Source organism: Aethalodelphis obliquidens, unplaced genomic scaffold (genome assembly GCF_003676395.1).
Source record: "Aethalodelphis obliquidens isolate GAN/ISIS:26980383/991018 unplaced genomic scaffold, ASM367639v1 scaffold98, whole genome shotgun sequence".
NCBI classification, from domain to species: domain Eukaryota; kingdom Metazoa; phylum Chordata; class Mammalia; order Artiodactyla; family Delphinidae; genus Aethalodelphis; species Aethalodelphis obliquidens.
Genome location: NW_020838042.1, coordinates 252,196 through 324,284, shown reverse-complemented (window position 1 = coordinate 324,284; position 72,089 = coordinate 252,196). Strand labels below are relative to the sequence as shown.

General features: G+C 39.7%; 1 protein-coding gene across 1 annotated transcript; it reads left to right on the top strand.

The window, feature by feature from the left end:
• The first annotated feature begins 28,920 nt into the window (after positions 1-28,920).
• Positions 28,921-41,866, top strand: TASL (TLR adaptor interacting with endolysosomal SLC15A4). Its single transcript, XM_027096095.1, has 2 exons — positions 28,921-29,150; positions 40,420-41,866. The coding sequence occupies exon 2, from the start codon at positions 40,421-40,423 to the stop codon at positions 41,336-41,338; it is 918 nt and encodes a 305-aa protein (XP_026951896.1). The 5' UTR covers positions 28,921-29,150; position 40,420; the 3' UTR covers positions 41,339-41,866.
• Positions 41,867-72,089: the final 30,223 nt, after the last annotated feature.

Sequence of the window (72,089 nt, the reverse complement as noted above, 5' to 3'; positions counted from 1 at the left end):
TTTTATAGGGAAAGCAGAAATAACACTTCTTTCATTGATATTATTTATTTATATTTCTATTCTAAGAGAGGGTGTTGTTGGTATGTATACACACACACACACACACACACAGGAATGGGGAAACACAGTGAAAGTAAAATAAGAAAAAATACCTTTATAACAATTGGTGTACCTCATGCTGAAATCCTTTAAATTGAACCTAGGCCCTCCAAAAATCAATGCTGGTGTCTTCTTACGGGTTAAAAAGACATTCAATATTCATAGAATTGCTCATCCACAACTTTTAAGATAGGTATACTTGTTACTGATTGTCCCACAAGTTCAGGAATACTTCAGCTTTGAGAATACATTCCAACTATTACAATTCTTACTTCTCCTTAAATTGCAAGGCAGAATTAAACCTCGCTAGCAAAAGAAGTGGTTCCAGACATACTCGGTGTTTATAAACAGAAGCTTGTGGGTGAAGACCATGTCTCCTTAACTTGTCAGCAATTCGATACTGCATTTATAGACAAATTAGAGTGGCCTAAAAGCTAGAACTTAAAGAATTATATTGGCCTAATTTAGCTGTGGGGCCACTGTCCTAGAGTATTCCTTTTAGTTTCCTAGGGACTTTAACTTTTCAGTGATCTATTGATTAATTCACATAACGGTGCTTTTAAAAAGGCCTTGATATACCATATCAGGATCTGCTTGAAGACCCAGGCCCAGTAGGAACAAGCCACTACTATGATGCTTTCCTCTAGACACATCTCTTTCAATGTCTGTAGCAACTCACTTTTTACGATGTAAACGAGCTCCTTCTGAGAGGTATGTGAACTCTTTGTGCTTCAGTCATACTTGATCATTTTATTGGGTACAGATCCAGGTGTAGGCAACAATCATTGTTTTTTATTTTAAATTTCATCTCCTTTGAATGGAATGAAATCTCAGCTACCAGAGCACATTAATTAATACAGCAGTTTATATGCATGACAGTTGCCTATGTCAGTCTGAGATCTTATGACTCATATTTTCCTTCAATGGACTTCCCATTTCTTCAACACTTAATATTTGTGGAGCAGCTAAATTTCTCTGCTCAAAAGACCATTAGTAGAAAGACAACATAGTTTAAAGCGGTATTAACAAGAGAGCATACTTTGAGCTCTAGTTTCAGATTGACCTAAATTTAAATCTTGGCTTTTTAAAAAAAATAAATTAATTTATTTTATTTATTTATTTTTGGCTGCGTTGGGTCTTCGTTGCTGCGCGCGAGTTTTTCTCTATTTGCGGCGAGCGGGGGCTCCTCGTCGTTGCAGTGCGCGGGCTTCTCATTGCGGTGGCTTCTCTTGTTGCAGAGCACGGGCTCTAGCCACATGGGCTCAGTAGTTGTGGCACGCAGGCTCAGTAGTTGTGGCGCACGGGCTTAGTTGCTCCATGGCGTGTGGGATCATCCCAGACCAGGGCTCGAACCCGTGTCCCCTGCATTGGCAGGCAGATTCTTAACCACTGCGCCACTGGGGAAGCCCTAAATCTTGGCTTTATTACTTACCAGCTGTGTAATTTTGCCTCAGTTTCCTCATTTTTTATAAATGGAATATGACTAGTATCTAATTCATGGGGCCATGAAAATGAATAAAAGACATAAAAACATGTAAAGGGCTTAGTAGTGTGCCTAACACACGGCGAGGGCTTCAGAAATTATATTTTTGCCTCAGATTAAAACCAGAACACTGGGAATGTTTTCAAGGGAGTGTTTTGTGGTCATCTTTGTATTTTCAAATAGATGAAAATTTCTGATTTTCCTGAGAAAATAACAAATGGAAGTAGGTTACTGGGATTTGGTGACCTTGGTCCTCTGAGGATGATTTTGTCTTAAACCACAGTCTCCTTTGTTTCCTCTTGAGGCCCCATCCAACATGGGCTTTGTTCATTCCTCGAACACACCGTATTTCCTCTCAACTCTGAGCCTATAAACATGTAGTTATTCCTGCTCAGTTTCTTCACTCCCAAGTCTCAGCCTGGCAAACTGCATCTTATTCTAGTCTCAGCTGAAAAGTCATTTCCTGGGGAGGCCCTGCCTGATCAGGATTAGGTCAGGTTCCCTCTCATTATCCACTCCAAATCACCTGTATTTCTTCTTTTCTTACATTTGTCATAATTGTTATTACCTGTTTAGGATCTTACTTCCACATGACACCAGGAGATCCCTGACCCTAGGGACCTCCAGCTCTTTTCCCATGCCTAGCACAGGGCCTAAAGAAGAATAGATGCTGAAAAGTATTTGCTGAAATTATTGAGATGAGGCCCCAAGATCAATGGTGCAACTCAGCCGGTAAATCCAGTGTGTAAGTTTTCCTGTATAACAAACCACCCTTAAAGTGGAGTATGTTCATTTAAAACCATGACCATTTTATTTCCTCACTATTTGGTGTGTCAGCAACTTGGGCTTGTGTCAGCAATCTGGATCAGCTGGATAATTCTTTTGCTGTTCTTGCTTTTGGTCGTGCATGCGGCTAGTCATCTGGGGGTTGCCTATGGCTGGATGGTCTCACACAGTCTCATTCACATTTCTAGTAGTTGACAGTGGCTGTCAACTGGGCCTTGCTTTCCCTTGGACCTCATCATCAAAGAAGTTAGCCTGGGATTCCCCACATGTCTGCTTCAGCATCCCAAGAGGTGAGAACAGAAGCTTCAAGTCTCCTGAGGGCTAGCTTGGAACTGGCGTGGCATAATTTCTGCTGTATTCTATTGCCTAAAGCAAGTCATAAGTCCATCCCAGATTCAAGGGGTGAGAAAATAAACTCCACCTCTTGATGGAAGGAACAGCTACATTGCAAAAAGTATGTCAAGAGTTACATTGCAAAAGGTATGCATTCAGGGGTAGGAGTAAATTTCGCGGTCATCTTTGCAAACAATCTACCACATCCATTCACCAGTAGTGCAAAAACAGCCTAACTACCTGGCAAGTGAAGGGGGTTCAGACAAGGCACACAGGACAGAGAGAAGTGGGTTTGTATGTGACAGGAGCAAGCTCGGTAATAAGTATGTACTTGGTCCCTGAAGTGAAGGGGAGAAAACTTTGCAGACAGAGAAGGGTCTTCTCATAGAGACCAAGGGTGGAAAGGCACATTTGAGAGAGTATCCGATCATTTTACAGAGTAGAATCCTGAAACAGAAAGGATGGAAAGGATTGCAAAGACTACATGACAAATGGATTGCCAATCTGAACTAACTTCAGGTTGGAGAGGTGGAAAAAGGAGACTACAGAGAGCTGACAGGAGAGAGCCTCCAAACCATTATTTGAGGTTTGGTTAGTAACCCCCAAGGACATCCTTTTACAGCACAGAGTAATGACACATGATTACTATGATGATACCAATTCATCAAAAACAATTTACATTTAAGGCTGTCTGTTAAAGGAATTAGTAATTTATTTAGAATAATTTCCATCAAACATAGCAACACCTGTGATTTTAATTCATAAGGGATTAAATTATTTGGAAATTTCTGAAATGTTTTCATATGGAAAACATTTATTCTACAAATCTGGTAAAAAATTGGAGTGTTACCATTTTTCTATATACTTATTTATCTGGTATTTCTTCTTAAGCCCAGAAATACAGGATAGAGATGACAATGTGATTTATGCCACTGGAGTCGTGTACTCAGGTTCATGCTAGTGTTGCTCAATGCACACAACCATATATGGTGTAAACCTACTTTCACGAGGCCATCACTTACCTCCACATGAGCATATGTGGAGTCCAGAAAATTCCATGATATAGACTGATGGTAATGGCTTTCCTTGAGCTGTGTAGCCTACCCAAGCACACATGAGATAAGTCTACATTCACAGGACTCTCATTTATTTCTACATTGAGCATATGAGGAATCCAGAAAATTTATGATTTAGAATGTGATGGGAATGGCACTCATTGAGTTATGCAGTGCACCTGACTGAGCATGGAATAAATCCACCTCCATGTGCCCATTAATTACCACTACACTGAGGATATAAGTAACCCAGAAAGATATATGGTCTAGACTGTGAAGTAAACCGCCTCCATAGAGTTGTGCAGTGCACTCAACAGGACACAGAATACGTCTACTTTCACGTGTCCTTCACTAACCTCCACACTGAGCATGGAGAAATCCAGAATGAACCATAGCATAGACTGGGATGTGATTGGCACTCTTAGAGTTGTGCAGTTCACTCGTCTGTATGTGGATTTTTTTTCTACCTTCATGTAGTCACCACTTACTACCACACTGAATACACAAAGTATCATGAAAGATTCATGGCTAACATTAGCATGTTAATTGCACTCCTTTAGTTGTACAGTGCCCCAAATGTACATGGAATAAATATACTTTAATATGGCAATCACCTACCTCTACACTGAGCATGTGTGGAGTCAAGAATGACGAGTAGGGCTTCCCTGGTGGCACAGTGGTTGAGAATCCGCCTGCCAGTGCAAGGGACAGGGGTTTGATCCCTGGTCCAGGAAGATCCCACATGCCACGGAGCAACTAAGCCCGTGCACCACAACTACTGAGCCTGCACTCTAGAGCCCACGAGCCACAACTACTGAGCCCATGTGCCACAACTACTGAAGCCCGTACGCCTAGAGCCTGTGCTCCACAACAAGAGAAGCCACTGCCATGAGAAGCACATGCACCACAATGAAGAGTAGCCCCCATTTGCCGCAACTAGACAAAGGCCATGCGCAGCAATGAAGACCCAACACAGCCAAAAATAAATAAATAAAATTTTTTTAAAAGTGGAACTTTGCACCGTTTGACTCCCTTCACCCATTTTGCGCACCCCCATGCCTATCCCCATCTCAGACAACCACTGGTCTGTTCTCTATACTCATGAGATTAATTTTTTAAATTCTACATACAAGTGAGATCATATGATGTTTATCTTTTTCTGTCTTATTTATTTTCACTTAGCCCTTGAGGTCCATCCATGCCATTTCAAGACTCCATTCTTTTTCATGGCTTAATAATATGCCACTGTATACATATATCACATTTCCTTTATCCATTCAGTGATGGGCATTCAGATAGTTTCCACATCTTGGCTATTGTTAAAAAAAATGCTGCAGTGAACACACGGGTGCGTGTATGTTTTCGAATTAGTACCTAGAAGTACTTTAGATAAATACCCAGAAGTGGAATTGCTGGATCATATGGTAGTTATATTTTTAATTTTCTAAGGAAATTCATGGCTGCATCAATTTATATTCCTACCAAGTGCACAAGGGTTCCCTTTTCTCCACATCTTTGCCAATACTTATTTTTCTTGTCTTTTGATAACAGCCATTCTAACAGATGTAAGGTGATATGTCATTGTGGTTTTGATTTGCATTTTGCATAATCCTTCTTTACTGTGGAAATCATTTACTTCTTCACTGAGCATATGAGGAGTCCAGAAAGATCTATGTCACAAATTAGGATGTGGCTGACATCTTTACGTTTTGTAGTGCACCAAAATTTACACACAGTAAATCTATTTGGATGTGGCATTTACCCCCCCCCATTAAGCCTATGGGTTCAGAGCTCATCATGTGATTGGCACTGCTTAACTTGTGCAGTGCACTCAACAGTATATGCAAAAAGCCTAATTTCATAAGGCCATCATTAACCTCAACATTAACTACATGAACAATCCACAAAGATCTGTGACATATACTAGAATGTGGCTGTCAGTCCTTGAGTTGTACAGTATATCCAACTGTAAGTGAAATAAGTCTAAACTCACATGATCATCACTTACCTCCACATTAGCATATGAGCAGTCCAGAAATAACTATGGAATTTACTGGACAGCGAATGGCAATTCTTTAGTCATACACTGTGTCCAAATGTACAAGGATAAATTTGTTTTCATGTGGCCATGATTTACCTCCATACTGAGAGCATATGAGGAGACTAGAAAGATCCGTGGCACAGACTAGGATATGAGTGGCACCACTTGTATTTTGCAGTGCACCCAATATACATGGCACAATCTAACTCCATATGGCCAACACTTCCACATTGAACATATGAGAAATCCAGAAAGACTCATGGCATAGACCGTAATGTGAATAGAACCCCTTAAGTTGTGGAGTGCACCCACATTTGATGAGATCATTACTAACGCCACATTGACCATATGAGGAGTCCAGAAACTTACATGATATATACTGGAATGTAAATGATACCAATTGAGTTGCACAGTGCATCTATGAGTACTTACCTCCACTTTGAGCATACTAGGAGTCCTGAAAGAAACCTGGCGTGGACTGTGATGTGAATGGCATCCTCTGGGTGTGCAGTGCTCACACTGAATATAGGATAAGTCTTCTTTTATGTGGCCATCTCTTACCTCCACACTGAGCATATAGAGTCCAGAAAGATCTGTGGAATAGAGTAGAATATAAATGGCCCTCCTTCAGTTGTGCATCGCACCCCACCATACATGCAGTGCCTACTTTCACGTGGTCATCACTTACCTTCACACTGAGTAGAGTAGAAATTAAGAAAGACCCATGGCATACTGTGATATGACTGGTGCCCCTTGATTCGTATAGTCCTTTCAACCAAACATAGACTAAGTCTACTTTTATGTGCTACTCACTATTTCACATTCACATATGGGTAGACTGAATAATCTATGGTGTAGACCATGATTGAAACAGCATCCCTTCAGTTGTTCAGTGTAGTAATCTGTACTTGGTAGGCCTCTTCCCAATATCTATCCATTCTTTTTCTTCCATGAAGTTCAAAGTTCTGATTCCCTGAATTTTAGCCAGATAAATAAATACCCAAATAAAAATATTTCTCAGCCTCCACTGTAACTGTGCTTATGTAACTCAATTCTAGACCATGTGTGTAATACATGTGAAACTTCCCCAAAAGTGTCTTTAAAGTGAGGTGGATGCTCTTCCCCTCCGTTTCCCCCTCTTCCACAAACTTGAACGAAATTATGATAGTTGAGGCTAAAGCAGTCATCTTTGACATGAGGCAGAAGCTATGTATTGAGGATAGTGGAGCAACAAACTCTAATGGGCTTGGACCCTTAATGATTGTAGAGTCACTATATGAGCTCTGGACTGCTGCATTTGACTGCTCACTTGAAAGCTATCTTGCTTAAGTCATTGTTAATTTCGGATATGAGTCACACACAGCCATTCCAAATCCTGTTGACGGTTGATTTTATGTGTCACTTTGACTAGGCTATGGTGCCCAGCTGCTTGGCCAAATACCACTTTAGATGGTGCTGTAAAGGTATTTTTCAGATGAAATAAACATTTAAATAAGTAGACTTTGAGTGAAGCAGATTACTCTCCATAATGTGGGTGGGCCTCATCCAATCAGTTGAGGGCCTTAAGAGAAAAGAGTGAGGTCCACCTGAGAGGAAGGAATTCTGCCTCCAGACGGCTTTTGGACTCAAGACATTAACTTTTTGCTGGATTCTCCAGCCTGTGAGTTTTCCCTGCAGATTTAGGACTTTCTAGCCCCTGCAATCGTATGAGGAAATTCCTTAAAATATGCAGAAATTCTCTCTCTCTGTCTCTATTTATTCTGTTTATCTGGAGAACCCTGACTAGCATACCAACTAATTCAGTTTCCAATATATTTCAGTTGAGTACATATGTTTTTACAGGATGATGACAAATTTAAAAATTACCAAATATAGAAACCAGCTATAGACCGACAGTGTGACTTTTGGGTAAGCCACTTTATACCTTCAAAATTAGGTACAAGTAGGTAATAATTAGCTAATAACATTCACTCTACATTTATCACAGAGAAAAAACATTTGAGAACAAAACAGTTGTGTTTGTCTGGCAACCAAAGCATTTATGAAAGCACTTTTAAATATTGGAAATAAACAAGTAAAAATTGTAAATAAATATGAGATCATTATTTCTGACATCTAAAACAAGTTATTTATCAACTGTCAAATAAAACTTATTAAACACCTAAAAAGAACAGACTTTGCAGCTTGTGAAGAGAGATTACTCGATTTTCAAGGGATTCAAACAAAATTTCAAATGCATATGCTTGTAAAATGCCATTCATGACTAGGATATTTTGTCTGGTTATTGGGTTGAGTAGAAAGGGCAATTGGTATCTGGGTGCTCATGCACCCAGTTGCCCACCATCAGGATTTTAAAGGGGTTTTGGAGGGCCTGTCCAGGTTGTATACCAAGAGGCATGCCTTTTCTACCTCTACCTGCATAGCTGGATCTTAGCATCAGGAATTCACTAGCCCACGGAGTATTTCTTGTCCTTTACCTAAAGGGGAGCCTGTTTCAGGCCTGTTCCTGTCACTTCTCTTGGTTACAAAGAAACTACTGAAAAAACAAAACAGAAAGTCCTTCTATTTTTTGATGTATCCCATATACATAATTATCAATATTTGGAGTTTTGCCTGATTATATTTGTGGCATCCTCAAACTCCTTTTGTTATGAGGATTTGATTACCTCTCTCTCATTCTCCCTAATACACACCAACTATTCTTAACCCCATTGGTTTCTGCACAGAAATATCTTCCTCGTTCCTAACAATCTTCCTCCCTATGCCACTATGCCATCCCTAAAACTGATCATACACTCATCACACTAAAGCTCTTATTCTCTGGGGTATCTCACTCTTTGGCATCCCCCCTGGGTCTATGCATTTTTCTTACCTATACATGTTCCTAATAGCTCCTAAGCAGAATCTCTGTTGCAGGGGAAATCTGGGATTTAGCTTGCTTAATCTTAGGTATAATTGTCATTATTGTTCTTCAGGCCATTCTTGCCATCAGAAAAAGGTTAAGCGCCATCTCTTGACAAGCGATATTTGGAACAAGCCTGCAAGAATTTTTAAAATTAAGTTTTGGGGGAAGGGGAATAAGTAATATAGAGATATTGTACAAAAGCGTAAAAAGTGCCCTAGGCACCTAATTCTTTTCTCTGGAGGTAACCAAAATTCCCAGTTTCATGTGAATTCTTCCAGAGATGTTCTAGCATTCTAGCATATAAAACACACACACACACACACACACACACACACACACACACACACAGGGAAGCATACTACACACACATTATGCAAGCTCTTTTTTTCACTTAATATATCTTGAAGACTGTTTTGTATTAGCACACATACAGCAGCTTCATCCTTTTAAATAGATGCATTATGCTCTGCTATATAGATGAACCGTATTTATATATCCAATTCCTTACTGGGGAACACTTAAGCAATTTCCAGTCTCTTGCTATAATAAAAAAATGCTGCAGTGGATATCCTTATACATACATCATTTCACATACATGTGAAGATATCTGTATGATAAATACGTAAGAGTAAAACTGCCCAGTCAGAGGGTTTGTGTAATTACATTTTTTATAGATATCTGTGACCCTCTGTGTAAGGGAAAAAATGGAATCACTTTTTAGTTCCATTTTACATTTCTCTGATTACAGTGAAGTTGAACATCTCTCAGCAAATCTTATAAGGACTTCACGTCGATTGTTTCATCTGATATCCAGCTGCAGTCTGAACAAATCCTCCATTGTTCTAGAACACCCTCCTCTCTTCAATGTCTACTTAGGGAAGTTCGAAGAGGCTGGGAGCTATTTAGCTGAAGGGTCCCTTAGTAGTGAGACCCTAGATAGTACAGCATCACCACTGCTTCTGTCCTCTGTTTCTGATTTCCTCTCTTCTGATGCACTGATGAGTATCTCAGTTTTTTCTACCCGAGGGTTATGGTATTTTCAGCTCCTTGTGGAAGGAGGCCACTAGAAGTTCCTTCTACTTATCTTGGCTGGCCAGAGTTTTTAGGCTCTCTGTGTTGGTCAGTCAGAGAAGCAGAACTACTAGATTTTTTACATACACACACATACACATATGATTTGTATACTATAATTTGAACATTATAATTTGCATATTATACACCATCTGTACGTTATACGTTATATATAGTATACATTTATTGTAAAGATTTGGCCTTATCCAATTGTGGGAGCTAATTTTAGAAATCTACATGAGGCTGTTGATGCTGTAGCCTGAAGGCTTCAGGTAGGCATTTGGGAAGGAAACAAACACGAAGTAGGAGAAACAAGAATAAGCTGGAAGCTGTGAGGCTGAGTTGGAACCCAGGAAGGTAGACTGGAACCACTGTCAGTCCCTCACAGCCTTTAAGCTACCAACCTTGATGATGGAGTGTCCCGAAGGAGAAGCTGGTACCTCTTGCACAGTTACATACACACTTGGCCTGGGAGTCAGAGAAGCTGGAGGCGGATGTGACAGAAGCTGGAAGAGCTCTGGGCCCTCCTGCTGCCACACGCCAAGCACGTGATCCAGCAGATAGGTGACGCATGCAGGAGCTGCAACAGTACCTCACGTCCCACTCTGACCTTCTGAATTAAGGAGAAAATGACTCCTATTCTACTTCCACCTTCTGAAAGATGTGCAGGATGTCTCATGATCCCAGCTAAGGTGGAACTATGCAGTGAAGGAAGTTCTGGGAAACACAGTTTCAGCTTCGCTGAGTTGACACAATACAAATCCTCCACCATCCTTCCAAAGGAGCCTTGTCATTCAGGTTTATACTTCCCACATTTGGAGACTTGGACCAAGCTGTCGACCATACTTAAGCAGCCTTCCCACCAATTCTCATCTTGGGACCTGATCAGTCAGTTTTTACTGTGTACCAAACCACGTCAACACTTAGTAGTTTAAAGCAACAAACGTTTATTATTTCTGATCTGTTGTGATTCTGTGCACCAGGTGGGCAGTTGCTCTTCTCTGGTCAGGATCTGCTGGAGGCTGAGTGGTCTAGGACATCTTCACTTATTCAGAGTGGTCAGACTGTTGCTCAGGCGGCCTCAGCTGAGATGACTTGTCTCTGCTCCACTATCCATTATCTCAGTACCTCAAATTGCACGGGCCCCATCCTTTGCAGCATAGCCAAGGCCTCTAGCATCCTTCCACAGTCTTAAACATACACCCAGGTTCTGAGTCTTGGTTGGGGGTCTCACATAAGCTCATCACTTGTCATCTCAAGCTCTTCCTCTTCAGTATTCTTGTGGATATGTTTCCCACAAAGCCACTTCAAGTTGGTGTTGACACCCTACCACAGATGGTGACGGCCACACTCCATGAGAATTATGCTGCTTCTGAGGGTCTTAATGCTACAAACCCTCAAGGTATCAATATACCATCTTGTTCCCTAGAGTCCTTAATATACCAAAGCCAGGTGCTTTTTACATGCAGAAGTGGGGAGAATATCTACCCTCTCCCACTTGTATTTCATCTCCTGGGCATTGACCCAGGCCTGCTTGTGCCTCTGGGTCAACATTTCCTTTTAAAACCAGTTTCTCAGCTTCTGCCTGCATGCCATATTCCCAATGGTAAGTCACGAGTCCAGGAGCATGGAACTTGTATCTGGGACAGATATCAAGCTGTCCTTTTCATTACCCAAAGGTGTATTTGTACAAAGAGAGTCCTCCTGACCTTTCTTACTCATCAGTGTATCAGCTTAGCCTGAATGCCAGCTCAAGTGAAGGTCAGGGTCATGGCTCACAAGGCATGCTAGGTCCTTCCCAGTGGGGGTCTCTCCCCTGCTTTCCTGGCTCTTCTTCTGTTCCCTTCACATTCACCCCCAACCTCATCCTTCCCCTCTAACCTCTAGGTCCCTGTGCTCTAAGTACAGTGAATTATTCACTATTTCCTCAATGTGCATCAGCTGTTAGATCTCCTTAACTTTACTCATACTGGTCTCTCTCCTTGAAATATACTTTTACCAATTTCTATTGTACTTGGAGGTTGCTTCTTCATGACTCAGCTCCAGTGTTTATTCACCTGTTAAATCATCCTCAACGTTTCTGGCCACAACTAGTTACTCTAGTAGCATCATTTAAAATAATTTTCCTACTAAAGTATGTATGATATTCTGAGCTGAAACTATGACTCAACCTTGGCAGTCTCTAACTGGGAAAGTTGCTTGATGGTAGGAGCTATCTCCTACCCTCCAGCACTGGGGATAAGGTAAAAAACAATACTTAGAATGTGAATGATCAAATGACTGAACAGATAAAGAAAGAATGATGTAGAAGAAAAGATAGCATGTAGGAGGTAGATGACAATGCCACAGTTGAAGGCATGCAGAAATGACAAGTGTTGCCTTAGTTCTGGGAGTGACAAGTTATTTCAGAAGACTAAGAAGGGGCTCTGTTGGAATCCTTGATTTCTTGGTCAAGGTGCTTTGATCAAGGTGCATTTGAGGGGAGGAGGCACAGTTCCTAAAACTGGAACTTGTCCCACTCTGGGCAGTGGGCTGAAGATATCTGTATACTAGCGACTTGGGAAGGGATGTCCTAGGTGATGCTGAGCTGAGACTATCCTGAGGAGGGGGCTCTTACGTCTTGGATCTCTTAGAGGTTTGAGGATGTCTGGATACACACAAGCTGTGCCTTGTGGGTACGTATTTATAATAACAAACGAGGCAGTCGGTATACAGTACTGAATGAATAAATAATAGAAAATAGGGCTTCCCTGGTGGCGCAGTGGTTGAGAGTCCGCCTGCCGATGCAGGGGACACGGGTTCGTGCCCCGGTCCAGGAAGATCCCACATGCCGCAGAGCGGCTGGGCCCGTGAGCCATGGCCGCGGAGCCTGTGCGTCCAGAGCCTGTGCTCCGTAATGGGAGAGGCCACAAGAGTGAGAGGCCCGCGCACCGCAAAAAAAAAAAAAAAAAGAAAGAAAATAGCTCTAGCTTCAAACTGGTCAGCTATTAGGAAAATACACACGGAAATGTTAATGTACATTTCTGTAAATAGTTTTTCCCTAGCTTTTCCCCTGTTCCTTGAATTTCTATAATTTTGTCTTTTATATATGGCAATATTCCAGTCTTTTTTAAAAAATTTTATTTACTTTTGGCTGCATTGGGTTTTTGTTGCTGCACGCAGGCTTTCTCTAGTTGCAGCGAGCAGGGCCTACTCTTCATTGCGGTGCGCAGGCTTCTCACTGAGGTGGCTTCTCTTGTTGCGGATCACAGGCTCTAGGCACGCGGGCTTCAGTAATTGTGGCACGCGGCCTCAGTAGTTGTGGCTCGCGAGCTCTAGAGTGCAGGCTCAGTAGTTGTTGTATATGGGATTAGTGGCTCCACGGCATGTGGGATCTTCCCAGACCACGGCTCGAACCCGTGTCCCCTGCATTGGCAGGCGGATTCTTAACCACTGCGCCACCAGGGAAGTCCTCCAGTCGTTTTTAAAAGACTGTTTTTTAGAGCGGATGTAGGGTCACAACAAAGTTAAGTGGAAAGTACCGAGACTTCCCATTCACTCCCTGCCCTCACAGGGCTCATTTTATTTTCTACTCTATTATTTTTCAAATACAGCAAAACATATCCATTGTAAGACAGAAACCTCAAATAAGCAAAAAGGGAGAGGGAGGAAAAATCTTCCCATATAATATCTTCTAAAGATAGCCACTCTTAATTTTCGGTGGCTATGCTGATGTAGATAAATATTTTTCTTAACAATCTTGCTTCTAACATAATTGAGTAGAAAATAACTTTTCTTATACACTACACTTTTATTTTTTAAAGATTTACTCTCTTTTGTACAAAAGGTAATTCATGTACATAATATCAATTGCAAAAGTCACCAAAGGGTATATAGCTTCTTCCATACCTTCCCAGATAACACGTATGTATTTAGAACTGTATATATACACATATATATTTTTCCCCCAGACAAATGGTAGCTCACCCCAAACATCATTCAGCACCTTGTTTACTTACAACAGATCTTAGAGATCTATTACATTTCAGTTCACTGCAAATTTCAATACTTTTGCTAGGTGGCAAGAACTATTAAAGTCAAAGATAACTTTTTTTGAGTAGGACCAATTAAGACAAGTAAGCAATAAAGAGAAGCTGATGCCCTTTGAATGATACTCCAAACTGCTAATACAAGGAGGCACAGAGAATGGGGGTTAGGCAGACAACAGGAACTATGGAGTGGGCAGTAGGGAACCGGCCAGAGGCCGGGGAATGGTGGGCAAGAAGTTGTCCAGTTCTAGCTTGGAAGAGAGGCTGCTGGAGAATGGGAGTGGCTGAGGTGAGTGACTAGAGATAGGAGGGAAAGAGAAATTTATGGAGAAAAAAGAGCAAGGACTATTGAAATCTTAAAGAATCTCTGGTTTTGTTCTACTTTGCATGTGTAAAGGAGAAATTTCTGCCTAGCTGTAATCCCCAATTTATGCTTCATAGCACATCCTCGTGGCCTATCTATCCCAGTTGCTGTCCTAGCTGGTTTTGCCTCTTGCAATCCTCCTCCGCTCGGCAGGGCTGCCCTGATATGATCCCTGATATAATCCCCTCGAGGGGATTCTCAAGGCCACTCTGTACCTGTTTTGTGTGGCTCTGCTTGAGGTGACTTCTTTATCAAAGCTGGGACAGATGCCAAGAAGAAAGCAACCTCCCCTCTCCTGAGACTCTTTTAATGCTCTCTCAGGGGCCCAGAACCTTCATTCAGTACCTTTCCTGGTATAGTGCTGGAGCTTCCACTTCTCACAGATCCTCTGTTCTTTGCCTAGAAGTGGGAAGTCTTGGGAACTGCTCCCTGCTTTCTGAGGGAACAGGTCTTCTGCCAACCTTCTGAGGGGCCCAGGCTAGACTTGCGTTATAATTCTTGGGCTGGGGATTTCCGCTTACCCCCATTGGCAGCACTCAAGTTGGATCAAAATATTTTTCTCGTGTAAAAGTAGGGATTTTATTTTGTACAATGCTAAAATAGCTCTTAGGACAGGCTCTGTGTTAAAAAAATATATTGAGTAGCTAGAAATAATGAGTAGAAATAATGAGAAGATAGAAAGGTGGGTAGGTTCCCAGGCTACCACAGAAAAGCTTATTTAAGCGGAATGAAGGTGGAGTCTACGTTAAAAGAACTACAGATCAGAACCACTAGGTGTAGCAATACTTCTAGGGGAAATGTCCTCAGAGGTTCCTGACAGCTCTAAATAGGACAGCGGATCCTGACAGTTCCAAGCTCTCAGTGGAGTCCTTCTGGGCAGAAAGTGGAATTCTAGGGTTGCAAAATAGAGCCTATAATGGGGAGTGGGAAGCCCTAGGAAGGAGAAACCCATACTGGGTTTGGAACTGAGTGGCTGCGGTGGGCATGGGAGAGTTAATGAGCCTGGGAAAAGGAAGGTTCCTGTGGAGACGACAGGTTGGTTGTCTCTTCCTTTTTCATCTGTCTCACCAGGGAGCTTCTGCATGTGATGAGCAGAGACTGAAACCCTTAGGGGGAAGAGGGCAAGTGGGAGGAGAAAAAGAAGGAGGAGAGGCAGCTAAAGCGTTTGGGGTCCTTAGTTACAGAACACAACCTTCTTTTCCCTACTTTCTTGCTGGTAGATGCTACTGCCCCCTGAGGGAGGGTTTCCCCGCCCCTAAAGTCCCTTCTCTTCTTGCAGAGACCCTCCACCCTGATTTGACCTGGGAAAGGCAAGAAGGTGCAATCAGGACTTGGGGAAGGGAGACTGAGAAAAGATGGAAGTGTGGCAGGAACGTAGAGTCAGAGCCGACAGCAGTGTTCGCAGGAAGTGACGGGGAGGGGACAAGGGAGGCAGTTCCTTGAGCACACATGGAAGGACCAAGTGGGGCGCGGCCTGTTTGCATTTTTATGCTTTTTCATAGGTAAAAATGAATAACCTTTCTCTTGAGATGAGGAGTCTTCCATTGGCTGGAGAAATGGAGTTCCACTTAGGAAAAAGAGCTTTTGTCTTGGGAGTTAACATAAAAACCCAGTCTAGCGGATTGAGTAACAATACCACAGCCATTATTTTTAGAAAAAGGAAATATACCCCAAGATGACTAATTCTTGTGGTGGTACATGGTGAAGGAAATGGTTCTATTGTTACACCCAATGATTGTTCCACTGCCCTGGCCTTCTCCAGGAACAGGTGTGCTCTTCGATGGGTGTCTGTCATATGCTCAGTATGACACAGACCACATCATTTTCCCATCTGCAGACTCAGCCACCACATCCTGATCTTGAAAATCTGAAATGTAAACTGAACTATGCTCCTTTTAGGACTCTATTCTTAGTGACTTATGTGAATTAACTTCTTGCTTAAATTTCCACACACTTAAGAAGGTTCTTCCACACATGCTTTTGCCTCTCCTTGAGAAAACGAAACAAATAAACCAAGACCATTTTATCACATGATATTTTATATGCAAATAGACAAAAATATTTGTTTCATGTATTAAGTAGTTCAAAAAAACAATTACAAGTATGCTAGTCATATATATGACAATATATATGTGTGTATATATAGATAGATAGATAGATGATTTTAGGTTTTTCTCATTAGTGTTTTTAATTAGGAGATATTTTAGCAAAATTGTTTTGAAGTCAGTCTTCTTGGGTTAAAATCCTAGCTCTGAAGTTATTAGCTCTGTGTCCTTAAAAGCTAAGTAACCTCTCTGTGTCTCTGTTTCCTTGTCTAAATAGGGCTAACATGGACTCTGATGGCAGGATTAAATGAGTCAATACATTTAAAGTTCTGAGAACAGTTTTTAGAATATATTAAGTGCTCATTGAGTCTTCGTAGCTGTTATTTAAACCTAAAATAGTTCACTAGAAGGAAAATAACTTGTTGTAGTGGCAAAAGAACAAGATTAAAATCAGGCAGATCTGGATTTGCATCTTTAAATCCTGGTCCTTGCTTGATCTAGAAAATTATTTAACCTTTCTGAGTTTCAATTTTCTTATTTGTAAAACAGGAATAATGATATCTACTTTGTGAATGTTACTGTGAGTCTTAAATAAGATAAGTAACACGTCATCACATGATCTTCTAGTCTCAGTAACATATACGTAAATGAATGAACTTAATTTTATTAAGTCTTGACCCTTGAGTACAGTTTAAAAAATATTCTCTGTAATGAAATGTGAAGTATGCAGAAAGCACTTGGGCTACATATTGAAGTAGAACTGATGCTTCCAGGAAAAGCACTAGAGTGATTGAGGTGCGGGCTGAACTAGCAGCTTGTCTCAGGAAACACCATTTTTTCCTGAAAGAACAATGGACATACTATGGCTATACACATTTGGAATTTTAGCAGATATTTTCTTGAAAAAGAATGGAGTCTGTCACTCGAGGAAAACAATTGACAGTATATGATGACAATGACAAAATTCAAGTTTTCAAATGAAAATTAAAATTTTTGAAAACTTGATCCACTATTACGAAATGTGCCAGTATTTGGAAGGGCCACATAACTTAATGGGTCAGTATTTTTTCAAATGACTGGTGCATGACGTAAGAAAATCGTGAATGAGAAAAAGATACCTTCAAAGTATGTTACCTTACACCTGTCAGAATGGCTATTATCAAAAAGACAAGAGGTAATGTGGAGATTTCTCCAAAGAAGACATACAGATGGCCAAAAAGCACATGAAAAGATGCTCAACATCACTAATTATCAGAGAAATGCAAATCAAAACTACAATGAGCTATCACCTCACACGGGCCAGAATGGCCATAATCAAGAAATCTACAAACAATAAATGCTGGAGAGGCTGTGGAGAAAAGGGAACTCTCCTACACTGTTGGTGGGAATGCAAATTGGTATGACCACTATGGAGAACAGTATGGAGGTTCCTTATAAAACTAAAAACAGAACTACCATATGGGAATGTAAGTTGATGCAGCCACTGTGGAAAACAGTATGCAGGTTCCTCAGAAAACTAAAAAGAGAATTATCATATGATCCAGCAATCCCATTACTGGGCATATATCCAGACAAAAACTCTAATTCAAAAAGATACATGCATCCCTATGCTCATAGAACCACTATTCACAATAGCCAAGACATGGAAACAACCTAAATGTCCATAGACAGACGAATGGATAAAGAAGATGTGGTACAGGACTTCCCCGGTGGCACAGCGGTTAAGAATCCGCCTGCTGACGCAAGGGACACGGGTTCGAGCCCTGGTCCGGGAAGATCCCACATGCCGCAGAGCAACTAAGCCCATGCACCACAACTACTGAAGCCCGCGCGCCTAGAGCCCGTGCTCTGCAACAAGAGAAGCCACCGCGATGAGAAGCCTGCGCACTGCAACGAAGAGTAGCTCGCCACAACTAGAGAAAGCCTGCGTGCAGCAACGAAGACCCAATACAGCCAAAAATAAAATAAAAATTTTTTAAAAATAAATAAATTTATAAAAAAAGAATGTAGGACAATTAAAAAATATGATAGCACTTATATGTGGAGTCTAAAAAATAATACAAATGAATCTATATACAAAACAGAAACAGACTCACAGGCATAGAAAACAAACTTATGGGTACTGAATGGGAAAGGGGGGAGATAAATTAGGAGCATAGAATTAACAAATACAAAATACTATACAAAAACTAGGTAAGCAACAATGATTTACTGTATAGCACAGGGAACTATATTCAGTACCTTTTTTTTTTTTTAAAGAAATGATGAGAGTTTACATTATTTATTTATTTTTGCTCACATTGGGATTCTGACATGAAAAATTTGAGTACTGCTAGGGATCATGATTTCTGAACACTAGACTAGCTGAACACTAGAATCACCTGAGGAACTTTTAAAAAATACCAATGCCTGACCCCACCCCAGCTCACTTAAATCAGAATTTCTGAGTTTGGAGCCTGGACACATTAATATGCATGTATATTTTCAAACTTCCCAGGTTTTACTAATGTACATCCGGGGTTGAAAATTATTGCCCTAGTGTACTGTTTTCTAAATCTGCCCAATGCTAAGTACCATCTGAGATGGTTGTTAAATGTCCCGGGCCCTTCCCTAGATCTAATGAACCAAATCTCTGGGGAAAGTGCTGGAAAATCTGTTTAATAAGCATCTCCAATGATTCTTAACAGGAGACAACTTTGGGAAACACTGCACTATTCTCTTCCCAGCCTCCTCATTTTTGATGGTAGACTAGCTAAGGTGTTAGTTGCTAACGAAGGCATTAATTACTCAACAAATTCAACCCACTGAAGTTTGGAGTACACACTTTAAAACTTCCCCTGGGAAATTACCCATTCCTGTGAGATTCTGCAGGCAGAAATGACTTTAAATTTTAAAGGAATAAAGACAATATAGTTAATTATTTGACAAGGTATTACTCTTATATGGAGGGCCTTTTCTCCCAGGCCACTCAAGTTTCAGTTTTGTAGGAAGTACTTTGTACATTTGGGTTGGGAGAGAGAATTTTACATAGGCAGCTGACTCCTCAGCCCACTTGTTTGGAGGGACTTAAGTCAGAGGACTGGCAAGAACCAGTTTTTCTTGATTTGATTGTCTTGGACCTAGGATAAAAGCTTTGTAAATACAACAATTTCACTTCCTCCTGAATTGTAAGAAGGCAAATAGATCCAAGAACGGGTCAAATGGATTACTCTGGAGTGCTGATCAGAAAGTAGTTTATGGGAATCACAGTGGAGAAGTGAAACTTGCCTGAGAGAATACACCCTCAAATTCCTACTTTTTATCTTTGGGTAAAACAGGAAGAAAAACACTGCCAGCATTCAATAGTAATTTACTGTCTGCAGCATCACCGTCATTCTTTTTCCTGGTCAAAGAAATGTAGAAATCCCTCAACTATGAGTGAGGGCAGAGATCGAGCCTTATTTTTATGTGCTAAATGCTGAATGCCTGGCTCATAATAAATGCTCGGTAATAGTAGTGATCATTTGTCTTGAGCTCAATGTTACAAAGGTACAAAAATATTAATAATTTTATACAGCACATTTCTTCAATGTAACTTGTTTTCAACAAGGCTCACACTGAAAATTTGTAAAAACCTTTAAGAAAAACTTAGTTCGTCCAGAAAAGATAACCATCAAGGTGAAAACATTATGTTCGTCTGGGGAGTGGAAATGAGGGGGTTACAGGAAGAAACTTTTCCCTTTATAGCTCTCTACTACTATATTTTTAAACCATGAACAGCTAGCTTATAGACATCTTTATTTATTTATTTATTTATTTATTTATTTATTTATGGCTGCATCAGGTCTTCGTTGCTGCGCGCGGGCTTTCTCTAGTTGCAGCGAGCGGGGGCTACTCTTCGTTGCGGTGCATGGGCTTCTCATTGCGGTGGCTTCTCTTGTTGCAGAGCAGGGGTTCTAGGTGAGCGGGCTTCAGTAGTTGCGGCGCGTGGGCTTCAGTAGTTGTGCCTTGAGGGCTCTAGAGCACAGGCTCAGTAGTTGTGGCGCACGGGCTTAGTTGCTCTGCGGCATGTGGGATCCTCCCAGACCAGGGCTCGAACCCGTGTCCCGTGTTGGCAGGCGGATTCTTAACCATTGCACCACCAGGGAAGTCCTTAGACATCTTTTAAATGAGAAATTTTAAAAGATATTGAATTACATAATCATGTAAGTGGAGACCATGCAGTGACCTTGGAGACCCCTCTCTCCTCTTCAACCTCAACTCTCAGGATAGTTCCAACTTCCTCTTCACTGTTATCTATAAGTGGCAGTATTCGAAAGCCCACAATTCTCTTCTTCTATCAAGAGGTAGAATCTTTTGAATATGGGTTGGCCATGTGATTTGCTTTGATCAATGGGATATGCTTTAATCAATGGGATGTTAGCAAATGTTACACAAGCAGTCTTCAGAAACACTGGTTCAATAGGGCCTGCCGTTTTGGTGTTCTTGTCACTTGTCTACCTGCTGATGATGAGTGACAAGGATCCATTTGCCTTCACTGCCCTAGCCGACCCCTGGACACGTTAGCAAGGCCACCTGGGGACAGTCGGCCCCCATCTGATTCTCCAACTGACCACAGACACATGAGTAATCCCAGAGGACATCAGCCCTGCCTGGCCCAGACCAGTAGAAACCTCCTACGGAATTGTGAACTAAATAAATGGTGGTTGTTTTAAACTACAGAGTTTCAGTATGGTTTGTTATGCAGCAATTGTAACTGATACAGTCTCTAAATTAGGACTTCTCTGCTCTAGTCAAATAGGTCCATTTGATCTCCATGATAAACCACTGTTTGTCCACCTTTGTTCATACCCCTTCCCTAAATGAACTGTGCTCCTTGCCTTCATTCTGTATCCAAGATCTATCCCTTTTCTTTGACAGTATCTTCAATTCCTCCACCTCTCCATGACCAAGAGCTTCCTTTTCTAAACTCTTGTAATATGCTTTATATCCATTAAGCATGCCAGTGCTAGTTTTAAAATTCTATTGGAAATATTTCTGTAGTTTAACACAACAGAGATTAATGAGAGTTAATCCAAAGTACTTTTACAGAAATATGTTGTTTAATTTGTTCCTTTCCAATTTTACTACTATTTAACTCAATAGTCTAATTTCTCTGATACCTGCACAACACTTAAAAGCTCTCATTAATCTTTGTATGTATATGTCCAATTTCTGCCATTGTAATGTTGACTTCTAAAGGGTAGAAACTCTTCCCCATCTCTCAAAGTGTTCTTCACAGGACCTAGTGTATAATACATAAAGAACTGTGCTCTGGCTTTGGAGTCAGAAAAACCTGAGTCCAAATCCCGGGCACCTACTAGCTGTGTGACCTTGGGTAAAAGAATTAACTTCTCTGAAAGCCAAACTTTCCTTATTTTAAAAAATAATTAGGGACTCCCCTGGTGGTGCAGTGGTTAAGGCTCCACGCTCCCAATGTAGGGGGCTCGGGTTCGATCCCTGGTCGGGGAACTAAGATCCCGCATGCTGCAACTAAGACCCGACACAACCAAATAAATAAATAAATAAATATTTAAAAAATAATAATTAGACTTAATCTGTAGGGGTATTTTGAAGATTAAATGACCTAAATGAAACCTAGTCAGTACGGCACACATAGTAGGCCTGCTGCAAATAAAAACTTTTCCTATTAAAAAAAAAGCCTCACGTTGAGATGTAGAACACAGGAAGTTTAAAACCTGGCCGCTCAAAGTGCAGTCCTGTGAGTCTGAGCAGCACTGTCATCCGCTGGGAGGTTGTTAGAAATATAGAATGTCAGACCCCAACCAAGACCTACTGAAAGTGGATTTTTAACAAGATTCCCAGGTGATTCCCATATATGTCAAAGTTTGAGAAGCACTGCCTTAAAAGACCTTAAAGTAAAGCCAAGAGATCGATAACATTGATTTGACATGATGTCTGGGCAATGAAGCACTTAAATCCACTGGATTAGAGTCTCACCTAACCTCATCATTTGATGGGAATTTCTGATAATGAGCCCCCCAAAGAAAACTTGCATCATCATACACCATCACAGTACTTCCTCAAAGGAAGTTGATAGAAAGGATTTCTCTCTTCTCTAAACTTTAAAACCAATTAATTGATTTCTACTAAATGTGAATGTAGACGGACTTGTAGGTTTAAAACTTATCTTGAAAGATTTTTTTTCATTAGCCTCCAACATCTTTCTTTTCATCCCTAGGAATTAAAGAGCAAGGGGAAGAGTTACAAAGAATACCATTTGTTGCTGTAAATGGTGCCTGTAAATAGAAGTTGCTTAAACAAAGCTAACTCTTGAATCTATAATCCAATATACACATTGCTTGAATATTACTCTATGGGGACAGGAACCAAAGGAGGGTTTGACGTGGCCAGTAGGAGACAGAAATGGAAAATTTCTACCCCAGAAGCCTTTCTACTAAGGGAGCAAATCTGGAGACTTAAGGGCTCAACGGCACTATTTTCACTTCCCTGTTGCTTTGTGAAATAATGTTATTTGGGCTGAAGTTCTAGTTTCTCCTCCATAGGCCTCATGTGTCCCTGGCTGCCTTTATAAACATGAGTCAGTATAATGGCACAATAAAAATAGAATCAAGGGGAAAATAAAAAAAACTAAGAAGAAGCATTCCAAAGAGAATGTCAATTTTTAAAAGTCTGAAACTTTCTCTGAGGTGCTACTAACTTCTACTTGGCTTCAGACTGTATAGTCACTCTTCCTTCAGAAATCTACCAATTACACAATTTGGTGGAATTAGAGCTCACAAAGATTATGCAAGTTTAATTTTTCTAGGCCCTGTTACCTTTGGGCCAGGATCTAAAGCACTGTTCAGTTAGCTCTCACGAAGGACTGCTATGAACTTCTAATAACTGCTTGGTGATAGAAACTAAAATTTTCATTAGAAGTCTGGTTGTAGAGCTTGGGACTTTTGCCTTCCAGAGCCACTGTCCCAAATCAGTCAGGCTGGTGGAGAAAGATGCATTTGGGGAGCCCTGAATCCCTTGGATTTGAAGCTTTATTGCTCATTCTTTGTATTACAGTTCAGATTAGCTAAAAATGCAGACATAAGGGTGCTAAGAAAAATGGAATCCATATCTTATCAAAATAATCCAATTTTAACCGATTGGTTTAATATATCCTTTTCCTCTAATTCAGTCCTTTAGGGAGGCATGAATAAGAAGGAATACTAAGATTCACCTTTTCCTTTTAAAAATCTGAAAAGCAGACCAAAAAAAATAATGAGATAGAGTTGGGTTTAGGATAAAAACTAATGCATGAAAATTGAGATTCTCCACAAAATTGGTTGAGTCTTTGGCCTCCTGGTCCTAACAGAAATAAATTATTAAGTGACTGAAGAAGACTTCATGTAAATACTCATTTGTGCGATCTTCAAAGACTAGGTAAACAAACAACATGAGTAAAATGGAAATTCTCACTTGCTCAACTAAGGAACAGAACATTGTTTCTCTTTAAGACCAGTTTATGGTAGAGGAAGTGAAGCATTATCTTGACTTGAGGGGGAAGTGCCTCTGTGTTCCAAGACCTAGACGTCAGACTGGGGGAAGAGGGAAGAAGTTAACAGAGAAAAATATACAAACTAGGAAAGAGAGGCAGAAGTGTGTAAAGATGGGCAAAAAGAAGGAAAAACTTGTAGCAGAACTCTCTGTCAAAAGTGTTTCCAAGGAAAATTTATTTTAGAGTTAATGACAGAGATTTCAGTTTTGGTGTTAGAGGTTTTTGCTAGATCTTTAAGGCAGAGAATGTCAAGTAATAGTGACAATTAGAAAACACAAAACAAAATAGTTAATGGGATTGCTAATTTCTTAAGCATTCAGGTACCTGCCTTGCTACCTCCAATTAATGCCAACTACAGGGTAAGAGCCAGCAAGGATGAGCTATGCTAAATACTTGGCCTTAAAAATGAAACATACGGCATTAAATTCAATTTGCCCCTTTAATTTATAGCATATTTCCATTCTGAATCATTTTTCAATTGAAAGAATTTCAAAATGCTTCAGAAACTTAACAAATGCAGTAATCATATTATTTGATGCCGAAATGAAAATCTCTCTGAGGTGGAAAATGGGAGTTATTCAAGAGCAAACAGCATCCATTACAATCAATTATATTCTAAATAACAAAATCTCTAGTGCGTAACAAGCCATTACAGCTTCACAGGAATTCAGAATGCTGTACTAAATAAAGCAATTATAATCTGTCATCCCGTCCTCAAGATAAGCAGTACTGCCCTGGAGCTTACCTTATAGATTTCTTTGGTATAAATTAGACCCACTGAAGTATATAACCAGAAATTTTAAAATGTCATATTAATTTTACCCTATGGAATATGTAACATGTTCCTAAACTGTAACATGTTCATGTTAATTTTTATAGAATATCAATTAAAATTAATCTTCAGCAGCAATGGACTAAAACTTTATATATAATACTGTAATTGTGTCTGCAGGAATCAGTGATTGTAAAAATGCCCAAGATAAACAGTGAAAAATGAATATGGAAAAATAGAATCACATTTTTAGAGATGTTGTAAGTTATACATTATTATGAAAAATGTTTACTTTTATACCATTATGTAGTATCATAAGGGCACCAGGGCTTTTGTTTTGTTCACTTTTCCTAGAAGCGCAGATCAAATTCAGTTATAAACTGCTCTGGCCTACTGAATCGACTTGGCAGGCACTGTTGACTAATTGTAGAGATCAGGAATAAGGTGGAATTAGAAACGACTTCGAGGTACTGAGCTTAGGTAATGCTATAAAGATATGTAAGAATATGAATTTTGGGGTCAAAAGATTAAAGGTTTGGCCTTATTTATGTGAAGTAGTCACAGATCCACAAATGAAAATCTGGAGGTCATGGGAGAAAGACATTGGAATTGGAAATACAGATTCCCAGGTCATCCAAAGAAGATAATAGAAGGTGTGGCAAGTGATGAGTTTACCAAGATAAGACACTGGGGGGAATAAAAAAGCAAGAATTTCAGTTCTAGGAAACAGATGGTTGATAGGAAACCAAAGAACCTCGAAAGGAGAAAGTGAGGAGGTAGAATAATTAGCAGTGTGCAATGACACCACATCCACCGCGTGATAGTAGGGAGACCTTCGTAAAAGAGGGGTGGCATCAATAAAGAGCTGAGTAAATACATTATTATTGGAACAGCCACGCACTGGAACTCTATGTAGTTATTAAAAAGGATGAGGTCAGGACTTCCCTGGTGGCACAATGGATAAGAATCTGCCTGCTAATGCAGGGGACACGGGTTCGATCCCTGGTCCGGGAAGATCCCACATGCCGTGGAGCAACCAAGCCCACGTGCCACAACCACTGAGCCTACGCCCTACAGCCCACGAGCCACAACTACTGAGCCTGCGTGCCACAACTAGTGAAGCCCACGTGCCTAGAGCCCATGCTCGGCAACAAGAGAAGCAACCGCAATGAGAAGCCCGCACACCGCAACGAAGAGTAGCCCCTGCTTGCCGCAACTAGAGAAAGCCCACGGCAGTAACAAAGACCCAACGCAGCCAAAAATAAATAAACAAACAAATAAATAAATAAATAAAAAGGATGAGGTCAATCTGCATGTACTGACATTGAAAAATGTATACAAAAAAGACAAGTGACAAAATAGCATACATAGTATCCTGTCACTTGTATACAAAAGAGGACACATGTAATCGTTGAACTGATGAAACTGAAAATCATAATTGCCTCTGGGGAGGGTCCCGAGAGCTGGAGATCAGATGATGAGAGAGGTTTAAGTTTCACTGTACACTTTTTTGTACCACTTACAATTATTATCATGCGGATGAATTTTTTTAAAAACAAACTATTAAAAAAGATTATTGAACCGTGTCAAATACTATAGAAATGCCAAAGAGGTTATAGCCTGAGATAAAGGTCATTAGACTTGATGACTAGGAGCCTTGGGAACTTTGAGAAAGTAGATTCAGTTCGGTCATTTGATATTGAGAGAGAAAACTGTATTGTAAGTGGCTGGAGAGCACACTTCAGGAAGACAAAGAATTTATGCTGAAAGAGTTGAGGTTTGATGGAATAAATTTGGGAACTGATCAGTTGTGTGTATGTGCATATACACACACACATATATATTTAATATATACAGACATACATTTCTCTAGTTATGGGAAAGGCAATAATGGGTTTTATCTGGAACTGACAATTGGCAAGCAGGACGTGACAGAAAGACAAACTGTTGAGGAATTTGAGAGTGCTGGGAAGAGCACTCGGAAGTGAATACAGGGTGGACTTGCGGGGGGGAAATCATGAGGATTTGGGGGGAGCTAAGTATAGATGACAACATAATGGAAATAGCCTGGAGGAGGTTTTGACACCCGGAGAGGTAATTGAATAATAGGAATAATAGCCATTTAGAGGCATACGCCATCCAGCAGATTGATAGAAAATCGTATTTTAAGATTTCAGCTACAAAGGATGTAATTCTGCTTTATTATAGTCACCAAAGAGAAAGCAGTTTAAAGCCAATTTCAGAAGCTCAAGTCTTATCAAAAGAGCAAACTTGACATAGTGCCAACTTTTTTTTTTTTTTTTTTTTTTTTTTGCGGTACGCGGCCTCTCACTGTTGTGGCCTCTCCCGTTGCGGAGCACAGGCTCCGGACGCACAGGCTCAGCGGCCATGGTTCACAGGCCTAGCTGCTCTGCGGCATGTGGGATCTTCCCGGACCGGGGCACGAACCCGTGTCCCCTGCATCAGCAGGCGGACTCTCAACCACTGTGCCACCGGGGAAGCCCAGTGCCAACTTTTTGATTACAGAAAATATTTGCTGAAAAGGATGATTTCCACAAAATGAGTAACTTAAGAGATAAAATCAAGGGTAACTATAATAAAAATTCTGCATACTGTATTTGAATAAAACAATAAATGTGACTTAACTCAACCTAGAGCAGATCGGAATCACCCCATAGTGGTTATGGCATGGCACTGCAGGTGAGCTCATACGGATCCCATCAGAAAGTGTTTCCAGAAGTAGGTAAAACCGACTCTAGGATATCCACAGTATATCTGGTTGTGGTTGAACCTACACTAGAATGAAATGAAACAATATCTAGCCCTGAAGTTGCTATAACCTCTTGCTCACAGCTAAGTTCTTGATAGGCTACAAAAGCCTGGAGACATCCCTGGGCCTGATTTTATAGGATTACACTGCAAATGAACCTGCCCCCGGGGGCCCCGTAAGTCTGGTCCTTCTAGTGTTAGCAGGTCAAGTCAGATTTGGGACTAATTGAGAAACTGTGTTATGGCTTATATGTGGGAACCTGCCTTTTCAACTGGATCTAAGTAATGTTCCATGAAATAATGCAGAAAATTAAAAAAGACTCTAACCGAAATAAAAAGTCAGTACACTTTTAAAGGTATAACTTTTCAAGGTAAGTCATAGATCAAAGGTAAACAAAAGAAACCCATCAAGTGGAAATGTTTACATATTCAGAGTCTGGAGCTTAGCTTTGATTAGAGTTAGGTAGAAACAGGCAACAGGAGCAGATATTACTTAGGGCAGGATTATTCTTTGTTGGTTTAATTGAAGCCATCAGGGTAAACTAGCTAAATTATTTTAAGAACTCTAAACATTTTTCTGCTTTTGGGCAAAAAAACCTGACCCATCTGTAGACAGACTTCTCTGAACTCCAGTAAAGATATAGATTATAATTCATTTGGACTGTAAGATCAAATAAAATTAAATATGACTTAAAAATACTACCTTTCAAAATGGAAAAGTCATACATATACACAATAGAAATTTCAAAAGGATATGGTGTGAAAATTAAGCCTCATTCTCAAAAGGCAATTGCTTGTTTCTAGATTCTTGTATATCCCTATAGAAATATTCTATGCATTAGCAAAAAATATATATAATCCTTTAAAAATACAAATTGGAGCATATTAGGTCTTACATGTTCTTCCTAAACAATGTATCTTGGAGATCTTTTCCTATTATTAGACATAAAGCCACCACACTCTAACAACTACCTAATTTTCTACAGTAGGGATATACTCTCAGGTATTTAGCTGATACCCTATTTATATTTTTTTCCTAGGTGTTTCTTAATGCTGCAACAAATATCTTTTCACATGTCTTCGTGTACAGGTGCAAGTATATCCCATGGATAAATTTTAGAAATGGTACTGCTGGGTCAAAGGGTATGAATATTTAAACTTTGGGGAAAAAAAACTTTAACAGACACTGGAAAATTACCTTTTGAAAATGTTTATAATCTCACTGATAGTGTATCAGAGTGCCTGCTTCCCCACAACCTTGCCCACTCAGAGTACTATTGAATTGTTTTTACCTTGGTTAGTTTGAGAGAGAAAACTGTTTTCATTAGCATTTTTAAAAATCATGAGTACAACTGAGAAATAATACTTCTTAAACATTATAGGTTAATGATGAAACAGGGAATTTGCTAAATCATCTCTGACTTGGCTCTCTTTGGGGAGAGGGGTTCTAGAGAATTTCTTGTTAGAGGAATAAATTTATGTCGACAGGGTTCTTACATAATGTATAGCAATAAACTATTTTAACCAGAGGCACTTTCATAGATAGGTTTCATTTTTCGAAAAAGGGGAAGAAACACCATTCTGCGGCTCGATGTGGGTTTGTCAGTTATTGCCTCCCCCTTTCTTGGGACTTCCCACACTTCTTGAGCACAAGTCAGACTTGAGCAAAAACAACTTTTTCCATAGGATCAGTTATAAAAAGAATGGCAAGTGCAACGAGCAGCTTAGTTTCTTGGTCTTATCAGTGAAAAGTAGACTCACCAAAGGCTTGCGAACATTTCTGGCAAAAGCACTGGCTGGCCTGTTCATCTCTATATGGTCAATCGTGGTGTTTCTGCAGGACCAAAGGCACAGACTGGTTAGTGAAGGTAAGCAAAGGAGGCAAGAGACCCTATGGCTGTGAACTTTTTCTGTCATTTCTCTTCCTACCCTTTCTTCGTCCTTTATCATCAGAACTCAGATCCAATCTCATGACCATCTAAAATGCTTTTCTCATTTACCAGATCAGAGGTGAGTGGGCATGTAAACAAGCATTCAGTGGAGTTAGACAATAAAGAGAAATGCAGTCCAACACTCCCCTTCTCTTACCTCATGTTCACACTTTGGACATTTCTAACAATTTTTCTTTTTACTGAAAAATTTTGACTGGTCTGATCAAATATTTGTTGTGTAATTTATTCAGTCCCCGTTCACTAACTGCTACACAGGTTTAGCATCTGCGTTTTTTAAAGAAGGCCTAAAAACCTAGGCAGAATTTTGCAGGGACAGCACCACTCAAATTCGGTCACAGTGATGTAGTTTTAGAGATGAATACAATCACAATATATTCCAACTGGATTTAACTCTCAATTATTCATTGGGCGAGCTTGTGATAAGTGTTTTTCACTGTGGCAGGACATACTCAAAGTAAATGTGATCTACAGTGATGATGCTTTTCAAATTGCCATCTGGGTGATTTGGGGAAAGTCTCCCTGTTGGTACTAAAGACAGTACACGCACAGGTGGGCTTTTGTTTGAATTATTTTTAGACCTGCTCAACCATTCTTTTTTGTGTGTGTGCACATCTATTTGTACTTAAATATAAACCTGGTTTGGCCAGAATATTCATATTGATATTTGTAGACCATTTCTTGCATAGGTCAGTGTAAGAAGATCGTGTTTCTGAATTTGAGAAGCTTCTTGGAGGAGTGCAGAGTATTTGAAATTTGTGTAAAACATTCATATTATAATGGTAATTTGGGGGATACACAAACATGCACTAATTTTATTATCTCAGAGCAAAGTGATGTTTTCAATAGTTATTTCAAGTTACTGAAACATTTCCAAACACAGACCTAATGATTATCTTAGATATATAAGATATTGTCCCTCTGAACTCTTCATAAACGTGATAGAATGTAAATTTGCCTTCATTAACTAACTATAGTTACTTTCCCTCCAATTTGTGTTTTACAAAGTTTCAAACCTATATAAAAATGGAAAGAAGAGTATCCGTACAATGCACACACGTTTTTACTATGTAGATTAATCAGTTGTAGCATTTTGCCACATTTATTTTTTCTCTTGCTATGTCTCTCTCTCTGTATATGTATGTAAACACACATACACACAGGTGTTTTCTTTTTTTCCCCTAAACTGTTTGAAAGTATATTGTTGACTTTAGGATACACCACCTTGAAATTCTTGACCCTGTATCTCCGAAGAAAAAGAGCAGTCTTCTACGTGATTATAATGCTAAGGAAATTTAACATTAATACAATACTATTATCTAATCTATGACCCATATTCAAATTTCTCCAATTATCTATATGTCCTTTAGAGAGTTTTTATTTTTTAAATTTAGGATCCAATCAAGTATCTTGCATTGCCTTTGTCTGATATGCCCACAATTAAGTAAATGTTAATGGTGATAGCCATAATTAACAACATAATTAACAATGATTAAGAATTATACCACCAAGGAAATTTAACATCAATCAACTCTATCATGATCATTTTTCTTAGTTTTTTAGTCCTCTCATTTTATGTCAAAATACTTTAAAAGTATTTCAAAAAAGTGATCATAAGCTTTAATTTTTCTGTTTGTAAGACATAAAGACAGAATATGAAGAAAAATCCAAACTATGATAAAAAATATATTTACTAATATGTCTGCACCAAAATTTACATTTTCTGAAATAAGGAAATTCATATCCAGATAAAGCCCTTGGAAGTAGCTGCTACCTTTAGTCATAAGGATCTAAGTAGAATTGAACAGAAAATTATTTACTTGTTGATGTTAATATGGAAAACGGAGGCCTTTTGACTTACGATCATATTATATTAGTCATCAAATTAGACTTTCAGGAGTTAACTCATTAAGTAAGAATCACTTCATATTTGACAGAAGAATCGGTAATCCCAAATTACATGTTTTGTAACAGGAACTGAAATACAAAGTAAGTGATACTTTAGAGCATCTATCAACAAATACCACAAAATATGAAATAACAGGGATATAATCCAAGGTATATGATTAAGTGAATGGTTATTTCCATTTCTAAAGAACACGTACTTTCAAAGGTAAGGGTCAGGAAAATGCAGATGCTTTTTCATATAGCGAGATCCTTCCTAAAGAAACCCTTTGTTTTGGGTAAAGTTCTTGTATTGTTCGCCAAAAGAAAAAAAACCCCAATGTAATATGGATTTGGTTACAGTATCATAACTAGATTATGAGCAAAGTAATATTCAAGTTTTTCAATGACAACCCTTCAGTGGTTTATTTGCAAGTCCCCCAAATCAAGAAGATCTTTAAAAATCATAGATTGGAATTAAAGGATCTAGAATTTAGATTATAGGGGAAATAAAGAGATGAAGAGATGAAATAGAGTATTTTGAGGATGGGGTGGTATTAAAAATAACATTTCTGGTATATCACCTACATATAATCTTAACAAGATAGTTTTCTTCACCCTCAGATTTGAGGCAAAAATAAATGTGCTCATCTGATTGGAAAATGAAAAACAAATAGCGTGTTGAAGAATATCAGTGGAAGCAGTTAATCTCAGACATTGGTGGTGAGAAAATAAATTGGCCCAAACTACTTGAAAGGCAATTTGCAATAGATGGGATCTAGTAATTTGGCTTCTCCAAATCTGGCCTGAGGAAACATTCCTGCAGGCATATGCAGTGACTGCACACAGTAAAAAAGCAAGAAAAAACCTCAATGTCTACTATGAGAAATTATTTGCTAACATGAGATGTGTCTGTAGATGTACTATTTTCTGTTAAAAGGCAGATCTATATGAGCAGGCATGCTGACAGGTGGGAACCAAGCTGCACCCCAACTAGCTAGACTATAGATTGTCTATGAAATAGCAAATAACGTTTTCCTCTCCTTATTTCTGTGAGGTTACATCCCATGATGCTCTGAGGCAGCCCCATCCCACTGTCTCCATTTTTTGTGCCACGGTAGAGGTCTTCTCTGCACTGTCTCAACCAGCTTCGCAGAAGTCTTGCTTTGCATGCCTGCGAACTGTCTTTCCAGAGATAGGATCTGTTTTGCCACCTTATCACCCCCAACGCACACCGGCCCACCCACCGCCCTTCCTGCCAATCCTCATTCTTCTGCTTTTCTTTTGCTATTGCCAGTTACTCCTTGATTCAAAGGACTGTCGCAATGAGTTACTTCACTGTATAAGGTAGCAACTGGAATTTGCTAAGGTTCTATGCAATCCTGATAAATATATTGGGGTAGGGGAGAGAAGAATTTAGCATTTCTAATTTAGGGACCAGGATTCTGAATGGATGGCCAGGGGCTCTGAAAGGTTGAGATATGAGACTTGAAGGGTGGTGGTGGAATGGGGGATGGATAAGGAACCAGGGCTCTCAGGATAGAAGAAGAAAGGGACAAATGCCTGGGATGGGCATGGGATTTGGGAGAACAGGGAGGAGTTCAGCATGGCTGGCGTCCTGGGTCTTGTGGGAACAGGCAGAGGTAAGATGAAGAAGGCAGGTAAGAGGGAGGGAGACGCAAGAGGGAAGAGATATGGGAACATATGTATATGTATAACTGATTCACTTTGTTATAAAGCAGAAACTTACACACCATTGTAAAGCAATTATACTCCAATAAAGATGTAAAAATTAAATAAATAAATAAAATAATTTGGACCAAAAAAAAAAAAAAAACAGGTACCATGAGGGCCTAACGTGTGTGGACTTTATCCTGGAGGTAATGGGGAGCTGCTGATATTTAAACAGGGCATCTGTAATACTAAATTACTTTGCGGTTGAAAAATTAAGGGCAAGATGACGCCAGGCTATAGCGGTGGGAATGGTTAAGGAAACTGTTCATATGGTTAGATTAAGAGAGCAGAGGATAAATTATTTGTATATCTCAAAGACATATGAACATTGATACACAATTGGGACATGTGTGTAGCCCTGTGCGGTGGGCACTGGCTGTCTTCTTGGAGCTTTTCTTTCTGTACTTCACTGCACCTTCCTTCCTTTATTGGGCAAGGGTTGTTATTAAAATGGAGTCAGGGCGGGTACCCTTTTCCTGGAAGGACTAATTGCTTGTCGTGATTGTGTGATATTAACTGCTCTCAACTAGGCAGTAGGTGTGATATGTTTAAGAACAGATCACACACTTTGGGGTTAGTAAATTGACTTGAATCTTCCCTCCACTACTTATTTGCTTTGTGACCTTGGGAAGGTCATTTGTCCTATCTTAATCTCAGTTTTCTCATTTGGAAAACCCGGATTATGATAATATCTAACAATGCACTGTTGTTGGAAGATTAGGGGTAATGTCTGGAAAGCACCCAACACAATTGCTTTTATTATTGTGCCCTATCTCAATTACTGCATCTGCTTTTTGACTTAGGTCAAGGATAGGCAAGCCATAGCCTATAGGTCAAACTGGCCCTTTGCCTGTTTTTGTAAATAAAGTTTTTTTGTAAATAAAGTTTTATTGGAACACAGCCACACCCATTTGTTTACATATTGTCTGTGGCTGCTTTCCTGCTATGATGGCAGAGTTGAGTAGTTGTGATAGAAACCTAAAATATTAAATATTTGGCCATTTATAGAGAAAGTTTGCTGATCCCTAAGTTAGGTTTTTCCAAACAGCCCCTCTTATAAATTTTTTCCCTCTTTAGTTTTTCTCTTTGAACCCATGCTTGTGTTGTTTCAGTGTAAATTAAAAGTATGTCTATATTGGTAGTCTCCAGCCTCGTCAACCACTCGTTTTCTCCCAGACTACTGACACAACACAACTCCAGTGGTGACTGTCAGCTGGCCATGAAGTCTACACACTTAGAGGGGCTCTACCAGGAATGATCAGCTGAACGGAACCAAAGCTTTTTTTCAAGCACCTCTGGAAAGCTGTTGGATCATCCTTGCCCCTTGGGATTATGACTCAGAAGGGACTGGGTAGTCAAGTACTTCCTGGAGGTGTCCTCTAGCCTTTTCACTTATTTGTAGGGTCCTGCAATGGACAGTTTTGGGGATCTTGTTGCTCTTGGTCAGTTCCATCAACTGAGTGGCCCTCACATGGACAATCAGCAGAGAATCTCGATGGCGTGGCGGCTCCTCGCGCCTCTCACCTCCTCCTCCCCAGAGACGCACACCTGACCTTGGCAGGGTTCTGAGCCTCTACAGGCCAGTGATGTGACCCCAAAGGCTCAGATCTTGTATCCGAGGCCCCAGTTTGGGGCAGCCACAGATTGTTTTTCCTTTCTTCCCTTTTTTTTTTTTTTTTTTAAATGAGAGCTGCTTATTTCTTCACTCATTTGAAAAGAGAGGTGGGGGGAAGAATCCAAAACAGAACAAGCTCTTCTGCCTTATTAGCCTTTTATCAGAAAGACAAACAACATTTGGGAATAATAGCCTCTCAAAGTTAGAAAATAGAGTCCAAACTTAACCTTATGGCCAAGAGCATTTTTTTCTAAGTCTAAAGGTATGGCTTCCACTGTTGAGTACTGTTAAGTGATGTTACTCTTTAAAATATTTGCACTTCATACTTTTGTGCTGTTTTAAGGACTTGTCTTGTTAAGCCATTTCTTCAAAAAGTCCCATGAAAATGATAAAGGACTCCAAAAATTTTAAAAATCCTATGGGATTTCTACTTCAGTGGTTTATTTGCGGTGGTATTTTATTAAAAATATTTATTTAGAAAGAAAAAGTATTTCTATGTACAGAGTTATAACATCAGTTTTATGAAATCCAAGTAAATGATTTAACAACATGCTGGACTTCAGCACATATTTCTAAGTTGTGAATTTACACATCAGGTTAATTTTGGTATTCCCCTGTCTGATAATGATTAACGGAGGCTAAATTTGCCTAGAACATCTCATCTGCAAATGTCCTTGAGAGTCTTTTCCTTCACAGTTAATCAGTCATGGAGAATTCCAGATATATCTCTATCTCTGTCTCTATCTTCTCTATGATGAGAAATAAAAATTCAAGCAATAAAATACCTTTGAACAAGTGAAGTAATCCATTGGCTTAAGTTTTATTGTCTCAGATAAAATTAAGTCAAATATGTTAACATTTGTTTAAAGTATATCTTTTATAATACCTTTGAAGAGTGAGGTCTTCTAAGAATTTTATAATCAATGAAATTTATTAAGAAAAATGCCAACAATTAATCAAAATAAACCCAAATAACTTTCTCTATTTTAAAATTTTAAGATGTCATGATATGTAGTACTAGTTTTTAAAATTAATTTATTTGTTTTTGGCTGGTTGGGTCTTCGTTGCTGCGCACGGGCTTTCTCTAGTTTGCGGCGAGCGGGGGCTACTCTTCGTTGCGGTGCGCGGGCTTCTCATTGCGGTGGCTTCTCTTGTTGCGGAGCACGGGCTCTAGGCGCGTGGGCTGCTGTAGTTGTGGCTCACGGGCTGTAGAGAGCAGGCTCGGTAGTTGTGGCGCATGGGCTTACTTGCTCCGCCGCATGTGGGATCTTCACGGACCAGGGCTCGAACCCGTGTCCCCTGCACTGGCAGGTGGCTTCTTAACCACTGCGCCACCAGGGAAGCCCTCTGGTACTATTTTTATTCCAGTGGTACATTAAATGGTTTTCATAAAGATCAAATGAGTTAACATGTATAATTTGTGTGTTTCACACATTATTACTCTCTCCATTGCTTGAGAAAAATCTTTCAAAAGCTGCTTTAGCATGCTCTCTGCTGCCCTCTGCTGCTAGCTTTTAGAAACTGATTTTGATTCTGAGTAATGCTCACCTCACTTGTTCTCTTAACATAGTCAAAACCCCATGCAATATTAAAGTTTGAGGGAACTCTTTAATTTAATCCCACGTTCTCCATTTACAGATAAGAAGTTGAGTCTCTTAGAGGTTAAATGACATGCGAGCATGGGCTGTTTTCTTTTCTTTCTTTCTTTTTTTTTTCTTTTGGCCATGTGCATGGCCTGCAGGGATCCCCGACAAGGGATCGAACCCAGGCCCCCTGCAATGGGGGCGTGGAGTCCTAACCACTGGACTACCAGGGAATTCCAGTGGGCTCCGTTTTCTGACTGACAGCATTTGAATGCCTGCTGGCTTTGGGCAGATTACTTAATTTTGACATATATAAAATGAGCATAATAATAGTACCTACATCTTTGAGTTTTTGTGGGGATCCACTGATTCAGTACACAAAAAGCACTTAGTGTCTGGGTTGTAGCTAGTACTAAATGCTAGCCCTGTTACAGACCTGCCATTAACTAGACTAAAACCACAGCTAGTGGCAAGGTCAGAACTAGAATTCTAGTCTCTTGACTACCAGTTCAAGAATTTTTTTTTGCCTTAATGAGTCTGAATAACAACTAAATTCTACCTTTGAATGTCGATTTTTTAAATGTGACCTGTTCACATTTGAAGCCCTTGTAGTCTCTACAAAGCTATCGACACTGCAGCTCTTGTGGCTCATTCCTCCTTGTACTGTTCAAGGCAGGTTCCCCACAGAAATTATTACACTCACAAGCTTCTCAAGCCCCCAAACAGAAAATCCTACAGCCCACACTTGGGAGATGATTTCACTGTTGACTGTAAGTTACCCCTCTAACAAGCTCCCTGCCTGAATCTCCAGTGCACAGTTAGACACTTGCACTCATGTCAGACTCAAGAGGAACTAAACTAAGCCCATCAGCTCTCTTCCCGGCTCCTTCTGGCTCCCCATTTCGGTTATGGTCTCTCAAGTTCATCCCTTCTCTTCCTTTTCTGCTACTTTCCTCCTGGTTCCTTTCCCAATCACCTCAGGTGGGCATGAATCCAGCAGCCTCCTAACTCGGGTCCTTGACTCCAATCCTGCTGAAATTCCTCTTGCCCTTTACTGACAGATCACACCATGCCTTGAATAAGTTTGGTTACCTTCCAGAGCTTTGTACTGCCTTCAGGGTAAACTGAATGTCCTCAGCCTTGCATGTCTCAACTTACCTCCCTGACCTTATCGCCCACTCCTCGTTCGTAGGAATCTTTTCCTTTAGGCAGGCGGGTATCTATCCCTAGATATTAGGACATATTTTCTGCTTTTCCATCATGGGACCTACCACTGTACTGGTCTGCCTTGGGCTCCACACATCAGAATGGTAGGTCTCTTATTCTACCAGAATTAAGGTACCAACAAAGCTCTCAGTCCACGGCAAATGGGGCAAAGGGCTCATTCAATACTCAAAACAAAATCCTGGACCGGCTTCCTTTACTGTGGTGAAGGAGTGGAGATTACCTGGAGGGGCCATAAACATCATCCACATAAAGTGAGAGAAGAATCCACTATGGCTGATTGTTTAACATGAAAAGAAATATGATAAACAGTAGGCGATTTGGGATAACGACTGAATGGGGACAAGGGTGATTCTCAAGAGTGATTCTGCATTATCACCTTCACTGTCTTCTAAGTCTGTGCTGTCCAGTGTCTTAGCTATGTGGTATTTTTTAATAATTTAAATTAAATAAAGTTAATTCATTAATTAATGACATTCAGTTTCATTAGCCACATTTCAAGCGCTTAATAGCCACATGTGGCTATTCATATTTTGGACGGCACATATATAGATCATCCTAGCATCCCAGAAAGTTCTGTTGGACTGCACTGCTTTGAGATTTTTCATTTGCTTCTTGAAGTCATTCACCCCGGCCTACTGCTTTCCAGCTTCTAAAATGTAATTGCTCTAGTCTCTTCTCTTGTTCTCCTTTTTCTTGTGTATTATATTTTAAAAAATCATTTAATGTTGTTTTAGTGAAGTTTGGGGGAAGACAAAATACAGATACATGCCTAATCTGTTATTTTTCCTAGAAATCATTGCTTTTCTCTACCTCAATGTGATCTTGCTTTTGAGCCCACGTTCTGAGTAATCACTCTCCTCAGCCACTTCAGGGGTCCCTCCAGCTTGGGTTTGCCTCTGAGTTCCAGCTTGCTTCCATAAAGCCGTAGGGTCAGCTGGGGATGTGTGTGTGGTGTGTGGGGTCGGCATTTCTGGCTGTCATCATGTAGTCCCATTGGCATTCACGGTGACTTGTCACTCTCCTGGCCCCTGGTTAACAGTCTATAAACATCATGTCTGCAATCTTCCCATCTGCAGTTGAGGTCTTCTCCAGGTTTGCAGGCTCTGGGCAGCATGCTGGTATGTGAGCAGACTTCACGGGGCAGCCTCAGGCCTGTCCGCCCAGGCATTCCGTGCTGGGCAGGAGAGAAGAGAGACTTCGTGCTTCCTCAGGTTCTACGTGGGAGGTAGGGCACAGGCCTCTTCTACTCTGGGCTCCCCAGATCTATCTGGAGCGGTATTCTCTCCCTCCGCGGGGAGTCCATCCATTGAGTCTACTGTTGATATGTCAATATTATGCCCTAAGTCATTTAGGGTTCTGGATTCCGAAGTTTATAAGCTCGGTTATGGTATCTCAAAAGCCATTTCTCTACAACTATGCTTTCTGCCAAGAGGTTCTGAAGCCTATTTAGCAACTCAAAAGCTGAGAGTTGTGTTTTTGCTCTGGTTTTCCACAATGACATTCTGAGGTCTTGAAGGTGGAGGGCCCTACTGGCAGCCGGGGTGGGGCAGAGAGGGAGGGTCGTGAAGTAACTGTGTCACTAGTAAAGCCTTTATGATAAACTTTCTTGCTCTGTTAACTATTTTCTCATGTATAGAAGATCTGCCTTTTCGCCTGGATGTTCGGTTTGTTGAGAGCAGAACCGCATTTAAAAAGCTTTTTCAGGAAAGAACATTTTCTTACCGTTATAAGTGTGTCCAGCATACGAAAATTACTTCACGGATTTGTTGAAGACCTTTAACTTTGTATCTTCATGGTACGTGACAGTGCCTGGAATGGAGTAAACATTTAAATAATTGATAAATTTGCTCAATATATCTTGGAATAGTTCCCCCAAAAGAAATAAACACTGAAAATATTACCCTTATACAATAGAAACAATTATACTAATTATACTGCATTAATAGTATTAACTTTATACAATGAAAAAGTTCACTTGGGAAATAACTTCATGACTATAAAAGAGAGGCTAAAATTTATTTTAAAAGAGGATCCTTAGGATTAAAATAATCCTTTTCTAATTTGACTTGTCAATTTCAGGCTCAAGTCGACGGGTCTGTTTTCGAAGCCCAGCCCTCGGGGCCAAAGAGGACCAGTTCTCTTTGCTTTCGTCTGCTGCTCCATTGCCAGGAGTACCAGCACGTTCCTTTTTTAGAAAATGCAGCTGCTGGCTTCTAGCCTATTCTAGCCACCCCAGAATCCAGTGACAACTGCTGAAGGTGGAGGGGTGGCACAGGTGGAGGAAAAGCTCACAGTCAGGAAAGCTCCTTGGTGACTAGGGTAGAGGTAAAAACGTCAGTCGGACACAGGGACATTTCCAGGACATATCGTAAAAACTGGGAGGGATAGAGCAAGAAAGCCATCCTGGGCAGCAAAGGTAGACGAGGCTTCATGGTCCTTCATGATGGGTTGATGGTGAATTAATTTCATGCCATGCCGCTGCTGTTAATTATTTAATTCAAGTTAAGTATCTTTTGATTTCCTCCTAAATGCAGACAACTGTGCTAGCTCCCAGGGATAAAGTACAATGATAAGTAAGATATAGCTTTTATTTTCAGTAGAATCTGCCACAAATTTCCTCATTTTTTCATAAACCACTAGTTATGCTGCTTCCCCAGTTTGCAGCTTCTCAATCACTCTCCATTTCCTTCGGGGCAGAAGGCAAATGCCCTTGCCCGACTCCCAAGGCCCTTCAGGATCCAATTCCAACCTATCTCCCCAGTCCTTTCTGCTTATGCTCAGTGTCTTATATATGCCAAAGAGGCCATGTCACCACATTCTCTTATAACTCTGTGCCTAGGGATGGAACTCTTAGCCTTCAGTTTAGCTGAAATGTCACCTTCTCTGACACATACCCTGTCATTTCTCTTCCTTCGCCCCAGGTTGTTAATGAGAAACTTCTTTAAGGGTGGAACTGTGCCCATTTCATCTTTATACCTCCAACACATGCTATGGCCCTGGCGCACAGTAGGCACAGAATGAGGACTAGCTTGGGGAATGAATGAAATGAACTTATTTATTGTCCTTTACTTTTTTTGATAGAACAACTGCCAATTTATAAAACTCCAGTCTTCTTTTCCCCCACTGTTACTAACTCTCTTTCCAGAATGCTGTCAGAAGGGTATCTCAGTGGACTTGCTTACCGGAGTGACATCCAGTGGAGTTGTACATCTTATAATGAGCAGGTGGCTGAGGAAAAGGAAGAGAAGACAGAAGCCACAGCTGCTGCTACTCTTTCCTATTCCTCCGTGGATGAAACACAAGTCCGAAGTCTCTATGTGAGATGCAAATCCTCAGGCAAGTTTATTTCTTCAGGGCATTCAAGAGACAGCCAACGCAGTAGAAATCCGAGAATCACAGTGTTGCAGACAAACCCCAATCCCGTGTTTGAAAGCCCAAACTTGGCCGCAGTTGAACTATACAGAGACCCCAGCAGAGAGACCTACTTGGTTCCACCTTCCTGCAAGAGTATCTGCAAGAATTACAATGACTTACATATTGCAGGGGGCCAAGTGATGGCCATTAATTCAGTGACAACAGATTTTCCCTCTGAGAGCAGTTTTGAACATGGCCCTTTGCTGAAATCGTCGGAGATTCCTTTGTCCATGGAGGATTCCATTTCCACTCAGCCCAGCGACTTCCCACCCAAACCTATCCAGCGGTATTCATCCTACTGGAGAATAACCAGCATCAAAGAGAAAAGCAGCCTGCAAATGCAGAAGCCTATTTCGAATGCAGTGCTGAACGAATACCTGGAGCAGAAGGTCGTGGAGTTATACAAGCAGTACATTATGGACACTGTGCTTCATGACAGTTCTCCTACCCAGATTCTGGCATCTGAACTCATCATGACAAGTGTGGACCAAATTAGTATTCAAGTCTCTAGAGAGAAGAACCTGGAGACCTCAAAAGCCAGGGATATAGTCATTAACAGCCTTTTACAGTTGGTGTCAACTGAAGTCAGCACTCCTGAAATTAGCACTCCGAGTCTCCATATTTCTCAGTATAGTAACGTGAATCCATAGAGAGGAGGCTTCTGTTCCTTTCTCAACTACTCAAATCCTAAGCAACAATTATTCACTTGTTCTGACGATGTACAGGAAGGGGCTGTCAAGAGCTAGATAAGTAAAGGTTGGCTGGAGGTCAGGTATGGATTAAGAGGAAATCTCATAATATTACATGTGAAGGAATGTGGGGAGAGGAGCTATAACGACTTCAAAGCAAGGGTTGGATAGCAACAAACCAAAAATAAAAATGATCAAAAAAGAGATTCATTTAAGGGAATACAGAAAAGAAAAAAGACAAACCAAATAAGAATGTACACCATGGCAAAACTAAAAGCCAAAGGTTTCAGGGGAAGGAGTTAAGAATATGTTTGTCACTCAAGTAAATTCCTCCAAGTTGTTTCTTCTGGAGGGAAATGGACTGTGGAAGGCTGCTCTATTTGGGTATAAAGACAGGCTCAAACAGTCTTTAAGATATGTTTATATCTAGCTTCCCTACCCTGTATCAGATCATTTAAAAATATATTCTTTATAAAGATTAAAACAGTAGCAAATTGCAATTGTGTTTTTTAATGTGTAATGATTACTTCGCTACAGCCACAAACACTGCCACTCAAATGTAATTCTGTTTACTGGGGGAGATGAAATTTTCTAAATGGAAAATACCACACAGTGAATATTAAACTACTGCTTTATTTTGCCGTGTTTGATTTTCTTGTTGGTACTAAGCTTCAAAAGAAATTATGAGGGCTTCCCTGGTGGCGCAGTGGTTGAGAGTCCGCCTGCCGATGCAGGGGACACGGGTTCGTGCCCCGGTCCGGGAAGATCCCACATGCTGCGGAGCGGCTGGGCCCGTGAGCCGTGGCCACTGAGCCTGCGTGTCCGGAGCCTGTGCTCCGCGATGGGAGAGGCCACAAGAGTGAGAGGCCCGCGTACCGCAAAAAAAAAAAAATAAATAAAAGAAATAATGAATCTTATTTTTCCCATTTTTTCCCTTCCTTTTCTACATGCCCTCTTGACCCTTCTGGAGCTAGGAAGGGGGTCTTCTTTATCCTCTTACAAGCTCTAGGGTCCCATGACATCAAATTCTGTAAATTCATGCACTGGAATGGTAGCTTCATGAGCACCTACCGTCTACTCCATTCCTCTAGCTCAGGGATTGGCAAATGATGACTCATTGGCCAAATCTAGCCTACCTGTTTCTTTCATTGAGGTGTAATCTGCATATAACGTGTTTCACGTGTACAACATGATTTGCTATTTGCATATTAGGAAATGATTACAATAAATCCAGTTACATCCTTTGAACTCCCATGAGCTAAGAATCTTGTCAGACATTTTAAAATAAAAATAAGAATATTTTGTGATATGGTAATTATGATATTCAAATTCAGGGTCCATAAAATAAGGCCTTACTGGAGCACAGCCACACCCATTCATTCATGTATTGTCTATGGCTGCTCTCACACTAGAAAGGCAGAGCCGCTAAATGCGACGGACAACATATGGTCCACCAAAGCCAAAAGCACCATCTCTCCTTCCACAAAAGAAGTTTGTCAACCCTGCTCCACAGCAGTGCCCTGCCCATCTGATGGCTGCTTGACTTAATTCAGCTTCCTTGAGGAGGCCCACTCTGAGATAGAAACTGGTGAGCAAGTTTATGGGGGTGGGTTGGGAACAATCTCTGTGAGGGAATGAGGAGAACAGAAGAGGTTTCTACAGAGGCCTCAGGCATCGCAGGCTCTGGAGTTGGGGTGGCCCTTCATAACTGATCCAAATTGAAATAAGAGCGTTGGCTTTGGTTCTCCTGCTTGACCAGAAGGGGGCGTAACCTTAGCTGAGGCAGTTCAGAGCAAAATTCCCGAAGGGGATCAGCTGTGAGCCTTTGGCAGCCAAGCTCCTGGCAGCTCCTGGGGGAATGATTTCCTCATCCAGGAGGAGGAAGCTGGGTGGAGCACAGTAGCATCCTCTGCATTTCTTAGTATTTGTAGAGTGAATGATTTTTTTTTTTAACAACATGTAATATCATGTAAAAAACCTGGTTTTGAAATAATTCAGAAATGTTATTCACTGCTTTGAATATATAGTAGCCACTATGCATTAACTGCTTGCCATGGTGCCTGGCACCATGTTAGGCATTTTGTATGAGTTTCATATAATTCGCATAATAACCTCATGAGCGTATGCCTATTATCCACCTGCCCCCTAGCTTTTTGGCTTTTTTTTTTTTTTCTTTAACACTGATGAGCAAGTTGGGCTCAGGGAAGTTAAGTAATTTGTCCAAGGGCACAGTGTGAGTGGTGGAACTACATTTGAATCCAGTTCCATTTAACTTTAAAGTCCTGGTTCTTAACTACTACCACCTGCTCTCTTGTTGACCACCGTATTTGTCTCACTAAAGACTGGTTTTCTACTCCAAGGGAAAAATAACTCACTCATCTCTTTATCATTATGTTACTTCTTTTCTTTAGAGTGTTCTGTTTGGTAGTATTCATTTGCTTCTCTTCCCCCCTCCAAAAATTGAAGCTTTGATTTATTCATTTGTTTCTCCACATCCTAAGCAGTACTTGCACATAGTAGGCAACCAGTTAATATATGTCAAATCCATAAACAAGTTTTGGCTGTGTTGGATACGGCATCTGATGGTTGAAGTGAAAGACCCATCAATATGAAAACTAGATAATTTTGACTAGCAAAAAGCGCTATTCAGAGTTCCTCCCCAAGAAGAAAAATGAATAAGTGAGCTTCATTTCTTACAGCAGGTTAGAGTAAATGGTATAATAAAAATGCGTTATAATAGTATCACAGATGTTTACCCTCTTGATTACTTGAGAAATGATTTGTTACAAAGCAGACTGGTTCATTCTTTTTTGAATGAGCATTTATTTGATGCTGCTTTTGGGGAGCACTGTGTATTAAACATACGCAGGAAAGACGTGTGTGTGTATGTGTACACACACAGAGGAGTAGGCCCTGTCCTCTGTAAGCTTGTTACGTTGGAGAGACCAGGCAAATAACTAAGGAACAAGTAAGGAAGCCACTTATTAAGCAAGACCTTGGCAAAGTGGTACAAACAAGAATACAATTATCAGTGATTGCAACTCAAGTGTGGTAAGTGCTGAAAAGGAGATGTGCCCGGAGGTACTGGACAGCGGAGGAGCCCAGGGCAGGCAAACATTCCAAAGGGGAAGTGATGGTTTAAACTACTTTTGAAGAACAAGATAGGATGTAGGTAGATGGATGGAAGGGGTGTTCCAAGCAGAGGCCTTAGTGTGTTCGGTACAATAAACAGTCTATGGCTGTAACCGGAGCTGAATGAATGCATGAACGAGTAGTATATTAACTTTCTACTACTACTGTAACAAATGACCACAAAATTCATAGCTTAAAACAATACAAACTTATCTTACAGTTATGGACATCAGAAGTCCAAAATCATTCTCACTGGGCTAAAATCAAGGTGTTGGTGGGTCTGCCTTCCTTCTGGAGGCTCTGGAAGAAAATTGCTTTTCTTACCCTTTGGAGCTCCTAGAGGCCACCCCCGTTCCTTAGCTCATGACTGTGCACCGTTCTAACCTCTGTGGCCATCATCACACCTCGTCTCTGACGCTAAGTCTCCTGCCTCCCTTTTATAAGGACCCTTATGATTACATTGGCCCCACCTAGATAATTGAAGTTAACGTCCTCATTTTAAGATTCTTCGGACTTCCCAGGTGGTCCAGTGGTTAAGAATCCACCTTCCAATGCAGAGGATGCGGATTTGATCCCTGGTCGGGGAACTCAGATCCCACATGCCCCGGGGCAGCTAAGCCTGCAAGCCGCAACTACTGAGCACGTGCACTCTGGAGCCAGCAACGTAAAGCTGCAACGTAGAGCCCACACGCCGCAACTAAGACCCTATGTGGCCAAATAAATAAATAAGTACTTAAACAGCTTCTTCAATTAATTACATCTGCAAAGTCGCTGTTGCCTTGTAAGGCAACATAATCACAGGTTCCAAGGATTAGGACATGAATATTTGCTGGGGCCAGGCAGGGAGGGGGACATTATTCTATCACAGATGGGACCATTTTTTCCTCTTGATTATCCAAAATTTGCCTCTCCACCATCAATCCTCCTTATTCAAGATGAATAAGTCCATGTTTGCTTATATATGTGAAATAGTTTGTTTCCTTTTTTGTCTGCTGTCATCTCATACTGTGTATTCTGTTTTGTCCATAGGCGCGAATCCACTTTTTCTCTTGCTCATTTTAGACATCCTTTTCTGGACTCTAATTCTACTTGTATCTTTCTTTCTTTTAAAATACGTTTCTTTTTTCCATTATAAAGGTGGTACCTGCTCACTCTAGAAAATTTGGATGACAGCAAAGTAGAAAAGATCACCTCTAATTCCTCAATCCCCAAGTACTCATAGTTAACATTTTAAGTGAATTTCTTTCTCCACGTACTGTGTTTTGTTTGTTTTTCCTTTCTTTGAGTAGTGATTATGTTATCTTTGAATAAAATGTTGTATCTTCTGTTTGTTTTACTGACACCTTAACAGAGGTAAAAGTTCTAAAACTAACAGATTTGCATTATTCACAAAGGGATAATCTCTTAGCTTTTTTTCCCCTGTACACTATTTGATAATGTCTGATATTTTGTGGACATTTTCCCTGTGGTAGAGCACTGGGCCAATATAATCAGGAAATTGTGTATATTAACAATAAGGCCTCTGAGTTTTGTTAACTTAGAGTTTGACATTCAATAAATATAATTTAGATTGTTTTCCTTTTCTATTGTATTGTCCATACTAAAAACCATCTGTCATATTTTTTACCTACTCACACTTTAAATTCAACTAAATTCAACAAATATTTACTGAGCATGAACTGTTATACAAAGATGAGATTCACAGTTCCTGTTTAAAGAGCTCATTTATGTAGTACAAAACTTATTAAGCAAAGCACACTGAGTGTAGTAAGACATGTGCAATGACTATTTAAGGTGTACTGAATCATTTTTCTTTCAGTTTATCCCAGTTCAGTAGCTATAGCCCTTGCTTATCTCTATTTTCTTAGTTTTGGACTCTCAGGCATTATCATAGGGCTACGACTAGAACCTTTTCTACTGAGCACTCTGGGAGGTGAGGGAAGGGGTAGGGGTGGGGTACCTTCAGTATGGACTTTAGTCATCAGCCCTGGCTTTGACCTTGACTTGGCCTTAATCTCAAAGTGGGCATGATGTGTGGCCATTGCACATTTGGTACTGAAACCTCTCCCTTCCTTCCTACAGCCCTTATTTCTGTCTTCCTGTGCCCAATGTCTTGCCAGGAACAACTCAAATATTGAAAGGAATGAGGTCAAGTAGAGAGTCTTTCAACATTTCACTGGAGATCTGCAGAGAATAGTTGTTAAAGTTGTTTTTGTGATTTACCAACTTTGGGGATTAGGAGGATGAAAACAACAAGGCAAGTGTGAGATTGTTTTTTACAAATTTTCTTTTGCAGGCTATAGTTAATTTTTTTCCTCTAGAAAAATAGAGGAAAAGATCAAGGTTCAGGGGGCGAATATTTCAGCTCAAACTGCAAGATGAATTAAAAGATATTTTGCACTGTCAGTATATCCCAGTCAGAAGAATGTTTTGATTTATCCTATTATTTCAAGTAAGACAAAGCATTTTGAGAGTCCCCCCACCCCAATACCCCCACGTGCTACACACACCTGGGGAGGTGGCATGGCTTGAAAGAGGACCGGCCTTGTGGCAGATGGGACCACAGAAAGCCGTGAAAAAGATTCCTGGGTTCCATCTGCAATCTAGAAGCAGGGGACAGCTGGGAATCTGAAGAGGCCATGTAGATGGAGCAGTGAGCCTCTTGGCAATGACCTATGATAACCTGTGTCCACTGATGACCAACAGTCTATAACTTGAAGGTCAGCCATAAACTCCCGATTTGCCCCCCAACATTCCTTGACATTGTGTAAGATTCCAGGACTGTGGCACAACCCTGAGAAGGATTAGAGAAGCCAAGAATGACTGAACTGATATTTTCTACCATCGTGGGAAAATGGGAAGTTCAGATTCAGTTTTGTTTTTGTTTTTTGCGTTACGCGGGCCTCTCACTGTTGTGGCCTCTCCCGTTGCGGAGCACAGGCTCCGGACGGCAGGCTCAGCGGCCATGGCTCACGGGCCCAGGCGCCCCGCGGCACGTGGGATCCTCCTGGACCAGGGCACGAACCCGCGTCCCCTGCATCGGCAGGCAGACTCTCACCACTGTGCCACCAGGGAAGCCCGATTCAGTTGTTTTAAAAGAGAGAGAGAGAGAAAGAAAGAAAGGGAAAGAAAAAGAAAAAAAGAAAGGAAGGAAAGAGAAAGAAAGAAGGAAAGAAAGAAAATTACTTTTTACACATCTGAGTTGGTAGAGAAGTGGAGTTATAATTAGACTCCTACTCCTCTGCTGTGTCCTAGGAAGAAGTAACCTATGTCACCTACAAATTGGCACTTGCTGTCTACCCCTACAAGGATTAAATTATGAGCCACTGCAGTTGCTGACCTTCAATACACCCTGAGAGAAGTTTAGGGTGGAGATCAGAAATGAGGCACTCTGTGCTCTGGAAGAAACTGGCAGAACAGGTATTCAGAGAGGTATTCAGATTTTCCGGAGACGATTTTAGGAGCCCAATTCTTGCATCTCCTCATATCTAGAAAAGCACTAAAATCCTTCATGGTGATGTCTGCTCCTCGCGACTAGCAGTAACCTTCACGAGACTAGCAGAACCTTATGCAAAAAATATGTGCTTGATTGCACCTACTCCCCCCTCCCCCAAATCACATATACACTGACCCTCCCCCCCACCTCTCTGGAGCAGTTTCTCAGAGCTATCTGAAATGCTGTCTCCTGGGCTATAGTCCTCATTTTGCCCCCAATAAAACTTAACTCACAACTTTCATGTTGTGCTTTTTTTTTTTTTTTTCAGTCGACACCTAGATGGAAGTCTCCAACTTTCTAAAGTAACAGCATTAGCAGAGGGACCAGTGAGAAGCTATGTTTACTGCTAGTCCAATGAACATGAGCTGAGGGGAACAGGCAATGGAAATAGGGAAATTTCCTTCCTCCCTTTCCTCTCCCTTCTTCCTTTCTTTATCTCTCTTCTTTCCCTTTTGTTCCTTCCTTTAATTTTGTCTCTCTTTCCCACTCTCCCCATCCTTCCTCTTCCTTCATCTCCTCTGCGTGGACGTGCCTGGTTTTAAATCGCTCCCAGAATTCTAATTGCAAGGAAGCCTGGGAAATTTAGTTTTTGCTTTCAAGCCACTGCAGAATAGCTGGAGGGTGGAATGGATGTTGAATGCTAAGCCACTATGCCATCACACGTATTCAAATCCAGGCCCTGATCTTTTTTTTTTTTTGGCCGTGCCGCATGGCTTGTGGGATCTCAGTTCTTGGACCAGGGATTGAACCCAGGCCCCTGGCACTGAAAGCCTGGAATCGTAAACACTGGTCCACCAGGGAACTCCCATCGTGTGGTTTTTTTAATTGTTTCTGTACATCCCTCTGCCAGCTTCAAGTACTTTGCCTTCAACTTCCTTCCTACTCCCCAGTTGGAGGATTGTTATTGGGTTCCCGAAGTCGGCTCTGCCCACAGGTGCAGAGAGCTGGAATTGCTTAGGCGTTTATATAACCCTGTGGTGGTCTGTTATAAACTGAATATTTGTGTTCCCACTCCTCCAAATGCATATGTTGAAATCCTAACCCCAAAGGGGTGGGACTTACAGGAGGTGATTAGGTCATGATCGTGGAGCCCTCACGAATGGGATTAGTGCCCTTATAAAAGACACCCCAGATGATTAACAGAAACACACTACTATTAATAGAATACATAAACAACAGGGACCTGCTTTGTACCACGGGGAACTATATTCAATGTCTTGTGATGACCCATAACGGAAAAGAATCTGAAAAAGAAGACATAGATACACATATACAGCTGAATCACTTTGCTGTTCATCTGAGGCTGACACAACTTTGTAAATTAACTATACTTTCGTTAAAAATTAAAAAAAAAGAGACCTCAGAGAGCTCTCTTGCCGCTTCTGCCTTGTGAGGACACAGCCAGCAGGCAGCCATATACGAACCAGGAAGAGGGCTCTCACCAGACACCAAATCTACTGGTGCCTTGACCTTGGACTTCCCAGCCTCCAGAACTCTGAAAACTAAATGTTTGTTGTTTAAGTCACACAGTCTATGATATTTTTGTTACAGCAAACCGAACAGACTAAGACACGGCCCTTAGCCAACAACAGCTGAAGAAGGCACTAGTATTGATATGAAAGCCTAGCACTCTCGTCTCTAATTGGGACAAACTCAGGTACTACACTTCAGAGCTGCCCCGCAGGATCAGGCTACAGCTGTCCTCCTAAGGATTTTGCTGAAAGTTGCAACCTGGCTTGCCTTTTCCTACTTCCTCATCCTGCTATTCTGTTCCTACTTTTTTTTTTTAAGTTTATTCCAAGAGCACTTCCCTTATAAATCATTAGATCTTTTCCTCAGGGTATGCTTCTAGGGAACTAAACCCCAAAATGCCCCATCCACCATAAGGCTCAGTGCCCCTATTTGTAGATCAAATCCTCACCAGAGAGAAGGTAGAATCCATTTCCTTCAAGCTCATGAGATTGTAGGAAGAAAAGGAGAGATTGATATGGGGGGACCAGATGGTCAGTTATGCATCCTGATCTCCCTTCTCTAATCCTGGAGTTTAGAATAGGAAGCTACAATAAATACTAGAGATTAGATCACGTAGCACCCATTCCAACCACCTTCTAGCTTACTTTTCAGCCAGAAGTTTAAAAACTACATCTCGAGATTTCCTTGTCTCTAGAGTTCTGCATGTGACCCACTTTCTTAACCTCAGTGTTCAACTTGGAGTCAGCAACATGAATTAATGGTTGCATGTGAGAAGGGTTGATCATCTAGGAAGTAGAGGGGCTAAGGAATTTGACCTTCAGCTGTGGTGGAGTTTCTGGCATCCAGTGTCAAAAACCTGAGTAGCGCGTCTGTGATAGAATTGTGTATTTTCCCAAGCTGTATTAACTCTTGATACTTTGCTCCTGAGAGTATAGCACCTAGATCCATTCTTTGATCCTTTCAGAATGTCTACCTAACATACTTTATTTTTTAATTTATTTTTTAAACTATTTTATATTGGAGTATAGTTGATTAACAATGTCGTGTTAGTTTCAGGTGTACAGCAAAGTGGTTCAGTTATATGTATACAGGTATCTATTCTTTTTCAAATTCTTTTCCCTATGGTTACCTAACATACTTTAATACACGTTTTGTACTAAATTAGTCTATGAATCCTATCATTTGCAACTAGGAATCCTGGCAGACACAGGAGGTATTTAAGAGAAGCTGAGGTAAGCTGAGATGGAGTCATTCAACCACGTGCTTCAGAAACAAGGGACAGTGGAGTGGTTAGAAAGAGAACTACAGCTAGTACTCCAAAGCTGCCCTTGGTTCTCAAATGGCATCAGGGAATTTCTGCATGCCCCCAGTGGGTTGCCTACAGTCTAACTGGGTAGTATACCAGACTGGGTTGCTACGGCTCTGGTGGCTATAACTGAATGACACGCACAGCATGCTGGAGATTATGAAAATGGCCACAAAATATTTCTTTCCCTCTATCCATGCCCATTGGTAGTGTACTCTTACAATTGCTTTGGCCAATGGGACATTAGCAAACATCATGTAAACGTTGGCTTGAAAAGCAATAGTGCACTGGAGTTTGCCCTCTTTCTGCTTTGGGAACTTGGCTGCCATATGAAAAAGTCCGGGCTAGCCTGCTGGATAACAAGGAGTATGTGGGCTAGTAACATCCATTGCCCCTGCCCACCACCAGACATGTGAATGGGGACCTAGGAGGCCACCCATCCCCCGGCTGATCTGCCAACTGACCATAAATGCATGAGCAAGCCCAGCTTGCTCCCGTGAGCCTGGCCCAGACATAAAAGTGCCCAGAAGAATCATGAGTAAAAAAGTTGTTTTAAACCACTAAATTTTAGGATGGATTATTAGGCAGCTAAAGCTAACTGACACATATCAAGACTTCAGAGAATTCTCAGGTACCACTAGGATCTAAGACTGGGCCAAGTTGTCAGGAAAACAGGTCAAAAATTGCATCAGCCAAAATTTTAGTGGCAAATGCCAGGAGAACACCCAGGGAGGGGATCAGATCAATGCCATCTTATGGAATCCATCTTTTCTCCCCAGTGCCCTGAGGTACAGTTAAGCCCTACAGACTTCTTAGAAATAACAGTAGATGCAAAGAAAATCTGAAATCTGGGCTCTTCCAAATGAAACTCAGTTTAAATCACTAGACTTAATGAAATTTACCAGATTGGACTAAAACTTAAATTTTATTCTATTTTTTGTGGGGTGAACAAGAGTATAGCAGTTATACAAGATGAAGGAGTTAGTGTAAGGTGACCCTGCATAGGCAAGATAATGTTTTCATAAATTATTAATTTCTGTATAATTTATGATCATGAAAATTAATGTATCAATTAATTATTAATTACAAGAAGAATGTTTAAGTAACTTATGGTATAGCATTTGGTAAATTATTTTGCAAAACTATGTAAAATGCTATTTGGGAAGGTTACATAATAGTGTAGAAAATATTTACAATATAATTTTCAGTGCAAAATCACAACATAATATTGTATATCCAGTATTACTTATATTTTTATAAAATAAGTCACCTTTGCATAGAAAGTAGGCTGCAAGAAAGGACATATAATATTCAAAATGCTTGTAGGTAATGGGTAATGGGACTAGATGTGACACTGTCTTTCTATATTTTCCAAATTATCTTTAATGAAAATGAACTGTTTATAATGTTGATTTTGAAAAATGTACAGTGTACTATATGATTGTTGAAGTTTCTTCTAGGTCTAAGATTCAATGATTCTAAGAATTCAAAGCTATTCACTGAAAAATGGTTTCATGATATATGATGCCTGTGCAATAACCTTAGTTATTTTTGTTTAGTATAGCCAGTGTCTAATAAACACGTCACCTATAGTCAAATAACAATTTATTATTGGCTAGAAGAAACTACATTCCTATCATTACTCTTCCACTTTTGAGTCATAAATAATAATAATTAATTCTTCCTGACACTGTGGGATGTAAGTGACACTAAAAAACTTCAAGACAAAATGGGAACCATAGCAATTTTAGTGCCTCACACTTGTTGAGCATATATAGACCCACAACGGGGCTGCACATGTCTAGAGGGGAGAGAAACTGTCTTCTAGAAACCCAATCCAGAGAAGAGAAGCTTCAGGTTTCCAAGAACCAAAGATCTGCATTCAAATATTTTTTTGGTAGGATTTTTGGAAGGTTTTTATTTTTTGCAGCAAGATAATTCTGGAAAACAATGTGATACTGTAGACGTGGACTTATTTATTTTTAAGAATCATAATATTTTTATTGCTATTTATGAAATTAAGGAAGACTCTCAAGGGGAATGGAGTAATAGAAGAAGCCAATTCCTTTTCCTTATCTCACTAAGGATAGAGGGTACCTTAGATATAAATACTTAGAAACTTTAGTGCAGCAATACAGGAAAGCTCATAGGAGAGGCGCATGAGTCTCTGTGCGCGCGTGTGTGCGTGCGTGTGTGCGTGCGTGCGTGCGTGCGTGTGTGTGTGTGAGAGCGAGAGCGCGAGAGCGAGCGAGAGAGCGAGAGCGAGCGAGAGAGAGCGAGAGAGCGAGAGAGAGAGCGAGAGCGAGAGAGAGCGAGAGAGAGCCAGAGAGCAAGAGAGAGAGGGAGGAGGGAGGGAGGGAGAGAGGGAGAGAGAGAGGGAGGGAGGGAGGGAGGGAGGGAGAGAGAAAGAACAGGATCACTTATCAAATTTATAGCTACTCAAATTGTGACCCACAGACCTCTGCTAGCCTGCAAGTTATTTTTAGTGCCCAAATTGTTATAACTAGTTCATGCACAGGCACTTGGTGTAGGTTTGCCTTATTGGTTTGTGTTTGCTTGTTCTCAATGCTTCTTAAATGTTAATACTATCTTCCAAGCTAAAGGGTATATTTGTTAATTCAGGGGCCCTCTCTTATCAATCTTTGTATGCTCCCCCAATTACTCCCCAAATACTCCTGGACGTCTTAACGTATCAATACTTCTTGGCATTTCGTTACCTCCACTTTGCATGTTGCCTTCTGTTAGAGGGATACAAAAAGCCTGGTGCAGGTGGCCCAGTGTTTTCTTCCAGGTTTTTAAAAAAAATTTCATCTAGATTTTCATTACAGCCACTTTTTCTCCTAATGACACAAGAATCATTCAGATGGAGGGGTAATTTCAAATGGCTGCCATCACACTGTACTCAGAATCACTACTGCCTCTCAGTGACCAAGGCTTTTGGTACCAGTTTCAGATCTTCATGATTGATAGGAGGTTTCTACAGTCTCCAGGTGCTGCAACATTAATTAATCATCTTCAGTAGCTTTGTTAATGTGTCAAATTCACTGTGCTGCTTTCTATCCTCAAAATAAGGAATTTCCCAGGAACACCTCAGTCTCTTATGCAAATAAATTTCTGATCACCTGTTCTAACAATTAGCCAGACATGGCCAGACAGGTTTGTATCCCTGATTGTTTTTTATCTGGTGCCAGGAATATTACTGCTGCTGCCTTCCTGCTGCTATGGCTACTACCAGTACAACAATACTTACACATGTATGGCACTTTACAATTTACAAAGGAATTTCTAATCAGTGAGCCCACCTGATCTTCTCTAAAACCTGTGAGGTAGGTATGATCATCACTTTTTTTCTTTGGACCTTATTTTATTTTATTTTTGGCATCAGGTTTATTTATTTTTAAGTATTATTAAAGTATATATATATATACTTTTTATTTTTTTACATCTTTATTGGAGTATAATTGCTTTACAATGGTGTGTTAGTTTCTGCTTATGAGAGCTTTTGGCTTCCTCTTTCAAGACTGTTGTGACGATTGTAGATAGAGAAGACAGAGAGAGGGGCGGCAGGAAGAGAGTGGTTTTCTCATAAGCAGAATCTGACAGAGGTTGAAGAAATAAGAACGAGATTTAACAAAAGATGTGCTGGTAGAATATCTGTGCTCTGGCACTGCTAGATGTTGGAGAGGTTTAGGAAAGCAAGGCAGAAATTGTTGCAGTCACACAGGTGTGGGTTTTCTTCCCTTCCTACATCTCTTCTGCCATTCAGTTTTCTGAAGATTGTCACACCAGGAAGCAAAGGTGATGGAGGTACAAACATGATATTTCACTTTTAAAACTGGCGAAGGGAAGGACTGCTACTTAAATATGGTTCATTACTCTAACACAAGGAAAGTGAAATCTTTGTGGCATCAGAGAAAAAGAATTGAGAGGATCTGAAAGAAGAATAGGCATAACCAAAGAGTAATTAAAACTGTCAGCTTTTATTAAATGACTCAGAGAGGTTAAGTGATTTGCTGCATATTGTACACCCACTAAAAGCTGAAGCTGAGATGTGAACCAAGGCGTGTTTGGTACCAAAGCTGATCTTTATGCCACAAAATAGTACTCTGCCTCATCTGACAGGTACAGCAAGATGATATTTAAAGACAGAACCAAGATAGCTAAGGCATTTGACCTTTACTTCCTCAGAGAAGAGCTGAGATTCCAGAATGCACAGATAACAGAGTCAGAGTCTTGGCTTTTGAACTGAAACACAAAGCCAAGGTTATGGCTTAAGAGAAAATATTTGGGGGTGGGGGGGAGGGATAAATTAGGAGTTTGGGATTAACATATACACACTGCTATATATAAAATAGATAACCAACAAGGACCTACTGTATAGCACAGGGAACTCTACTCAATATTTTGTAATAACCTATAAGGGAAAAGAATCTGAAAAAGAATATATATACACATATGTGTGTGTGTGTGTGTATATGTGTATATATATATATATATATATATATATATAAAACTGAATCACAGTGCTGTACACCTGAAACTAACACGATATTGTAAATCAAATATACTTCAATTTAAAAAAGTTTAAAAAAGGAAAAAAATATTTGGAAGATCATATCATCAGTAATAGTTTTCTTCACCCCTGAGCCTAGATACAGATTCACAGACTGGTGAAAAGGGAGACAAGGTCAGAAAACAGGAAAGAGCTTGAACATCAATGCAGTTCCTGAAAAGAGGCCCTTTGCCCTGCCCATCGTTGCCAAAATTGGGTCAAATCCTTGTGGGATAGGGAGAATTGAACCCTAAAAAACCACTAAAGGATGTCTTAGGCTCATATTGGCAATCGCATTCAAAAGACACCATCGGCTTCAAACAGCACCATTTACTTAGGTTTTATAAAGGATGCAGGGCAGAAGAAACAGCATACATATTGACAAAACAACAAAGGTCTTAACAATTCCCAGGCATGACTTCCAATGTCTTTAATTACCCCACACGGGGACTGACAATGTCACAAGAGATGAGGCTAAGTGTATGTGGACTACTTCACCTCAGGGATGCTCTGGGGGCTTGTCAGCATTTATATTCTTATAGTATTGTAAACCTTTCAGGAGTGTGTGACTAGATTCCATTCCCCAGTGCTTCTTACTGCTGGTTGAAACTGGATGAAGGGTACACAGCACCTCCTTGTACATTTTTTCAACTTCCTGTGAATCAATAATTGTTTCAAATTAACAAGTTAAGGGATTTGAAAAAATTTATAGTAACTAAGGAGAAAATATTATTGAGTGAAACAAGTTGTACAAAGTGGTACGGACAGTAAAAGTACAATCAACTATGAAATAAAATATGCATTTGGAAAAAAGACTAGAAGGATTATTTTTTATGCCAAAAATAATAATGGTTATGCTGTGACATTAGGATTTTGTGGGTTTATTTTTCTTTTTTCTAATTTCAAAAGTTTCAGTATAAGATTGATAAGACAATTAAAAATAATAAGACATATTCCTTGAAAGATGGAAATAATGGAAACACTGATTTTCAGATAATCAGAGCATCTTGGAATTGAGAGGAACAAAGAGGATATCACATTCAATCTCTACCTCACTGAACATCTCAAATGACAATAAACTCATATCTTTGGTGGTCCATGTTTTTTTCAGATTGGACATTATAATTATTATTATTATAAAATTCTTAATTTGAGTCAAAATGTACCTCTCTATAACATCTAGCCTTTGTAGATATTTAAAAATAAATTACTTTTGAGGGTAATAAATATGTTCATTTTCTGATTGTGGTCATGGTTTCTCAGGTGTTTGTTAAAATTTGTCAAATTTTACATTTTAAATATGCACAATTTGTAAAATGTCAATTATACCTCAATAAACCCATTTTAAAAAATGGAAATATGGGAGAATCTGTGAAGTATAAGAAGTGCTCCTTTATATTATCATAGACTCACACAACTACTGGGATGTTGAGAAACCACCTGGTTCATGTCTTCAGGCAAGACCAAACTGAAAAAAACTCAAAGAATTGTCAAGACCTTTCTTAAAACTCTTCAAAGCAACTTCTAACATCTTTTAACCTTAAAAAAAATTTTTTCCTAATATATAACTACTGAAAACATCTCTAATTTAAACCAATTGCTTCTTGTCTGTACTAAGCAAGCGTGGAGTTCAGTCGTTCTTTCATATTGGGGCCTCCTACACATTACACATTAAATGTCATTGAGGCTCCTGAGAAATATGCCAGAGAAATACATTAACTCTATTCTTAGGCAACACTTCTCCCTACGTTATGAATCTAGAAAATAACCCCGAAGATCCTCTTTGCCACTCCCTTAAATTCAGACCTAGTATAATGGCTGAATAGATAATTTTTCAATCTCTCTCCTCTGGACCTCACTGCTTCTCATCATCTGCCCATACTGTTAGAGGCATGTGGAGCTTCAGAGCTGACAAAATAATAAAAATTCCATCAAAGGCCTCTGTCTTCCCTGGTGTAGAATATCTTTACCATGTTTTCAGAGGCCCATTTCTTCCCCAACCAAACTAGAGTCCTATGATAGGTCATCTCAGGAGGGAGACAAGAGGGAAGAGGAGAGGGTGTCTGCCACCATTTCTGGTTCATGATGAGATATTATTACAAATGATCAATACCCTTGAGCATTTCTAAAGTGTCTTTTTAATTCTCTATATAACTTCATCTGTTACTTGATATTGATTTCTACTAGGTTCTTTCTTTGAGATACTGGCCCAATATATTTCATGGATTGGCTGAGTATCTTTCATGTACTGAATTCATTCATTTGTTCATTAGCCCATTTATTCATTCATTTAATCAATCTGGATTGGATACTTCCCAGGTGCTATACATTATGCTATTGCATAGCGTTGGTATAGTATATTGAGCAGGTCCAGGAGACAGAATAAACAGGTAAAACAGAAGTAAAAAAAATTACAAGTCATAATAAGTGTTGTGAAGGAAATAAGCAGAATTCTATAATATAGCAAATAATGAATATTCTGTGAGGGTTGATTTGGATAGGGTAGCTAGTTTGTCTAACAAGGAGATATTTAATTGACTCCTAAAGTATTAGAAGCTTGTTAAGGTTGATGTGTGGTTATTAAGAGTTTTCTGGAAGAAATTACCCTCTTCCGGGGAAAGGCGATATGGTGCACTGGAAAAAGCATGGGCTTTGGCATTGAATGAGGCTGAGTTTGAATATTTGCTTAGCCAATTGTTTGCTGTGTAGCCATAGACATTTTGGTAACACTTATGAAGCTTGGTAGATAATACTTTTTAGTATTTATTTTGGTGATTAAATGGAAAATTCCAGTAACACTTCTATTATTCTTTATAAACATCAATTACCTAAATCCTCCTAATTAGAGGAATCACCTCTCAAGATATGTATAAAGTAATTTGGAATATTTTTATGCATCTACAGTATGCTTTACAGATGCTATGTACCAAAACAATTAAATATCTTGATTTCATATGTGGAAAATTGAAAGTTAGACAAGTTTAATGGTTTTCCCAATGCCACACTGACAATGCAGAGAGTGAGCACGACTTTCCCAGTTCAGCATATCAGCTTCCAAGTTCCCTTAACACAATATGTAGGATTGTGAACAAGGTGAGGGCCGGGACAGCTCATTTTTATCTTTGATTGCATTGTGATCAGCCTGGCACATAAGAGGATTTAGCTGTGTTTGAAAACTAACAGTGCGATGGAAAACAGTGTGGAAGTTCCTCAGAAAACTAAAAATGGAATTACCATATGATCTAACAATCCCACTCCTGGGCATATACCCAGAGAAAGCTATAATTCAAAAAGATACATGCACCCCTATGTTCACAGCAGCACTATTCACAATAGCCAAGACATGGAAACAACCTAAGTGTCCATCGACAGATGAATGGATAAAGAAGATGTGGTACATATATACAACAGAATACTACTCAGCCATAAAAAGAAGGAAATAATGCCATTGCAGCAACATGGATGGACCTAGAGATTATCATACTAAGTGAAGTAAGTCAGAAAGAAAGACAAACACCATATGATATCACTTATATGTGGAATCTAAAATATGGCACAAATGAACCTATCTATATACAAAACAGAAACAGACTCACAGACATAGAGAACAGACTTGTGGTTGCCAAGGGGGAGGGGGGTGGGGGAGGGAAGGACTGGGAGTTTGGGGTCAGCAGATGCAAACTATCATATATAGGATGGATAAACAACAAGGGCCTACTGTATAGCCCAGGGAACTATATTCAATATCTGTGATAAACCATAATGGAAAAGAATATTAAAAAAAAGAATGTCTACACGTGTATAACTGAGTCACTCTGCTGTACAGTAGAAACTGGCACAATATTGTAAATCAACTACAATAAAAAATTAAATTAAAAAAAACTAATAGCATGAATACTTTTACCCCCTCTCCTCCTGGAATTATTACAAAAGCAAAAAGGGAGGAAAATGCTGCACAGACTCCATTTTGAATGAAACCAGGAGACAAATAATCCTCAGGCTCCAAAATATATTATATTTATATGCATTGGTATATATATACATTATATTTATATGTATTTGTATGTCTACCAAAGGAAGGTGAGGTTGAGTATAAGTGTATAGGAGGGAGTGAACAGAATAAGCCCTTGAGAATGGTGAGAGGGATCAATAAAGGAAGCTCTTAGAAAATACCAGAAAGGAAGGTGAGGGGCTTACTCGGATGTGCTAAAGCGATATACATTATTTGTAAGCACAGGTGCAGCTACTGGGTCATCTGGCGTGGTGGCAGAAGCTCTCAGAAGTCCAGTTTGGGTCAGAGAAGTAGAGCAGTTGGGCCTACACAGATAATCACACAGATGCGCCATAACTGCAGGAAACAATGTGTTTCTGTGGTAGCAGAGGGGAAGCCTTTGTTTTGTGAAGCTGCCCTTGCCCCTTATCAGCCCCCTCACCCCTTGCTATAAACATGTACTGCAAATAGCTGACCCACAAGAATCTAACCTATTCAATCATGAGTAATAGAAAAGAAACAGGTACACAGACACCATACCAAAAATAAATGTTTGAAAGAGCAGTAAATATTACCAATATCTGAAAACACTCACCAGAAGAATACTGCCTTAGAACCAAGGAAAACTGTGACTAACAGACATAACTGATGCCTGCTCCATCTCCTTCGCATTCACAGTTCCTGAACATGCTGATGGCTTTTTGCTGCAACTGTGGCTTCATGACGGCTTTCTCTGGTTGCTTTGCCCACATGCAAGGCAAGGTAGGCAAGAATTTATGTCCCCAGTAGCAGCCCTCAATCGATAATGAATTCACCCCTTGGAAATGTGAGGGGTAATTCTGAGATGTGTTCTACATCTTTATTTCTCAACACTACCTGGGATCTTGATAGAACTGCAGAATCTCAGACCTGCTGAACAAGAACCTTACCTTAAAAAGATCCCTAGGTGATTTGTATGACTTTAAAACTTGAGAATCCCTGTTATACACAGTCTCCTAGAGGACTCCAGCAGGATTGGGACCTGCTGTCCACAGCAGTAACCTGCTCATGAATGCACCTGATATTGGCTGCCATCCCTTTCTTGTCTCAGTTTACCAGTCTCAAACCAGTGTTTCTTAGGATCACCTCCCAAATAAACAACTTGCTCTCACATCTTTATCTCAGAGTCTATTTCTGAGGGAACTCAATCTATGACGGTGACCAAACATTTTACCAAGAATTCAAAAAAAAAGAAAAGAGAGTGACTGCCACTCAGAAGGATAGTCACAAAGAAGGAATGTTAGAACTCAGGAAAAAGATGACATCAGGAAGACAGTCAAGTGAGTTGTCAGAACATGGGAGAGTATTCGAAGAAAAATGGCTAAATCACAGAAATAAAGATGGAATTGGAAGGAAAACAAGAGATCATAGATGTAATTATAGATTAATTAGAGTGAACAGGTAGGAGATAAACAGAAGACAGAAATGAAAATAGTAATCCTAATGAAGCAGAAATAACGAAATTAGAGAGAAAAATAATAGTTACAGAAGACAGCCAAAGGACATCTAATACATGCATAAGTGAGGCCCCAGGAGAAGAAAAACTAAACATGGAATGGGACAAATGTTTAAATATATAATTTAAAAAGCTTTCTTTAAACAAAAGATAATCTTTACACTGTGTACTAAATTGACTTAGAATGGTCTGCATTAAAACATGTCCTGGTAAATTTATTAGACCTTAAAGATAAATGAAGAATCCAAACTTGAATACCTTTACCAATACACACACACCCACGCCCCCAAATACTTTTTTCAAATGAAACTTCCTAAGTACATTATGAAAATTCTTTTTAGTACATCAGTTATAAAAAATATGTAAAAGAATCCATTGGGCAACCAGGCAAAAAAAATGAAGTCACTCAGGCTGGCCTCAGATATTTCCATAGTATCAGTCCAGGCCAAAAGACAATGGTGAACTTCCCACAAAGTACTCAAGGAACAAAAGAATGAGCCAAGCAAAACACTGTCTGACATAAATCATAACAATGTTTTCTTAGGTCAGTCTCCCAAGGCAATAGAAATAAAAGCAAACATAAACAAATGGGACCTAGTCAAACATAAGCTTTTGTACAGCAAAGGAAACCATAAACAAAACGAAAAGACAACCTACAGACTGGGAGAAAATATTTGCCAATGATGCGACCAATAAGGGCTTAATTTCCAAGGTATACAAACAACTCATACAACTCAACAACAAAAAAATATACAACCCAATCGAAAAACGGGCAGAAGACCTAAATAGACATTTCTCCAAAGAAGACACACAGATGGCTAACAGGCACATGGAAAGATGCTCAAATCGCTAATTATTAGAGAAATGCAAATCAAAACTACAATGAGGTACCACCTCACACTGGTCAGAATGGCCATCATTAAAAAGTCTACAAATAACAAATGCTGGAGAGGGGATGGAGAAAAGGGAACCCTCCTACACTGTTGGTGGGAATGTAAGTTGGTGCAGCCACTGTGGAAAACATGGAGGTTCCTCAGAAAACTAAAAAGAGAGTTGCCATATGATCCAGCCATCCCACTCCTGGGCATATATCCAGAGAAAACTATAATTCAGAAAGATACATGCACCCCTATGTTCATAGCAGCACTCTTCACAATAGCCAAGACATGGAGATAACCTAAATGTCCATTGACATATGAATGGATAAAGAAGATGTGGTACATATACATAATGGAATATTACTCAGCCATAGAAAAGAATGAAATAATGCCATTTGCAGCAACATGGATGCAACTAGAGATTATCATGCTAAGTGAAGGAAGTCAGAAAGAAAAAGAAATACCATATGATATCACTTATACGTGGAATCTAAAATATGACACAAAGGAACCTATCTATGAAACAGAAACAGACTCACAGATATAGAGAACAGACTGGTGGTTGCCAAGGGGGAGGGGATTGGGTGAGGGGTGGAATGGCAGGTTGGGGTTAGCAGATGTAAGATATTATATATGGAATAGATAAACAACAAGGTCCTACTGTATAGCACAGAGAACTATTCAGTATCCTATGGCAAACCATAATGGAAAAGAATATTAAAAAAGAATGTATATGCATGTATCACTGAATCACTCTGCTGTACAGCAGAAATTAACACAACACTGTAAGTCAACTATACTTCAATTTTAAAAATGTGCAAAACATAAAATAAAATAGAATAAGACACAAAGGAACCTATCTATGAAACAGAAACAGACTCACAGACATAGAGATAGGAGAGGGATGGATTGGGAGTTTGAGATTAGCAGATGTAAGCTGTTATATATAAAATGAATAAACAACAAAGTCCTACTCTATAGCAAAGGGAACTATATTCAATATCCTGTGATAAACCATAATGGAAAAAATATAAAGAACGTATATAATATGTGTGAGTGTGTGTGTGTGTGTGTAACTGAATCACTTTGCTGTACAGCAGAAATTAACACAACATTGTAAATCAACTATACTTCAATTAAAAGAAGGATAATTATAAAGCAGAAACTAACACACCATTGTAAAGCAATTATACTCCAATAAAGATGTTAAAAAATAAAGAATGAGCTGAGGATTTTATATCTAGCCAAGGTAGTAACAGAAATAATTATGAATATGCAAGAATGCAAGGGGTATTTTCATCATAAGCTCTTCTCAAGAAAACTACAAGAGGACGAACTTCAGCCAACCAATAGATGACTGGAGAAAGGACTAGTGGTGAGCGCCAAATATATTTTAACTGCAAAGTTAAGACTAAAACACATGTGGGGATTAGGATGACAGATGGTAATATAAATGTTATATGTCCAGGGAATGTTTGAAATAATGCATTTAAAAAATATTGTGGACCCAGCCCAGCCTCTAGGGGGTCAAGAACAGAAGAGAGCCACAAAACCCACAAAATTTCTTTGCTCTAAAGAAGAAATTCCAGGGCTTCCCTGGTGGCGCAGTGGTTAAGAATCCGCCTGCCAATGCAGGAGACATGGGTTTGAGCCCTGGTCCGGGAAGATCCCACATGCCGTGGAGCAACTAAGCCCATGCGCCAGACTACTGAGCCTGTGCGCCACAACTACTGAAAACCACGCACCTAGAGCCCATGCTAAGAGAAGCTACCGCAATGAGAAGCCCACGCACCGCAACGAAGGCCCAACGCAGCCAAAAATAAAATAAATTAAATTAAAAAAAAAAGAATGAAGCCATTTATTAAAAAAAAATAAAGAAGAAATTCCTCCTACTCAAGCCATACTCAGAAATGAAATAATCAAAGCCTTAAGAAAAGTTCTGGGGTTTCCCTGGTGGCGCAGTGGTTGAGAATCCACTTGCCAATGCAGGGGAGACGGGTTCGAGCCCTGGTCCGGGAAGATCCCACATGCCACAGCGCAACTAAGCCCATGTGCCACAACTACTGAGCTTGTGCTCTAGAGCCCGTGAGCCACAACTACTGAGCCCACGCACCACAACAACTGAAGCCTGCGCGCCTAGAGCCTGTGCTCCGCAACAAGAGAAGCCACCGCAATGAGAAGCCTGTTCACTGCAATGAAGAGTAGCCCCCGCTTGCCACAACTAGAGGAAGCCCGTGCACAGCAATGAAGACCCAATGCAGCCAAAAAAATAATACTAATAATAAAAATAAATTAATTTTTAAAAAATCAATAAAAAAAGAAAAAATATTGTGAGAAGGGACAAAAGTAAGTTTTTTGGATTGCTTTAACTGGGAGTCAAATATATGACTTTGGACTTTCAAATAAAATCATAGAAATATAAACAACCGTGTACAAAGATAAGCATCAAGAAAGAGAATATTATTTAAGAAATAATTGGTAAAAGACAAGACAAAAAGAGAAGAAAAGAGTAAAGGAATTTGGGTTATTTGCAAATTTCATATGAATTATTGCTTTGAACAATCAATTTTTTAGTTAAAATGCATCAGAATCTTCTTAGTACAAAATTGTTTAGTCGAAATTTGTTAGGGAAAAGGATTTGGGGGTCTGAACATTACAGTGTAATTGAAACACAGTGAATGGTTTTATGAATAGATTGGATTTTGCCATTTAGGTAGCATTATATGAGATTTAAACCACTGGGTTCCACATTGCTGAAAGAATACATGATTAAAATAGGCTTTATCATGCAAGTATTTACTTTTTTTTTTTTTCAAGTATTTACTTTTATAAAAACTTAAACACAGGGAATTCCGTGGCGGGCCAGTAGTTAGGACTCTGCTTCCACTGCAGGGGGCATGAGTTCCATCCCTGGTCTAGGAACTAAGATCCCGCAAGCCATGTGGCACAGCCAAAAAAACCCCAGAAAAACAAAAAACAAGAAAACCTTATACACAAAGTAATTGTGAAGTAGTCTCACATGACACTGTAAATCTTCCTTCCAAGGAAGGATGAACATCCAGGTAGCTAGATGGTAGGGGTGCATTTGCCACTCGTCAGTAGATACTTATTACAACTGTGCTCATTTAGAGCATGCTATAATGATCAACCTCATACAATTACTTTGACTTAAGCTATCTCATGGAAAGAAGTACTAAAAGATTAAAGGTCTTCATTTGTGGAATGCATAACTAACTTCAAATTAGTGCTAAAGGAATTCATAAACTCATTCCATAAGCAGCTAACCTGGATACCTCGGAATATACAAGGATAAACACTTCAACTGAAAAAAATTCTTGCTGAAAATGTGCTTCATAAAGTTTTCTTTCATAGTGTCTCCTCCTTTCTGGAGCAGGCAATGCTTTGTGAAGTTGTCTAATGGGCCAAGAAAACTCAATACGCTAGTGACTTATAGGCACAAGAAGTTCCAAAGCAGCCATCTAAGGCATCATATTTGACACACTAATCACCTAAATTGAGAGACAAAAACGTCACTCACCCATATATTCCATCAATATCAGTCCATATACTCCTATAGAGAAAAGAACTGATGAGAGATTCTCAAACTTTTCAAATGCAAGGACCCCTTTTTAAGCATCAAAACACTGTATAATCCACACAGGTTGAGAAAATACATTACTGCAAATTACCACTATGGATTCCGTAATGCTTATAATGGTCATCTGTTATTTTTACTGGTCAGCATCCCTTCTGTTTACTGAAGTCCCAATACCCCAGTTTTCCTATGGTGAACCATCCCTCCTTTTCTACTCTCAATCCATTCATTCTGGATGATTTTGATTCAATTCTTATCTCCAGGGGTAGGCATGTGACTCAGGCCTGGCCAATCAGAGCATCCCATTTCCTTGGCCACACTAATTACTTCCAGGATGGGCATGGACTAACCCAATTTGAGATAGTCTTTGAACATTTGTTGGGATTGTTGAGAGTGAGACAAGTCCCTTTTTCCCTGGACTGCTGGAATTTGCCTATATAAGCCTTTAGCTGTTGGCGACCATCTTCACAATAATAAAGTACGCATGAGAATAAAGCTCAATGACAGGGGATAAAGCTGAAATATTTAAAGAGATGGAGTACCATTTTCATGGTTTGGGCCCCTAGAACTATTCATGCCTGAATTTACTCAGATATATGAACCTCTAGATATAATTTTTAGTTTGAATTGGGCTTCTCTTACTTGAAAGTAAAAGTCTCTTCTAATATAAATGCTTCGAGATGATATTTTATTTTACTAATTCCCAAGAGCAAGTAATATTTAAAATATTAGCACAAATATTCATGGGACATATTATTTAGTTAATGAGAAATTAACATTCTGTGTGTATATGAACATGAAAACCTTTTGTAGTTAACTACCACAAGAGGTCAGAGATCCACAGGTTAGGAACCTTTTTTTTTTTTTTTTTTTTTGGCTGTACGCGGGCCTCTCACTGTTGTGGCCTCTCCTGTTGCGGAGCACAGGCTCCAGACGCACAGGCTCAGCGGCCATGGCTCACGGGCCTAGCCGCTCCGCGGCATGTGGGATCCTCCCGGACCGGGGCACGAACCCGTGTTCCCTGCATCGGCAGGCGGACTCTCAACCACTGCGCCACCAGGGAAACCCAGGAACCATTTTAATCTAAATTATGGAGGTCATGTAGATACAGATTAAGGCCACATTCATACAACTAAAATGTAGAGTAGAAGATGATTATCGTGGAAATCTAGTGGGGCTTAGTAAGCTAATCAACACTGCATTTTCTCTCTCAGTTAGCAATCTCAAAGTAAAATATGGCTTGCATCTAAAAGTTATGCAGCACAGTTAGATGATGTTTTATAGTGATTGAAGGTATTCAAGGGGATGTACCACAATTTTATTTTAGCAGATAGAATATTTAGAACTTCAATAACGCTACAAGGTATTATCCAGTAAAATAAAATAAGTTCATTCTCAATGTTGACTTAGAATCATGAGAATATATACATAGCTATAGCTATTTTTTCAAGCATCAATTTATTAATTTGTAAATTTGTCAAGCTAACCTACTGCTTTCCAGGTGCCTCTAAACACATTATTTCACTTAATTCTAACAGTAATTCTATAAGGAAGTAAAGTAGAAGTTATCGAGACTTTGTTGAGTTCTATGATGGGTGATGCATGAGCACACATACATGTACATATTTTAATTTAAAGTAACACCATAAGGTGAATATTATTACCGTATTACTATTTTATACATAAGAAAATTAAGGCTCAAAAGGAAAATAAGATGTTCTAGTTCATGTATTTAATACAAAGCAAATCTTGAATTAATACAATTTTTTCAGGACTCAAGATCCTCTCTATTTTTGACCTTGTTTTCTACTTCTAATAGACCTAAGTAGGGTGTATATGTCTGAAGCAGAATGAATGAGTGTAGCTTTATTTGATTGATGAGTGCTGAGGACTGGCACATCTGAATTTCTTGCCTCCATATTGTCTTGGATACTGAAAACAATCATCTTTATGTGCTTCTACTGCACCTCAATGGATCCAATCAAAACTTTCTTTCCTTCCTCTTTCTTCCCTCCTTTCCTCCCTTCCTTCCCTTCTTATTCTTTTTTTTTTTCTTTTTTCCGGTACGCGGGCCTCTCACTGTTGTGGCCTCTCCCAGTGTGGAGCACAGGCTCCGGACGCGCAGGCTCAGCGGCCATGGCTCATGGGCCTAGCCGCTCCGCGGCATGTGGGATCTTCCCGGACCGGGGCACAAACCCGCGTTCCCTGCATCAGCAGGCGGACTCCCAACCACTGCGCCACCAGGGAAGCCCCCTTCTTATTCTTCATTTTACATCCTCTTCTTCTTCCTTCTCCTCCCCCTCCTCCTGCTTCAGCCCCTTCTTCTCTTCCTGTGGTAGTGATTTGGTGGAGGGTAAATCTTGCTTTGCTAACTTGTCAAATTTTTAGTCTATTCCTTAGTCTGACAAAAGTGACTTTTTAAAAAAGCTCATTTTAAACAGTGCATTTTGGAAAACCTATTGAATTATGCCACTGGGTATACTGATCTATAAGGGTTAGTGGCAAGGTGAAAGACTAGAATAGTTCTGAAAAGCTTGAAGAAAAAGATGTAGCAATTCTAGGTAACAAATAAAGAAAAAGCCATGGAAATCAGGGGAAATGAGGAGGTCTGATATAGGGAAATAAACCACGAGGTCTGTTCCTTCTATCTTGCCCTAGGTTCCAAGACCAGCCATTTCAATACCGCTGTATTGTGCTAGTCATCTGAAATACTCATTCTCCTTTACCTCATTCCAGATAGGTCTTGTTCCTAAGTGAGGTCCTGATTTCATTCCAGATGAGTCTCATTCATAAGGTGGGTGACAATATCCAGCCTGTGATAAACTCTATTGTCTAGAGTTTCTGCTCACAAACAAGAAGAAATCACAAAACTGAATGGGTCTACTGAAGTTCATGCCACTGCACTTGACTGGGATTTCCAAGATGATTGTTCCATCAGGGCCTCAAATTCAACATACTGTAATCCTAATCTAATTATCTCTCCTTTTTCATATGTCCTACTTTCTTGGCTTCTAATTTGTATTAATGCCACACCATTTTCCCAGTTACACAGGCTGCACTGCTAATTCCTATTTGCCTGTACCCATTTAGTCTTCTTACCCCAGCACTTATGAAACCCTGGACATTATGTCTTTCTTTTTAAAAGACTTTATTTTTTTAAGATCAGTCTTAGGTTTACAACAAAGTTGAGAGGAAGGTAATGAGATTGCTCATATATCCCCTGACCTCACACATTTATAGTCTCTCACATTATTGATATCACTCACCAAAATGGTACTTTTTTTTTTTTTTTTTTTAACCAAGGACAAACCTACACTGATACATCATAATCACCTAAAGCGTATAGTTTACCTTAGAGTTCACTCTTGGTGTTGTACATTCTATGCGTGGAAACTTAAGATTACTGAGTTCAGATCCTTCTTCTTTTCTAATATATGCATTCAATGCTATGAATATCCCCCTAAGCACTGTTTTCATTACATTCCACAATTTTGATAAGTCGTTTTTCATTTTCATTTAGTTGAAATATTTTGAAATGTCTCTTGAGATTTCTTCTTTGACCCACGTATTATTTAGAAGTGTGTTGCTTAATCTCCACATATTTTAGGATTTTCCAGTTATCTTTTGTTATTGATTTCTAGTTTAATTTCACTGTGGTCTGAAAGCAGACATTGATGATTTCTATTCTTTTAAATTTGTTAAGATGTGTTTTATGGCCCAGAATATGGTCTGTGTTGGTGAATGGTCCATGTGAACTTGAGGAAAAATATGAATTCTGCTATTGTTGGATGAAGTAGTCTTAGATGTCAATCATATCCAGTTGATTGACGGCTTTATTGAGTTCAACCATGTATGTCTTTACCGATTTTCCTGCCTGCTCGATTTGTTCATTTCTGAGAGAGGGGTGTCGAAGTCTCCAACTATGGTAATGGATTCATCTATTTCTCCTTGCAGTTCTATCAGTTTTTGCCTCATGTAGTCTGACACTCTGTTGTTAGGCACATTAAAAATTGTTATGTCAAATCGTACCAATGTTTTCTCAGGTCAGTCTCCCAAGGCAATGGAAATAAAAGCAAACGTAAACAAATGGGATCTAATCAAACTTACAAACTTTTGCAACCCAAAGGAAACCATAAACAAAACAAAAAGACAACCTACAGACTGGGAGAAAATATTTGCCAATGATGCGACCAGTAAGGGCTTAATTTCCAAAGTATACAAACAACTCATACAACTCAACAACAAAAAAATAAACAACCCAATAGAAAAATGGGCAGGAGACCTAAATAGACATTTCTCCAAAGAAGACATACAGATGGCTAACAGGCAAATGAAAAGATGCTCAACATCACTAATTATTAGAGAAATGCAAATCAAAACTACAATGAGGTATCACCTCACACCAGTCAGAATGGTCATCATTAAAAAGTCTACAAATAACAAATGCTGGAGATGGGTGGAGAAAAGGGAATGCTCCTACACTGTTGGTGAGAATGTAAGTTGGTGCAACCACTACGGAAAACAGTATGGTGGTTCCTCAGAAAACTAAAAATAGAGTTGCCATATGATCCAGCCATCCCACTCCTGGGCATATACCCAAAAAAAACTATAATTAGAAAAGATATATGGACCCCTATGTTCATAGCAGCACTATTCACAATAGCCAAGACATGGAAACAACCTAAATATCCATCAACAGGTGAATGGATAAAGAAAATGTGGTACACACACGCACACACACACACTGGAATATTACTCAGACATAAAAAGGAATGAAATAGTGCCATTTGCAGTAACATGGATAAACCTAGAGATTATCATACTAAGCAAAGTAACTCAGAAAGAGAAAGACAAATACCATATGATATCACTTATATGTGAAATCTAAAACATGACACAAATCAACATATCTACGAAACAAAACCAGACTTACAGATATAGAGAACAGACTTGTGGTTGCCAAGGGCGAAGAGGTGTAGGAGAGGGAAGGATTGGGAGTTTGGGATTAACAGAGGCAAACTATTATATAGATAGGATGGATAAACAACAAGGTCCTACTGTACAGAACAGGGAATTATATTCAATATCCTATGATAAACCATAATGGAAAAAAATATGAAAAATAATATATATATATGTATAACTGAGTCACTTTGCTGTACAGAAGAAATTAACACAATACTGTAAATCAAGTATACTTCAATAAAATTTTTAGAAAAAGAATTGTTATGTCTTCTTACAGAATTGACTTATCATTATGTAATGCCTTTATTTCTGATAGCTTTCCTTACTGTGAAGTCTGCTCTGTCAGCAATTAACATAGCTATTCCTGTTTTCTTTTGATTAGTGTTAGCATGGTATATTTTCCTCCATCCATTTAGGTCTTTCATTTTTATTTATTTATTTTTTTTGTTTGTTTTGGTTTTTTGTTTGACATTTTTTTTCTTTCTTTGTTTATTTTTTAAATTTTTGGCCTCACCACACGGCTTGTGGAATCTTAGTTCCCCAACCAGGGCTTGAACCCGCACCCTCAGCAGTGAAAGTGCAGAGTCCTAATCACTGGACCACCAGGGAATTCTCCATTTGGGTTTTTTTGTTTGTTTTGTGTAAAAATTTTTTAATTGAAAATTTTATTGGTTTATAACATTATATAAGTTTCATGTGTGTATTTTGACTTCTGTATAGCATACACTACAGCGTACTCACCACCAAAAGTTTAGTTTCCATCCATCACCATGCTGTTGACCCCCTTTACTCATTTAATCTACATGTATCTTTATATTTAAAGTGAGTTTCTTGTAGACAACATATACATCTCTGTCTTTAAAGCGGTGCATTTATATCCATTAACATTCAAAGTAATTACTGACATAGTTGGACTAATACCTACCAGACTAATTACTGTTTTCTACCTGTTGCTTCTGTTCTTATTTCTGTCTTCTTTTTCTTCTTTTTGTGGTTTTAATTGAGTATTTTATATGATTCACTTTTCTCTCCTCTCTTAGCATATCAGTTATACTTCTTTTTAAAACTTTTTTAGTGGTTGCCCTACAGTGTGCAGCATATGTTTTCAACTAATTCAAGTCCATTTTCAAGTAACACTATACTACTTCAAGGGCAGTGTTAGTACTTTATAATAACAAATTAATCCTAATTCCTCTCTTCTGTCCCTTGTATCATTGCTCTCATTTACTTCATATATGCATATATATGTTGTTATATAGGTATTATTTGGAACAAACTATCATCTGTTGGAGCAATTAAGAATAAGAAAAGAAAGTTTTGGCCGACCCTGGTGGCACAGTGGTTAAGAATCCGCCTGCCAATGCGGGGGAAACAGGTTTGATCCCTGGCCCAGGAAGATCACACATGCCGTGAAGCAACTAAGCCCGTGTGCCACAACTACTGAGCCTGCGCTCTAGAGCCCGTGCTCTGCAACAAGTGAAGCCATGACAATGAGAAGTCTGCGCACCACAAAAAAGAGTAGCCCCTGCTCGCCTCAACTAGAGAAAGCCCATGTGCAGCAACGAAGACCCAACACAGCCAAAAATAAAAATAAATTTTTTTTAAAAAGGAAGTTTTTAATTTTACCTTCACTTATTCCTTCTTTAATGCTTTTTCTTTCTTTATGTAAATCTGAGCTTCTGACCTGTATTATTTTCCTTCTCTTTTTATTTTCCTTCTTTTTTAAAAAAAACTTTTTTAAAAACATTTTTTGCAAGGCAGGTCTACTGGCAACACATTCCCTCAAGTTTTGTTTGTCTAAGAAAATGTATTTCTAAGAAATAGAAATA

What these genes read in the sequence shown, in the direction of transcription:
- TASL (XM_027096095.1), top strand. Translation starts at nt 40,421, where the DNA reads ATGCTGTCAGAAGGGTATCTCAGTGGACTTGCTTACCGGAGTGACATC.